The 72,089-nt window shown below is 37.1% G+C and overlaps 4 protein-coding genes across 5 annotated transcripts in view; 1 reads left to right on the forward strand and 3 right to left on the reverse strand.

Moving 5' to 3' along the window:
* Positions 1 to 20,533: 20,533 nt before the first annotated feature.
* LOC132190510 (Calmodulin-binding protein) lies at positions 20,534 to 37,725 on the reverse strand. Of its 2 annotated transcripts, none has more exons than XM_059605521.2 (9): positions 37,649 to 37,725; positions 37,133 to 37,269; positions 35,928 to 36,003; positions 25,495 to 25,553; positions 23,877 to 24,370; positions 23,633 to 23,793; positions 23,354 to 23,557; positions 21,861 to 22,092; positions 20,534 to 21,536 (listed from the first exon to the last, which is right to left on the reverse strand). In XM_059605521.2, exons 2-9 carry the CDS (start codon positions 37,246 to 37,248, stop codon positions 20,959 to 20,961), a joined length of 1,920 nt encoding a protein of 639 aa, XP_059461504.2. In that variant the 5' UTR covers positions 37,249 to 37,269; positions 37,649 to 37,725; the 3' UTR covers positions 20,534 to 20,958. The 2 variants fall into 2 exon arrangements, with proteins under 2 accessions (XP_059461504.2, XP_059461503.2); XM_059605520.2 differs by having other exon boundaries at positions 37,594 to 37,697.
* On the reverse strand, positions 29,526 to 31,509 carry LOC148583863 (uncharacterized). Its single transcript, XM_088510686.1, has 2 exons — positions 30,253 to 31,509; positions 29,526 to 30,016 (listed from the first exon to the last, which is right to left on the reverse strand). Exons 1-2 carry the CDS (start codon positions 31,340 to 31,342, stop codon positions 29,988 to 29,990), a joined length of 1,119 nt encoding a protein of 372 aa, XP_088366812.1. The 5' UTR covers positions 31,343 to 31,509; the 3' UTR covers positions 29,526 to 29,987.
* A 3,823-nt stretch (positions 37,726 to 41,548) lies between the features above and the next one.
* BIO1 (adenosylmethionine-8-amino-7-oxononanoate transaminase) lies at positions 41,549 to 57,982 on the reverse strand. Its single transcript, XM_059605994.2, has 14 exons — positions 57,253 to 57,982; positions 50,965 to 51,135; positions 50,495 to 50,756; positions 50,214 to 50,294; positions 49,865 to 49,985; positions 49,351 to 49,490; positions 49,064 to 49,158; positions 47,592 to 47,707; positions 47,341 to 47,487; positions 46,257 to 46,390; positions 46,047 to 46,178; positions 44,387 to 44,521; positions 42,640 to 42,752; positions 41,549 to 42,055 (listed from the first exon to the last, which is right to left on the reverse strand). The coding sequence occupies exons 1-14, from the start codon at positions 57,975 to 57,977 to the stop codon at positions 41,863 to 41,865; spliced, it is 2,565 nt and encodes an 854-aa protein (XP_059461977.2). The 5' UTR covers positions 57,978 to 57,982; the 3' UTR covers positions 41,549 to 41,862.
* Positions 57,983 to 71,810: 13,828 nt separating this feature from the next.
* Positions 71,811 to 72,089, forward strand: part of LOC132189317 (FGGY family of carbohydrate kinase) — an 11,024-nt gene continuing 10,745 nt past the window's right edge. The window contains exon 1 of the mRNA XM_059603998.2: positions 71,811 to 72,026. Coding sequence (XP_059459981.1) covers positions 71,843 to 72,026 — 184 coding nt within the window. The 5' untranslated portion in view covers positions 71,811 to 71,842. The remainder of the gene's footprint in view (positions 72,027 to 72,089) is intronic.

A 72,089-nucleotide genomic window follows, 5' to 3' on the forward strand; every position in this document is an offset into this window, starting at 1 on the left:
AATTTTATTAGTTCTAACGTTTCACGCTATAAGAATTTATTAAGTCAGTGAACGGAATTTGACTGTAGGCCATAAATTGTTCTTTTGGCATATATCAGGGACCTTTGAGTTCATTTTGATACTGTATGAAGTTAATTGCAAATCAGGTAAACCAAATAGACTGACTTTGCATTTTTCCCAAAATAAAATCTTAAAATATTGAAGAGATAATAGAGGATAAAAAGATTCAAGTACCAGGCATAAAAGTTTGAAGAGGCCAAGCAAATGAAGCATTGTGGGAACTTGCACCCATCTGAGTTGAAGTATCTCCAAGCATTTGAGAGGGGTAGCAAACGGCGCCGGAGGGATACGAACTAACTTTTGTACTACAGCTTGAACTAGCCTGATTCCCCAAAAATCCAATGTAGCCATCATGCAGCTTGATTCCCGGAAAAACATTTGGATACCTAAAGTCCGGTGCCGGCCGGAGGTATGTTTTGGCCGGCAATAATGGAGATGATGATGGGGGATACCCATACATATGACTATGCATGATCCCCTGCTGCATTTGGCCCACAGTTTGGGGAGATTGCATGAGGTGTTGAAACATACCCATCTCCATCGATGTAGGAGTTTCTTGTCTCAAATACTTGGGAAAACTACTCAATTGTTCAGATATTGGAACAATAGTACCAGGATGTTGGACGTAATTACTAGTTACTTGCATGTTCGTGGTTCCATAGGCATTGCCATAGCCTTTCTTAATGTCTGAATTTACACTAGCTATATTCTTATCATGTTCATTTTTTTGTTCCCCCATTGCAGCGCTCTGCTGCTTCTTCAAGATATTTCTGTACTTCTAGAGTATATATACAAGAAGCATAATAAGAAACAGGATAGAATTAGTTTGACTGCCCTTGTAACTGTGATAACGTAACAATAAAAATCTATAATTAATTTTTTTATTATTATTAGTACAGATTCAAAGGCTGATTTTTATTATCACATTATCAAGTTGTATCATAGTCATGTAACAATCTAGTAAATAGCATTACTCTAAATTATATAATTAAAATATGAGTAATGCTATTTAATTAGTAGACTACGACTTGCATAAACTTGATGACGTAGCAGTAAAAATTAGCATTTCGATCAGCACTATAAAAAAAAATGTTACATACTCATCTCTTATCTCACTCTCATATCAATGGGTCGATGTGGTAGTATCTATCACTCTTTGGATCAACATTTATTAAAAAATTAAAATATATATAAAAAAAATTAAAAATTAAAAATTAAAAAAAAAAAAAAGAGTTGATAGGCACAGTCACATGAGTCTAGTGGTATGAGAGTAAGATATGAGATGACTATTTAGAATTACTCAAGGAAAAAATAAGGATTAATTTTTACTATCATGTCATTCCCATTGAGTGACAATCATTTAACAGTCTATAAAATAACATTACTCTTAAAACACGACTCAAACTCACCTGAAGATGGCTAGCAACATTTTCCCGAGTTAGTCCAGGAATATTCATAATTTTGAGTATCTTATTTGGAACTGCCTCTGTAAATATTAGGAAATCATAAATAATAATTTCACACACACACACACACATATATATATATATATATATATATATATATAGAGAGAGAGAGAGAGAGAGAGAGAGAGAACACTAGACTTACCACGCTCTCCTAGTTCCCGAATAGCATTAATAAATTTAAAATGAAGATCGGGGGTCCAGGTAAACCTAGTCTTCTTCCCGGTAGGCTGTTGAGGCTTGGTCTCATCTTCTTGCTTTTTCAGTTTCTCGTCATCATGATCTATTTTCTGAGGCAATGATATTTGCTCTGTTATTTCTTTCGTAATGCTAGATTTTTCAAAATTATCAATATTTTTTCTGAAAACATGTTGCCATATGTTCCTTATTTGCTGTAATCGAACCGGTTTCAACAGGTAGTCCCTGGCCCCATTGGTTATAGCTCTCCATATGTTTGCTTGGTCATCATTAGCAGAGACCACTGTGATTTCAAATTTAGAATCAAACTAATAAGGTTAACCATACATGATATTTTGGGAAAACTTCACTTCCCGAGGCCTCGATGTATCAAGGATTTTGCAATGTTTACTTCGAATTATAAAAAATTGTAATGTGGTTATATTCCATTTTCAACTCCTTTTAATTTGTTTTGTGTTAATTCAAACCGCTAACAAGTAAAGTGTCTCTTATACCCCCTCTAAAATTTATAAAAATACAAATATACTTCTAATATATATATATATATATATTAAAAAACTGGTATTTTGGTCATTTTAGCATCTTCCGTTAGGATTTAACAAAAAATTTCAATAAATAGCTGAAATTAAAAGGAGTTGAAAAATAGAATACCTACATTGTAACTTTCGATAAATTTGACAACGATATTGCAAAATCCGTGATACATTGAGATCAGGGCAAGCAAAGTTCCTCTAATATTTTTGTGTCTGTGCATGAATATGTGGCTAGCAAACTTTTAAAAAATAAATAATAAATAAAAAGTGGAAGATGGGGGGATGAGTTTTAGAGCTTACTAACTATTGGAATACCCATCTCAATGCCAATAATCTGCAAAAGCTTAAAACCATCCATGTCCTGCCTAATGACATCGGTAATCACAATATCAAATTCGTTTTTATCCTTCCTCAATATTTGAAGAGCTTCTTCTGCTTTAGTTGTCGCCGTAACTACATATCAAAAGAAACAAAATTTAGAAACCCTAATCGACACGTTACATGTTTATAGGTTCCAAAACTCTCTCTCTCTCTCTCTCTCTCTCTCTCTCTCTATATATATATATATATATATAATTTTCCTGCTACTAAAAACAATACTGCTTTCGTGACTATGAAGCCAAATTTCATTGGCCTCTCAACAAATCATAAGAGGAATAATGGGCTAAAGAATAACATCAAATATTTTGATTTTTTTTTTTTTCCATCAGGTTTAAAGCTTCAAAGCATCGAACCAATACAATAATAACAATTTTACATTAATTCAGATGAATATCGAAACCCATTACGCTAAATTCACTAATGATTCTTTTAAATAAACAATAAATTGCAAGCAAAAAAAAAAAAAAAAAAAAAAAGACCACCAACCTTTGTATCGACATATTCTAAGTAAAGCAACGAGGTAGTTGAGACAGACAGAATTAGCATCGATTGCAAGGACCTGCATGCCTATTGGAAACTCGTCTCCAACATTGTTTTCCGTCGCTGGAATCTTGCCCTTGCGTTTATCCTCCTGATCTTCAAACATGTTCAAACCTAGAAGATACAGCACTTAAAAACATAATATTTTGGTGTATATATATATATATATGAGAATCCTGAAGATCCTAGTAATGGAGGGTTTTAAACCTGTTGCAGTGCCTCAGCGGTGGGTTTGGAAATCTAGCAGATTATTGCTGTAAAGAAAAATCACAAAGTGTACGTGAAAGGTAAGCATGAAAGAATCCCTAGAATTGAGGAATATATAATGATGAATGAAGTTAGTATTAAGGAAAGAATGGACAACCTTAATGAGTTTACCAATTAAGAACGTAATTAAGCCTTCTACAAGCTAGACACGGTCGGGTTCACCGACTACAGCGCATTAGGGTCCCAATTACATAAATATATGATTAATTTGAATTAATAATTTGTTTCAAGTTATTAGTCTTTAAGTGATTTTGATTTTATTTTCTAGAGAAATCAAATTAGTCTTTGTGTTTTCATGCGATTTTAATTCAGTATTTAGGTTATCGATTTCAACAATTAGCTTTCTTTAAATTATTCTCTGGCTTCAAATATGTCCTTATGTCAACCTATTGCCTAATTAATTAATGGCATATCACATTAAACCAATCAATTAATGTTATATAACTCTTGTTTAATACGTCATATACAAACTGTTAGCATATAATAATTATCATGATATAATACACATTTCGCAAAAGTCAAATATGAATAACCACACCAAATGGTAAGTGTATCTTTAGGCTAAGTTATAGTTTTGGTTCCTTGCATATACCACAATACTTTATTTGCAGCTCTCCATTGACCCATTAGTCCAATTGCGATTTCAATGTCAAATCTAATGCAGACCTGTGCATACGTTAGGCTGCTTGCCGCAAATGCATATGGAATAGTGGAATACATTTCATCTGCTCTTATTCCAATACATTTTGAAACATTGATATCTACTGAATGTATCTCGATCATTTAATAATACGTGTTACTGAAGATTTATAGTTCTTCATTTTAAATCTCTCTAAAACTTTTTCAATGCTAGGCCTTCAAAGACAATCTTAATATTCTTTAATTTCTGTCTCAGTGAATCTCTATATCAATGACATAAAATGTTTTACCCAAATCCTTCATTTTCAAAGTTTAGTGAAATGAGCTTTATGTAGCAAACATCAATTACTGTTTGCAAGTAAAATATTATCTATATACAGGACTAAAAGGAAAGACTACCAAAAAATTGTCAATGTCCCCCAAATGACGAAACTACCCTTAGTAAAATAAAACAAAAAAATACAAAGACTTCTAAAAATTAAAAAAAAAAAAACCTAAAACTAAAAAAGAAAAAAAAAATCCAAGTGGTGGCCAAATTTTTTTTTTTTTAAAAAAAAAAAAAGAAAAAAAAAAGAACTTTTTATAAGAAAAAAAATTAAAAATTTTCATTTTTTTTTAAATTAAAAATTGTCAATGTCCCCCCAATGACGAAACTACCCTTACTAAAATAAAACAAAAAAATACTAAAACTTCTAAAAAAAAAAAAAAACCTAAAACTAAAAAATAAAATCCGAGTGGTAGCCAAATTAAAAAAAAAAAAAAAAAAAATCCTTTTTGTAAGAAAAAAAATTTTTGTTTTAAAAAAATAAAATTTTTCGTTTTTTAAAACATAATTGAAAAAGAAAATATTTTTTAAATAAAATTTTCCTTTCAAAAAAACAATTAAAAATTTTAGTTTAAAAAAATAAAAATTAAAAAATTCATTTTTTTTTTTTAAAAAAAAATCATTTAAAAAAATTATAAATTATTTTTTTAAAAAAAAAAAAAATTATAGGGGTATTTTTGTCTTATTCAAAAAATTTATATGAACATTTTTATGTTTTTGCTAGCCTTGGAGGATGTTGACACTGCTTAAATAGTTTGGGAGGACATGATCAATTGGGGATAATTTGAAGGGAGCACATAGATTTTTCACAAGAAAATATTTTAGTGAATGGGCCAGTTATGGCTTGGCCTCTGGGTCACTAGATTGGGCTGGACCATTCCGATCAGCCTACAAAATTGACCCTTTTTAAGCTTGCTGAGTAGGCCTTGGGTTCAAAAAACTCTACCCGGTGGCCCAAATCATTTGACTCGATGTCTGTATTGGTTTGAAAACCCTACCCCTATGCCCAACCCTCTTCACCTTCTTCGTGCGCCGGACGCGCAGAGCTGCCTCCCAACGGCCAAACGACCACTGTCGTATGGGGCCTCCGCTCACTGCATGCGGCAAACTGCCACGGGCAGCAGGCAAACAGGGCACCCACCGTGGCGCCCAGTCACCGGTGGGCTCTGTGCCGGTGGCCAGAGACTCGGCCACCCACGTTACAACTCTCAAGCACCACCCAATAATGGGTCTCACGGTGGTTCGGTCCAACATATTTTTCTCAGTGAGACAAAAATGTGTTGGCTCAATGCAAAACAAAACAGTATATGCAAACCAACAATTCAGAAATAAACTCACCAAAAAAAAATTCAGAAATAAAACAATGAACAATAAATATATAAAACTGAACAACGTTCACAATAACCACCGAGGGTCGGCTCTATGTTTTCTGGAAACTATTAAATGGGGCTTTATTATTTTTTAATATTTATATATTAATTAAATAATATTTATTTTAATATTATTATTATATTGAAATAAATATAAAAACAGTCTTTGTGATTGCCTTAATTTTCAAATTAGTCTTTGAGGTATGAAAAATAATTAAGAGATCCTCGTGGTATGTTAAAATAACAACTTAGTCCCAATAGTTAAACTCCGTTAAAACATTTGATGGAGTACGTTAATATGATACGTTAGCACCAATAAAATTATAGCACGTGTTACTTTTAATAAAAAATATATAAAATTTTAAATTTTAAATTAAAAAAAAAAAAAAAAAGGATGGCTGCCGGCACCCAACCAGATCTGGGCTTTGTGATAACCTTAACAATCTGAGCTTTTAATTTTTTTTTTTTTTTTTTTTTTTGGTGTATTCACCTCTTGAGCTTAATTATGATGTGCTTCATGAGTGCATATGCATACTGTGATGAGCTGCTAAGTTTAGGAGCCCCTGCAAAGATTACCTCATCCTTTGTGCATTGCACCTTGGTTTTCTCTCAAGCGCTGCCAACATATCCCCACGAATACATAGAAAAAAACAGGTCAGACACCAAGCCCAGATCTGGTTGGGTGGTGGCTGCCGGCAGCCACCCGTTTCTTTTTATTTATTTTTAATTAGTCTTTTAAATTTTAAATTTTATATATTTAAATTTTTTATTTTATTTAAAATAGCGCGTGTCATCATTTTATTGGTGCTGACATGTCACACTAACAGAATCTGTCAAATGTTTTAACGGAATTTGACTATAGGAACTAAATTGTTATTTTAATCTACTCCGAGGACCTCTTAATTATTTTTCATACCTCATGGAGTGATTTGTAAATTAGATCAACCACAAGAACTCATTTTGTATTTATCCCTATTATATTTAGAGTTCTCATTTTTATTAATCCTTACAAAAATAAACACAGCAAAAAAAAAAAAAAAAAAAATCAATTTTTTTTTTTGTGAATCAATCCAAGAACCGCACCAAATCTCTGCTAAGCACATGTTCCAAAATTGAAGCATACAAAAGCAAACTAACCAAAAAAAAAAAAAAAAAAAAAAAAACAACTAGAAATATTATCAAGAACCCATACAAAATTATCAAATTAAAAAAAAATATATATATATATATACCGTAGTAGTAACTTCCTCACTTTATTCTTTGATACACCTCTGTTTCAAACAAAACCAACCAAAAAAATTGTCAAAAACCAATACAAAACCCAGAAAAAACAAGCACAGAAATAAACATTAAAAAAAAAATCAATTATTTATTTATTTTTTATTATTATTTTTTTTATGAATCCTTACCTCTTTGATACACCTGTTTCAAACAAAATGTACCAAAAAAATTGACAAAAACTCATACAAAACCCACAAGAAAAATCAAGCACAGAAATAAACATTATATATATATATATATCAATTTTTTTTATGAATCATTACCCCATTGATACACCTGTTTCTCTCTGTCTCTCTTCATCTCTCTACATCACATTCTGTTTTGAGTGAAACTAAGGAAAAAGAAATAAGAAGATAAGAGGGGAGGCTGTTGGCTGTGGAGAAGAAAAGAGAGAAAGAAAAAGAAAGGAAAGAAAGTGGGTTGTTAGGTAGGGATAAAATGATCTTTCAATATCAAATAATTTCGGATGAATTAAGATAGGTTCTTTTTATGTATAAGGATATTTGTTTTTCTAGTTTAATTGGTCTTATTTTATCATGGGCTTATTATATTGGGGCCTTATTAAATTGAGGCCTTTTTTAAAATTATTTACTTATAATGATTAGAGGCTTTAAGTTTTTATAAAAAAAAAAAATTTATTAAAAAATTTTTTTGGGCAAATTTTTTTTTTTTTTTTTTTCGCCTTATCCATCCAGAAGCCCTAGGCGAGCGCTTCACTCGCCTAGTGGTCTAGCTAGCCATGATTATAAATAAACCACCTAATACGAACCGAGAATAATAAACAACATAACTTAATGCTGAGCAAAATAGCATAGAGTTGGCTCTCATACCACATGTTAGCATATAATAATTATCATGCTATAATATAATTTGCAGCGAAAATTAGGATTTAAAATTACCTCCGATCATATTTGTAATTGAGAACAAAACCTTGCAACAAAGAAAGAGAGATCTTCTTATCGGATCCAGCTTATATGCTATAGTTTAAGCAACGATCAAGATTGAATCTCAATAGATAAAATACATTTGCGCCTTATCCATCCAGAAGCCCTAGGCGAGCGCTTCACTCGCCTAGTGGTCTAGCTAGCCATGATTATAAATAAACCACCTAATACGAACCGAGAATAATAAACAACATAACTTAATGCTGAGCAAAATAGCATAGAGTTGGCTCTCATACCACATGTTAGCATATAATAATTATCATGCTATAATATAATTTGCAGTGAAAATTAGGATTTAAAATTACCTCCGATCATATTTGTAATTGAGAACAAAACCTTGCAACAAAGAAAGAGAGATCTTCTTATCGGATCCAGCTTATATGCTATAGTTTAAGCAACGATCAAGATTGAATCTCAATAGATAAAATACATATGCTTCATTTATAGTTTTGTTAGTGACCTTCAATACATAAATCATTGAACACCGTAATTAAATATATTTTATAATTACGATGTGACATATGGGTCATACCATAAATAGAATTTCTTACACAAATTATACGTGGCATACTGGCATGTGTACTTTAAATTACAAATGTAGGGCATGGAAATAAATAAATAATTAAGAGTTTCCAACCAATGAAGGGAGTTGTCCTTCACAGGGACAGTGGGGCAAGGGACAGTGGGGCATTTGCCCCTTCTCAACCCCTAAAAAATTTCATTACTTTAGATAAAAAATTTCCTAATATTTTGGTTGTCCAACCTCAATCATTTACCAAGGGCATCAAAATCACACCGAGAAAGCTTTTTGGAGAGGAAGAAGACACTACAAAACGCACCGGTTTAATAACGAAAGTATGAGCTATGTTGTGTATTCCGTATGAAACAGGATTCTCACTAGTCCAAAATGAACTCGAGAATATCCAATTCATGGCTAGGATTTCTTCTCAGAAATCTTAGAGCCACAAATGGGACACATGTCCCACTAATAAAAAATAACAATAAAATATTATTTAACAATAAAAAATAAAATCAAATTAATAAAAAAAATAAGGGGTGGCTGACCACCCCATCTTAGCCATATGGGGTGGCCAGACCACCCCCATTTTAGCTAGGATTGAGCCACCCCCAATGGCCTGCCAAGGGTGGCCGAACCTCCCCCATGGTCGTTGGGGGTGGTCCTGCCACCCCCAAGGGCCAACTCATTATTATTAAAAAAAAATTTCGTCGGACCACCCCCCAAGGGCCATGGGGGTGGTTCGGCCACCCCTGGCCGGGCATTAGGAGTGGCTTGAGCCACCCTAGCTAAAATGGGGGTGGACCACCCCCTATGGCCAAGATGGGATGGTCAACTACCCCTTATTTTTTTATTAATTTGTTTTTTTATTTTTTTTAATGTTAAATAATATTTTATTATTATTTTTTATTAGTGGGACACGTGTTTCATTTGTGACTCTAAGATTTCTAAAAAGAAATTCTAGCCATGAACTGAATACTCTCCGGTCCATCTTGGACTGAAGAGGATTCGGTTCCATTCAATATTGTGTTTTAGAACAAAACTTTGACTATATTATAAAACACTTCGTTTAAAACTTTAGATCGTGTTGGCTATTATGTGTTCCGTGGTTATTATGGCAAGTAGACAAACACAGTGAGCTCACCAAAATGGCAAAACTAGTGATTTTTAATTTTTGACACAAATAAAAGCATTTATTACTTTTTTTTAAAAAAAAAAGATAATTTAGTGTATATACTGTTGCGATTTTTTTTTTTTTTCTTTCTAATTAGTACTATTGCAAATTTGAGTTCTGTGTGTGTTGTGTTGACAGGTTTTTTGTTTTTTACAATGTTGTATCGTGAATTTCAATAATGTGTTGAATGATTATTGACAATGTTGTTGAATTTCAACAATCTCATTGAGAATTTCAATAATGTGTTGAATGATTATTGACAATGCTATTAAATTTCAACAAGCCCATTGTTGAAATTCACTACACAACATTGTTGAATTTCGATAATGTGTTAAGAATGTATTGAACTTGAATACCTCTAATGTATCCACATAAAGGAAACACAAAAAAGAAGCATATTGACTCGGGCCTAACCCAAATTTGGAATATATAGTTAAATGTGTAATGCTATTGGCTGGTACCCTCTCTACTAGTGGTTGCTACTAAAATTCTTTCGAGGGTGTGATGGGTGGCTAAAGCTCTGGGAGAGAAGGAAACAACTGAAAAAAGAAATACCTAATTAAAAAGATAAAATTAATCAAAAAAAAAAATTTTTTAAAGAAAAGAAAAAATACAAATTACAATCTAAAATTACAATCTAACTTACCGATGCCATCAGGGCCAACAAGGTCATGATGATAGCCCAAACATTTGATAACTACCGTTTCCTCTCTTTGGTCAAACGAAGTCTAGGATTAAGGGGGAAAAAACCAGTTGTGTCTTCACGTAAGCACAATTTAATCATACAAATGACAAGGCTACATACAGCACACAAACATTAAAAGACAAGCATTCTTGACAAGGAAACCGTTTGTGCGATTAATGTTTGTGTGCTGTATGCAGCCTCGTCATTTGTGTGATTAAATTGTGCTTATGTGAAGACCCAACTGGTATTTTTTCCCCCTAATCGTAGACTTCCTTTGACCAAAAAGAGGAAGAAGCAGTCATCAAATATTTGGGGGTGTCATCATGACCTTCTTGGCCCTGATGGCATCGGTAAGTTAGAGTGTAATTTTATATCATGATTTGTGTTTTTTCTTTATTTAATTTTGATTAATTTTATCTTTTTAGTTAGACGTTTCTTTTTTCAGTTGCTTCCTTCTCTCCTAGAGCTTCAGCCATCCAATTCTAGTAGCAGCCACTAGTAGAGAGGTTACCAGCCAATAGCATTACTCATTTAACTATATATTCCAAATTTGGGTTAGGCCTGAGTCAATATATTTCTTTAGTGTTTGCTTTATGCGGATACACTAGAGGTACTCAAGTTCAATAAATTCTTAACACATTATTGAAATTCAACAATGTTGTGTAGTGAATTTCAACAATGGGGGTGGGCGAACCACCCCCATGAGATCTCGCTCTAACCTATAAATATGAGAAAATGAGTTCTCAATCTATATATAATTTCATCGTATTTATTGGTTGGTTTAGCTTCTATAAATGGGGAAATTGGGAACTTGCCTTGGATAAACTTCGAGAGAGTAATCTTGCTGCATTTCCTATATCATATATGAAAATGAATGCTCTTCATGTTGCAATTGTAGCAAAACATACTAGTTTTGCATATCAATTGGTGAAGTATATGGATCCGCCACAGTTGGAATTTCAAGACATGAATGGAGATATAGCTAGCAGTTGTCTTTGTTGTACTATTAGGAAATTTAGAAATTGTTAAGGTGATGGTGAACAAGAATCGTGGGTTGGTAATGGTCAAAAAAATGTTGGGATATCTACCACTTCATTTTGCAGCTTTGTATGAATGTAGAGACATTTTGTTGTTTTTATATTATGCGACTATCCTTGTTGATCTTACGGACGATGATTGCATTGAGCTCATTGTGTATACTATTTGTTCATATAATTTTGGTATGTCCTACATCTCACCAATTGTGATTTGAAAATTAATTTCAGTATTGTTACTGAATCATTGTACTTTGTGATTGCCTAACTTTGATCCAATCTTTGACACTAATCAGACTAATGTGTTGTTTTGTTGAAAAGATATGGCAGAAAAAAAAAATTTAGGAATAAAAAAGTGGTATTTACATAGGATAGGCAAAGGACTGTAACATTGGAACACTTGGCAAGGAAACCGTTTTCAATTGGTAGTAATAGTTAGATGTCATCCTGGTAAAGTTGCATTGGCTTTTGTTAGTTTTTCCTCCAACTCAAACTTTCTTTCATTGCATAATCAAATGTATATATATCCTCACTCTTTCTAACTCTATATTGTTTATGGATTCTTTTCCTAATCACAGGGTTTACGATGTCTATGACAAAGCTTTGATGTGGATGTTTGCTCATCAATTTGTTGAACCCTTTGGAAAATGGCTCAAAATTTGCTAAGGGAGGAAACTAAAAAACATCACTCTACAACTCTTTTGGCTGCGAAAGTAGGAATTTTGAAATTTCTCTCCATCCTTGTACACAATGATCCTGAGATCATTTGGACTGTTGATGACAACTATAGAAATATGTTTCATATTTCAATTCTACACCGACATGAGAGTGCATTCAATTTAATACACGAGATTGGTGTGTTCAGGGATATTATTTCATGTAACTGTTACAATATGGGGAACAACATGCTATATATGGCTGGTGAAATGCATTGACCAAATCAAAGGAGAGAAGGATTTGAAGAGATAAAGCAATGCATTGACCAACCGATTTCTCTAGGTATGCCTTTTGATCTTTTGGGTGATCACCTATGTATGCTACGGCTTCTCGTAAACTGTTTTGAAGAGTATATAAGATGGAAGCATCATGACAACCTAATTGAGTCATTAAGAATGTTTTTTCATATTCTGGAAATCATAGCTGTAAGTAGTCTTGATGCTCGTTTCTTTTGTTATGATACCATTCTTAAGGTTTTAGTTGGAATTATATCCCTTTATGGAGTATCGATTTATGTGTCACTGAATTCAGACCTATTAGTTTGTTCAATGTCATTTACAAGTTAATTGTCAAAGCATTAGCTAATAGGCTGAAGAAGGTGTTGCCACTTATTATTTCTCCTAATCAAAGTGACTTTATCCCGGGGAGGCTTATTACGAATAATGTGCTAGTGGCTTTTGAGGCCCTATACACCATGAATGAGATGATGAATGGCAAAGATGGCTATATGGGACTCAAACTGGGTACGAGTAAGGCGTATGATCGGGTGAAGTGGAATTTTTTGGAGGAAATAATGATAAGAATGGGCTTGCACCAAGATGGATTCACTTAGCCATGACTTGTGTGAAAACCGTTTCATATTCCATCCTTATAAATGGGCAGCCACATGGAAGAATTACCCCAACCCGAGGAATTAGACAAGGTGACCCACTATCACCCTATTTCTTCATCCTTTGTGCCGAGGGTCTCAACACTATGCTTAGAAGGGGTTGAACAGGCTCATGGGATCTCAAGTCTTCCTATCACTTGAGAAGGTACAAAACTCAATCATCTCTTTTGTACAAATGATACTTTATTGTTTTGCTGGGCTTCATTGGTGGAGTGGATGAAAATCCAAGAAATCCTTGAGAAGTATGAGCAAGCTTCGGGTCAAAAGATCAACTAGGCTAAGACTTCTATCTTCTTTAGCAAGAACACAAAGAATAGAATTTGTGAACACATCCTTTTTGTGGCTAGGGTAAACTCAACTCAATGCTATGAAAAGTACTTGGGCCTATCTGCGCTCATTGGTCGTTCCAAAATGCGATCATTTAGTAGCATCCCTGGGCAATTCTGGGATAGGTTGAATGGTTGGAAGGAGAGATTTCTATCACAGGCAGGCAAAGAAGTACTATAAAAGGCGGTTGTTCAAGCCATTCCTACTTACACCATGAGTGTATTCTTGCTACCTAAGACTTTGTGTGAAAGGATAAACTCTATGATGGAAAAATTTTGGTGGGCGCATAAAGAAAATTTATCAAAGGTAGCTTGGATGGGTTGGAAGAAACATGGTATGGCAAAATCAAGAGGAGGTTTAGGCTACCGAGACATAAAGAATTTCAACATAGCACTTTTGGCTAAGCAAGGTTGGCGGATCCTACAACAACTAGATTCCTTAGTGGCTAGAATTATGCAGGAAAAATTCTTCCCTGGGGGTTCATTTATGGAATCAAAATTGGGCTCCAAACCCTCCTATGTGTTGAAATCATCATTTATAAGTGTTGAAATAATGATGATGTGGAATAAGAGCAGAAGCAATATAGAGAAAGAACACAAAGAACTTACAAGTGGTTCGCTATTAGATACCTACATCCACCACTCGGAATAACCTTAAGGGTTACATTGTGTTCATTAAGTTTTTTTTTTTTTTTTTTTGTCTACAATACAAAGGTCCCTATTTATAGGGCAATGTCTAAATACAAGTATAGTAATCAAATCCCCTTGATTTGATTACAATCTCAATATTTGATTACAACCAACCTATAAATAAAAAATATTTGATATCAGCATAATTATGGAATATACGAAAAATATTATATATTTTTCATATATTCTAACATCCCCCCTCAAACTCAAGGTGGAATATTCTGGAACCTTGAGTTTGAAATCAGAAACAATGATGACGACAGTGGTAGAGGTCGGAAACGAGCCGTAAATGGTGGTGACTGCCGAAAGAGATAGAGGCTGGCGGGGCAGCCAATGACGGCGGTAGGTGACTGGTGAATGCATATGCAAAAAAGCCGACATCGGGCCAAAACTCCAAAAGGGGCCGACAACAGGCTAGGGTTGACAATGAGTCAAACTTCAAAAGGGGCCAACGACGAGCCAAAATCCAAAAGGGGCCAACAACGGGCCAGGGCTGACAATGAGCCAAAAATAAAAGGGGCCGACGACGGGCCAAAATCCAAAATGGGGCCGACAACTGGCCAGGGCTGTCAATGAGCCAAAAATAAAAAGTGCCGACTTGGGCAAAAAATAAAAAGAAAAATTAGCCCACTTGGGCGGTTATCAGATCGGCGCACCGAGCCTGACCGACGCGCGTGATGTGGCCGACTTTGACCTTTTTTTTTTTTTTTTTTTTCAAAATCCAGATCTAGTGCAGGTGCATGTAGCAAAAAGGGTGTAGGATCTCAGGGGCGCAATCCACTATGGCACATACAATTGAAACTCTCAGGCTACGATCCAGTGTAGGTGGGTGTAGGAGGCACTTGTGAGCTTGGTCTTGAGAGGATGCAGGGGACAACAAGTATCGGCGCCTCTAAGGATAACTAGTATCGGCGACTGTAGGTAGTGATCCGCGGCTGGGTGCGGTACAGAACGACGTGGCTGAGCGGCGCAGTCTGATTGGCGTTTCTGGGTCGCGGCCTGGTGGAGAAGAAGAGCACAGTGATGGCGCGAAGGTTCTGGATTGCCGGAGATGAGGTGGACTGATGGCGGTGGATTTGTGTGGAGCCGGCGATGGTGGGTTGATGAACGACGGCCAGCAGGAACGATGCGATGGTTCTGTGGTTGTCACGAGGCTCAGCTGGCAGTGGGCTAGTGCAATGGCTTGTGGGCATCGTGGGCCAGGATCGGTGGTGGAGGCGCCGACAAATCTAGCAGTTTGGTCATGAGCGAGAGACCACCACTCCGGAGAGATGAGTTGGGCCGTGGATGGCTAGGAAGGTGCAGCGCTATTGACCGGTATGGCTGGTGCAAGGTTACCGGTGGAGACATAAGGCAGCAGAACAATGATGAATCCATGCTCTCTAACTAAACGGTTTTTTTTTTTTTTTTTATCGTGAAAAGGAGAAATAAAATAAAAATAAAATACTCCACAGGACCATTTAGATCAAACACTGGCATAAGTCAGTAGCTCTGACACCATGTTGAAATCATCATTTTATAAGTGTTGAAATAATGATGATGTGGAATAAGAGCGGAAGCAATACAGAGAGAGAACACAAAGAACTTACATGTGGTTCGGTATTAGACACTTACATCCACCACTCGGAATAACCTTAAGGGTTACATTGTGCTCATTAACTTTTTTTTTTTGTCTACAATACAAAGGTCTCTATTTATATGGCAATGTCTAAATTCAAGTATAGTAATCAAATCCCCTTGATTTGATTACAATTCCAATATTTGATTACAGCCAACTTATAAATAAAGAATATTTGATATCAGCATAATTATGTAATATACGGAAAATATTATATATTTTCCATATATTCTAACACTATGCATGGAGAAGTATCTGGACGGACAAGAAGTTGTTAAAGAAATGGATGATATGGAGAGTGGGGAATGGCCAGTCTATCAAAATATGGGGAGATCGGTGGACCCCATAGCTAATCACCCTATCCAATCCGTAGCCTAACCAGCACTTGAATAGAGAAGACAAGGTATGCTCTCGTTAATAGACACAACAATGAAATGGTGAAATATTTCATTAATCCAAGAGGTGTTCAGTGCAGAGGAAGCAACTACACCATTGATGGACGTCTAGAATATATAGCTTGGGCAGGAACAAAAAATGGAAGCTTCATGGTTCGTAGTGCATACCATCTAGCCAACACCATTGATGAGAGAGGGATGGGGAGTGCTCATACACAAATACGACGGCTACTTTGTGGGGGAAGGTGTGGAATGTTAGAGGACAGAAAGATTGCAGATGTTTCTCTGGAAGGTATGCAAAAAATCTTGCCGACCATGGAGTGCTTATACAGCCGGAAAATAGTTGATGACACCCTATGCCCAATCTGTGGTAGAGAACCTGAAACCGTTGAACACATCATTTGGAACTGTGAGTCAGCTAAGGATGTCTGGTTAGAAGGGCCACGGAAACTCCAAAAGGGCACGAGTGATAATGACTCCTTCCTCAATATTTTTGCTAAGATGGAGAGTAAGCCGAAAGAAGAAGAGTTGCAGCTATTTGTAACGATAGCACATAATATCTGGCTTCGAAGGAATACAACTGTGTATCGGTGGTCCTTTAACGCACCCAACGATGCTGGTCCAACAAGCGAAGGAGCAAATGATGGCCTATACCCTTGTAGAACCGGGATTAGGTGAGGTAGCTTCACCGAAATGCACAAAAGTTGTGCTTCTTGTCCAATGGCAAAAGCCCCGGAAGGTGTTTTTAAACTAAATTGGGATGCCTCCACTAATCCAGTAAAGAAAAGGATGGGGATGGGCGTGGCTGTCAAAGATAATAAAGGAAACCTTAGAGCTGCTCTTTGCGCAACAAAAGACTACATTACGGATCCTGCTACCACAGAGGCTATTGCAACAGGGAAGGCGGCGAACCTGAGTCGGCGGATGGGGCTGGTGAAAGTTGTCCTAGAGGAGGGGATGCACTGGATGTTGTTCAGGTGTTCGGGCATGAAGGGAGATGGCTGGGGCAATATGGGCAAGTGGTGTATGAGGCAAAACAACAACTGACAGGGTTCATGGAATGGAAGGTTATGCATGTGTCACGTACTGCAAATGGCGTGGCACATAGATTAGCAAAATTGGCACTTTCTAGTTAGGAGGAGCGTCTTTGGACTCATGATTTCTTGTATTGTATCCAAACACTTGTACTTGCTGAGCAAGGTTCTACTTAATCAATGAAATCACTAACACTCAACTCAACTCAAAATTTTCAAAATTTTTCAACCAAACTAATAAAAAACATTAAATAAAAAATTTAAAAATCATGAAAATATATATATATATATAGGGGTGGCTGGATCACCCTTAAGAGTCACGGGGTGAGGGTGGATCAGCCACCCCCGACTGGTTTTCGGGGGTGGCTGAGCCACCCTCGAAACCAATTGGGGGGTTTAAGAGGTATACGGTGAAAAGACAGCTATGACATGGCAAAAAGTCAATCATTTTTTTGACATTTTTTTTTTTTTTCAAAAGTTTCAGGTATGTAAATAAATTTTTACACATTTAGTTTTAAATAATAAAAATGTATATGTAAATTTTTATAGGGTTAAATATCTAATACCCCCTGGGGTTTCACAACTTTATTTTTTCTCCCCTATGATTTGATTTTTATCACAGGATATTCTTCCCATTTGGCCGGATGGGAATGGCCAAGCCACCTTCTTGGCTCCAAGGTGGTGGTCGAGCCACCCCCTTGGTGCCCAAGGGGAAGGCCGAAACCACCCTCAGTGGGTACTAAGGGTGGCTCGGCCACCCCCATGGAGCCAAGGGGGTGGCCGAAACCGCCCTCAAACCACCATTGGGGGTGGTTTTGGCCACCCCCTTGGCTCAGCCACCCCCATGGTGCCCAAGGGGTGGCCGAAACCCCCCCAAACCGAAACCACCCCCTCGACCACCCTCATCCGGTCAGATAGGGGTGGCCTGGCCACCCCCATGGCCAAAGGGGGTGGCTCGGCCACCCCCAAATGGCCAAGGTTTTTTGTTTTTTTTTTGTTTTTGAAAAATATATTTATTTTTTATTTATTTTTTAAATAAAAATAAAAAATTTAATTAGGTGGCCATGTCATCACTGATGACATGGCCACTTATGCCAATTGTCAACTTTTAATTGGTCCACGTGTTCATCCGTTAAGTCAACGAATGGTCGAAAAGACTAATTTGGTCATTTATTAAAATCACAGAGACCTCTTATGATAAAAATCAAACCCTAGGGGGGAGGGGGAAATAAAGTTGTGAAACCCCAAAAAGTATTAGGTATTTAACCCATTTTTATATTTATATTACTCTTTTTAAATTATATATATATATATAATTTAAAAAGAGTAATATAAATATAAAAATGGGTTAAATACCTAATACTTCTTTTATATATATATATATATATATATATATATATATATATATATAGTTTTTGTTACATATTTTAATTATATGAAACATATAATTGTAGTTAGCTGATATTATTGACAACAACAATGGTTCCAAACAAATTGTATACGAGCTTATGTCAAGATAGATTTAGTAATTTTGAAAGTATATCATTGCTTAAGAAAAAAAAAATCTTATTATCATCCTAATGATAGAGACCAACCTAAAAACATGCGTTCAACTTTATGTTTTAATCTTGACCCTCACTGAACTAAAATTCTGGCTCTGCCACTGATCATTCATGACGTAAGACGATGTTGCCTCTCATAGAGAGGGGTCACCACCCTTCTTCTGGTGATGATGGGTGGCCCCCTCACTAGGTAGGGGTGGCCAACCAATTGTTTTTTATTAAAAAATTTGTTTTTCTTTTAATTAGGGTAAATTTATAATTTAAAGTATATTAGTCATGTGGCACATTGAGATGGTACATGATGTGTCAAACAAGAGCAATATGGCCTCAATTAGTTGGTTTGAGTGGTATACCGTATATTATTAATTAATTGGACGGTAAGTTAATGACCAATTTAAAATGAGAGGAAAACCTAAGGACTTAATTATGGTTGTAATTCGAGCCAAGTATTGAATGTTCAAGTTCGGTTTGTTTAATTTTCTTCGAGCACAAGCCGAGCTCAATCTTATCATCGAATTAGATAATCTGTTCAACTTATGTCTATTTATTTTTCGAACGAATCCAAACGTATTCATAAGCTACTCAATTAACTTATTCATTGCATATATAAAGTAAATATTGTGATTGTTTTATTTTTTTCTATAAATACATACTAATTATTAATTGTATATTATTATTAAAATTTATCATTTGAGTTAATTAAATAAATTAACTTAAATCTTAAACAATTTAATCCTGAGTCTATATGTTTATCTAATAGTACGTGTATACATTAATTACATATTATTACGATCCTAATGTCTCATATGAGTTAAGTTTAATCCTAACTATAAGTATACAAGCTCTTGGGCATCCTCTCCTCACAAGCTGATTTTCAAAGATGAATTATACCCAAAGAATGAGTGATCTATAGGCACTACTGCCAAAAGAGAAAGAGCTACGATTTCTAATTCACCTTAATGATTGTTTAAATCTATAATAGGAATTTTTCTTCCTACGAGGTCAAATTTTTATAATTCAGTGACAAAGGAAGATTCTGGAAGTTGCATCTATGAGATTTTTTTTATGGTTTAAAAATTTAATATTTCTTTTTATTGTTTTAAATCTATAAGCAGACAAAATCTGTTTTTAAATAAAATTACATTCTAGCATTTACACATAAATGAGAGAGAATTGTCTCTACTTATTATTATTATTATTTTTCAAAAAAATTCACCTCACTAGTTCTAAACTACAAGTTACGACGTAGATAGTTATTTTTATATAGCTATGTTTTCTATATTAAATGATTGTGCTTTCATGAAGTTCTTTTATAAGAACGTTTCAAAATTCTGAAGTTTATTTTTTTGCCACAATTCCCATGTTTTAGGTCTAAATCAAACAAAAAATATATCATTGGAAACCTTATGAAGAGTAGATAGAGCCCTGTAAAAATTTATGACAAAAAACAAATATGAGGCATTGAAAAAATTGTTCAAATTTTCAGCCCTAATCTCCTGATCTACTTTATTACAATGATCAAGCAATGTTAGGGGCATGTTACTGGTCCGTAAGCTATAACACTCGTAAAATTGTGTGGCCCCAATCAGCCGTTTGATGTGTGACACGTAAGACCCAAAATGGCCTCATAAAAATTTAATTTCATCAAGCAACCTGGAAATGGGTGCAAGATTGAAGGTGCCAAGGCCCGAGGCATAGGATAAAAGACTGGGTTGAAGAAATTCCTACACCAAAGGAAATTAAAGTCTCATCTCCTAATGCATTATTTAGTTTAATACAACAGTCAGGTCACGTGACCTCAATGAAAATGTTGATCTTCTATGTAAAGTGGGGGGTAAAAAAACAAGAGTTAAAAGGAACTAATCAAAACATTTAAGCAAAACTACCAGAATATTAAAAGCCATAATTCTCGTACATTAAATGGAACAACAAATTGAAGTCATAACTAAAATAGTTGAAATGTTCCCCTAATCAGTGGACAACATGAAATGGGGCCATCAATTGAAAAGCACATTTACCTATATCATTCCCAAGACCGACGGTATGGTGATGCGACAAGTATCTCAATAGAAAGAAGGGCGACTAACAGACACAAACTATACAGGCACACTGTACAAGAAGAGAAACCCTGCTTAAAAATACCAAGAAACATCAGAGGTCCCCCGGGGCTTCAAAAACCAACGATTTCAAGCAGTCCCAACCGAAGACCTCAAGGTGTTAATGGCAATCATGAAGAGTTCAGTTCCATCATTTGCAGAATAGGAAAGCAGTGTGAAGGTTAGAGGAGAAAACCTAATTGCATCCCCATGGCAACTTCTAATCATCATCTAACTCAACAAGCTGTGCCCGCTTCTCAGCTGCTTTCTTCCTGATAAAGAAGCCCCACCTCATTGCTGCCTTAATCTTCAGCCATCCCACAACAGCTTTTCCAGATCGGCCACGATCCTCATCGAAGCTTGGCATTGGTGACGGCGCGAATGATGGGAACACATACCCATCCTCTGGCACATTAACAGCGCCATGACCTCCCATACTCAAAATTCGGAGCAACTGCTGCATTTCTTCATTCTCAAGCATCTCATGACTTCTAATGCGAATCTCTTCCTCTGAAAAGTACTCATCAACTCCCCTGTCACGGTTTTGCGACCAATCATCAAAAGGATTATGAGTAGATGGTTGAATTGCAGAGTTAATAGTCTGAAACCCGGATGTAGATGATTGTGGACGACCAAGGGCCAGTCCAACAGCATCATCTCTTGAGCTTTGGGCATGGTGAGAATTGTTGATCCCATGTCCATGTGATGCAAAAGAAGTGCTGTCATAGGGGACACGAGAATTTGAATTTACAATCTGCGACTCAGTTGAGTACCTCGTTGGCAGATTCTCATTATACCCTGAAGCTCAAAAAGAAAAAGGAAAATGATAAGTAGCAGTACAATACTTCTAGATCAAGCATCAATAGCCAAACATCGTCTCTATTGTGTACAATAATGCACACATTCATGTGTGTGTAGTGGGGTATTCGTGTGTATGTGTGCGCACAGGCATGAGTGTGAAAGAAAGATTAACAGGGCTGATTTTACTTTTTCTCAACCCCTTACCCACATCCTCCTACCACCCCCCACAAAAAACTAAAAAATTAATAATAAAAGACAAAGGAAGAATCCACACATTTATTCCTGAAAACCCCATGATTTAATGAAGCCAGCAATGCTTACCTCCAACTGGTAAGCTTAAAGCCACTGGCGACTGCTCTGAAGGAATTGGCAGGTGTGGTAGTTGCAGCTGATGATCCAAAACAGAAGAGTAATCAATTGGTTCTATATTAAGTTCATTCTGGGAAGCACCTGACCTCCTATTCGGCTTAAAGCTCAAAAGTGACTTGCCATCATACTCTATAACTTGATCCCAATGGTCGTACGCTTTCTTCACTAGTGCATCTACATAGACCTGCAATCACAATAGTTGGCTCTCTGATGATTAGCTTTACCAGTAAAACCAAATCAGACTGCAGTATCTGAAACTCAATGACCTTCAACTGCCCTAATTCTAGGAATTACATGTACCTGCTCCTTTATCAGCATGGCAAGTGGCAAGCAATACTAGTGTGTATTTGTCTCATAAGACTAAATAACATGTACTTAAAACCAATAACCCTACTTAGCTTCTCATCTCTTAATGTCAATTTTGCTTCTTTTTTGTTACTTTTTGTACTTTTTACCCCATCCATTTGTGCACGTCTCAAAAGTACAATAAGAGTAGTACAGCATACTTAACAAAGAGAGGTGACTTAGAATCACTACAACAGTAGAAAAGGGCAACATACAACAGAACTGATCGAGTTGGTGTGCTTCACATCTGAAAACAGGTATCATTATTGATCACTCACATGCCTTCTCCCAGATTTCTGTCGGTAGGTGTGCATTGGGATAAAGAACAATTGGAGAAAATTACAAAAGCCAGGTTTCCTAGTTGCCAAACCAAGCTGGCTGGTGATCAATTATTTTCTTCAATTTCTTATACAAAGAAGACCTATAGGAACATGGAGAGGGGAGGAAGGGGGGAGGGGGGGTGAAGAGATTATGACAAATAGAGAGAATTATTTGCTACAGGGGCAGTTTGATCAGTTAAGTAATAAGTAATACATTTAACTGTTGACTGCCATCCTGATGCAGTCGGAAATAAAGAACTTTGACGCAACAAAAACCACCTTGGCAGCAAATGAGGCAGGTGATCATGACAATCCCCAAAATAGGGAAAAACCAATCAGTAATCAATAATCTGCTTATTTTGATTTTATTCATTAGGAAACCAGAAATGATCAAATCTGGCTGATAACACCAAGGACTTACAGTAGAGAACAAATTGATTTCTTAGAGTAGATACCTTATAAATAGGTTTAAGGATGCAAATGCAACAATATTCTCAGACCCAATTTATGGAAGGCAAGCAAAATACTGCAATGAGCTCTAGATCAAATGGCATCCCCTCCCTTCTAAGAATAGGGCGGAGTGTAAGATTTTGGATTCAGGATTCACTGGGTGCATGAATAACAAACCAATGATTAAAAAAAAGGTAAAACTACAATAGCTTTAGTAGAAATGCAAACCCTATTTCAAACTTAAGACAAGTAATGTAAGGATGTAATTGCGAAAGAAAGCATATGGCATATGGCATATGGCATATAGCATATGGCATATGTCATACTCACCTTCTGGTCGTCAGAAAGAGAATCAGCATTATAGAAATGCTCCCCACTAATAAGGCCCCTCAGCTCATAGATGTTGTTAAAAACAACACCAGCATTTCTTGTATCTTCGGGGTAGTAAACATATAGCTTCCCGCTCAAGACACAAGTCTTTGCATGGTCTAAGAGAGCCTCCCACATCTTATTTGACATACCACTTCCAAGGATCTACAGAAACACAATATATCTCAAAACATGTAGATAGCATGTAATCTTCACTCGAGAAAAAAATCCTATACATACATTCCGAAGTTTTTGCTGATCTCGGACCACAAGCCGAAGAAAGTCTTCAACCGTGAAGATTCCTGCTTGGTTCAGTCTCTTGTGGAATGACCCATCCTTGCCAATTTTCTCCAATCTCCATACATCATCATCTAATGCAGGCGGATAATGCTTCTTGTACACTGCCAAGAGAAAAAGGAATCAACAACAATATTCCAAGACAAACAGGCAAAAGAAAAAATTAAATGACAGAGGGTAAGCATACATTCCCCTCTGTGATCTTTAACAGTAAAAGCTTCTGTCTTTGCTTCACGGATGTGTACACCCTCGCAAAATCCAGAAGCAACCCTCAAGCCAAGCCTGAACTTCCTGCTCCTTATCCAACTCGAGTTGTCCGTAAATGTGAGCTCCCCTAGTGTCCCTACCCCGTCCTTGAGTGTCACGTATAGGTCCCCTGTCAACAAAGGTCTCTTACCATCACGCTCTTTCACAATATGGCTTTCAAATTCTTCTTGCGTCCAGTCTTCATCATTCTCATTGTTAAAATCGCCTTCAAGCACAACAATTTCTAGTTTGGCAGAGGCTTCAGGTCCAGATGTCACAAGATTGCCAGTGTTTGCATCAAATAAAACAACATGAATTGAAGCACCCTGCTCGCCTTCAACTTTCCCTCCCGTGAATAGTGGAAGAGACAATCTGGACCTAAAGAGCAGCTGCAAGTTTCGTCCATCTGGACCTTCAATCCGTTTTGGGGAAGATCTGAAACCCCAAGTGTTAGAAGAATATACCACTACCATAGATGTAAGACAAAAAGTTGAAGGAAGGTGAACGACAACAAAATCAGGAAGCACTGGAGTGAGTTGTCAAAAACAATGACTAAACCAAAAGTGGTTATCCAAAAGAAAATATATCCAATAGTTTACAGGCAGATAGGATGCCAACAAATCAGAGAAAGACCTTGGCAATAAAATTAATATAACCAGTAGATACTCCGAATGTCTGAATGTCTCAAGTTAGACATAGAAGCTAGTAACAAAACTAAACCAAGAAAATAGGATAGAGCTTTAGCAAATAAAGCAGATAAAGAAAGCACCATTTTAAAGGTGCAACCTTTTACATTTACCAAAGGAAAACCATCCTACAACTCTCACCGCATTTCATTTCAATTCTTCAAGTCCTCATAGGAAATATTATCCCTAATCCTCAAGTTCATCTGTTCAATGAGTAGAGATTAACACAACATGGCTTGAGTGATGAAGTGAGTGCCAACATCAGCTCATGTTTGAATATGCAAGGACCATTCTATCATTCTTTACTGAATAGTATATTTACTCTTAATGGCACATCACACAGGCTTCATGCACCTAGAACCACATGAATGTGCACAGAAACATCTTCCAGACTTGCTAACATTGTGGAAGTCTTACATACATGAGATCGTTCACGAACATTGCAACCTGTTTTATGCTTTTTTTATATTAAATTTTGACGTCCATATATCAGTGAACAATCAAAAGCCGATAAGTTCTATCTAAAACCATATTATATATCAATAAATCATTTTTCTTCTGCATATCTTTTCTTTTCTTTTCTTTTCTTTTTTTTTTTTTTTTTTTTTTTTTTTTTGTGTAGCCCAACATTCAAGAAAATTAACTATTCTCCTTCCCTCCCCCCCCCCCCCCCCCCCCCCAAAAAAAAAATCTATTTCATGACCCAGTGGCCCTGTACTATTCAATTTCTTCTAATCTAAATCAAAATTATTTTTCAAGGAAAATGTAAAATAACATAAACAAATATAGAACCACAAAATATATATACAAGATTCCCTTGCAGGATTGACAAAGAAAATTAACTGCCAAAAAGAAGATCAAGAATCTTTAGACCTTCCATTAAGTCTTGCAGGGCCTAACTTTGCCAAAGCACGTTCCACTTCTTCACTGACCTGTTGACCATTGAAGCACTGAACCAATGAGAGGCAAAAAGAGAGAACACGCGCCAAGTGCAGTAATATATAAATAACAGACTCTAATTATTGATCTTTTATGCATAGCAAAATTGTTTGCTTACAAGAAATGCATGCTTCATGCACATTATACAAACAATCAGACTAGAGAACGATACATAATAAAGAGGAAGGAAACAATAAACAAAGATGCATAGTTAGAGCAGCTCCAGGATCTGTACAAGAAAAAGTTCAGCTGATTCACTGGATAATATGATTTATTTGGTCAAAACATGTAATCCAACCATAGGTAATGACCTTTTTATCTTTTGCCAAGTTAGAACCTCTTTTCTTGTCTTTTTTTTTTTTTTTTTTTTTTCTATTTAATTTATCCATTAGAAGACTCCACAAAGGGACATAGCCAAACTATACCAAGAATCTAAAGGCTCAAGTTAGAAACTGTAACACCCTAGATCCATCCAAGGATAATTTTGTGATGTTTGCTGTTGTACTGCTTTTTTTTTTTTTTTTTTTTTTTTTGGGTAGTTGTTTGCTTAATTTGTTTCTTTTTAAATTCTTGGGTTTGCTCGAGGAGTATATTAAGAGGACTGAAAAAGACTTGCAAAGGATTTAAAAGTCAATAAATGCCTTTTTATAAGTAATTTAATCTCATTAAAAAGCACATAAGGGCGCAACCCGAGTAAATTGGAAGTATACAAGAGAATCCTACTTAATAGAAAAAGAAGAACAAAGGCTCAAATTCAAAAAGTTAAAAATAAAAAGGGGGCAAATCTTTATATGATGCTATCCACATATAAAGGGAGTTGAATTTAATTCTTTTCAGCTCTACCACCGAAGTTCCTTTATCTTTTTTTTTTTGGAAAATTACAGTTTACTCCCCCAAAGTTGACATCATTTTTCAATTCGCACATCAAAGTTTCAATTTTTGCAATTCACCCCCACAAAGTTCCAATTTTTTTAAACTCGACCAATATCATCCCAAAATTCCCAAATTGCCCCTGATTTTTTTTTTTTTTTTTTTTTAATTTTCCATGAAAACAATAACAAATTTGGGAGTGCAAAAATGACCAGATGACCAAAGGGGTGGCCGTGAATTTTTTTAAAAAATTTGTTATAAAAAATAAAAAAATAAAAATTAGGGATAATATGGGAAGTTTTGGATAAAATTGGTCAAATTGCAAAAATTGAAACTTTGGTGTTCGAATTGAAAAACGCTATCAACTTGAGGGGGTAAACTGTAATTTTTTGATGGTAATATCAATGTACTAAAGCGCAAGAGGCGCAACCCATGTACACAGGAAGTATACAAAAGTTCCTCTATCTTCAAAGCTTTGTGCATTATGTTCTCTCCAGATACACCACATTAAACAAAAGGACTAAATTTTCAAATGTCACAATGCCCCATCTACCCTCCCCAACGCATCAACATCTCTCTCACCCTTTTTGTAACTGTGGACAGAATAGAATATGGGGCTGTCAAACATCACTCCCCCACACTCCCCTCATACTGCATATATATATAAACCAACATAGAGTACAAAGACAAAAATACCCATACACAAAAATACCCATACAATATATTTTTCTAACACTCCCCCTCAAGCTGGAGCATATATATCATATAAGTCCAGCTTGGAACAAATAAACTCTAACTGCTTCCGACACAAGGGTTTTGTAAACATATCAGCTAACTGATCTCCAGACTTCACGAACGGTGTAGATATATCGCCATTGAGTATCTTATCTCGAACAAAGTGACAATCAACCTCAATATGCTTGGTTCTTTCATGAAAGACAGAGTTAGATGCAATATGTATTGCAGCTTGATTATCACAAAATAATGGGATAGGAGTAGGAGCGGCAAATCCGATCTCTTGGAGAAAGAGTTGTAACCATGTCAATTCACTAGTAGTGTTAGACATTGCCCTGTATTCTGCCTCGGCACTGGACCGTGCCACCACCGTCTGTTTCTTGCTTTTCCAAGTTACTAGATTACCACCCAAGAAAGTACAATATCCTGTAGTAGATCGCCTATCTGAGGGAGAACCAGCCCAATCTGCATCAGTAAACCCTTCTACCCGAAGGTGTCCATTCGGTCTATACAATATCCCAAGGCCAGGAGCTCTTTTCAAATATCGAATAATACGAGTAACAGCTTCCCAATGTGAAACCCTAGGAGCCTCCAAAAACTGACTGACAACACCAACTGCATATGAGATGTCTGGTCTAGTAATGGTCAGGTAATTCAACTTTCCAACTAAGCGACGATACCTACCAGGATCTTCAAACAATTCCCCTTCATCTTTTACTAATTTCTGATTAGGATCCATTGGAGTGTCAACAGGACGAGCACCCAGAAGACCCGTCTCTTCTAACAAATCAAGTACATATTTTCTTTGAGATAAATTGATACCTGTTTGGGATCTAGCAACTTCAATCCCCAAAAAATATCTTAGTTTTCCCAAATCTTTTGTCTGAAACTTCTGTTGTAAAAACAATTTCAACCGAGCAATGCCTCCTGAATCATTACCTGTAATCACGATGTCATCCACATATACCACAAGGAGAATATGACCAGCACTTGTATGCAAGTGAAATACTGAATGATCTGTCTGACATTGCTGAAGACCAAACTCCATAACTGCTGCTGAGAACTTCCCAAACCATGCCCGTGGAGATTGCTTGAGACCGTACAAAGCCTTTTTCAATTTACAGACACAACCCTGATACTCCCCCTGAGCAACAAACCCAGGTGGTTGCTCCATATAAACTTCCTCGTGCAGATCCCCATGTAAAAAGGCATTTTTGACATCCAATTGAAATAAGGGCCAAGCCAAATTAGAAGCCAAAGAAATAAGAATACGGACGGAGGAGATTTTGGCAACTGGAGAAAATGTCTCATCATAATCAATACCATATGTCTGGGTATAACCCTTAGCAACCAAACGAGCTTTCAACCGTTCAACTGAACCATCAGGATTAAACTTAACCGTGTAGACCCATTTGCAACCAACAGGCTTCTTAGCAGGTGGTAATCGAACAAGCTCCCACGTACCATTTTGATGCAAGGCCTTCATTTCCAATTCCATAGCTTGCCTCCAACCAGAGTCAGATAAAGCATCATGCACTGTCTTTGGGGTGGAAACAGTAGAAAGATGGGAAATAAAGCAAGAATAGGAAGGAGACAAAGAACTAGTAGATACAAATTGACTGATAGGATGTGCAGTAGTGCAAGAACGTGTACCTTTCCTTAGGGCAATGGGCAAGGAATCAGATGCAGGTGGCAGCGGATCCGAAGACGGGATGGATGATGGTGGAGGTGCAGGAGCGGATGGACGTGGCCTACGTGTATAAACCTGGAGAGGAGCAGAAGAGCATGGAGGCAACACGACAGACTCAGAGAGATATGGAACAGGCAGCGGAACAGACGTGACATTGGGCTCAAGGGTAGACGCTTCGAAAGACGCATCAACAGGAAAATAGGCAAGAGACTCAACAAATGTGACATCAGCGCTAGTAAAGTAGCGACGAAGAACAGAACTATAACAACGATATCCCTTCTGAGTTGTGGAATAACCAAGGAAGACACATTTAGTAGAGCGAGGATCAAGTTTATCATAGCCAGGACCCAAGTTATGAACATAGCAAACACACCCAAAAATCTTTAGTGGTAAGGCAAACGGAGGTGAAGAAGAGTACAAGAGTGAATGAGGAGAAACACCATCTAAGACTGAGGATGGCATCCGATTAATGAGATAACAAGCAGTGAGGACTGCCTCACTCCAAAAATGTTTGGGGACATGCATATGAAACAAGAGACAACGTGCAACATCTAATAAATGACGATTCTTACGTTCAGCCACACCATTTTGTTGTGGAGTGTGAGCACATGAAGTTTGATGGATAATGCCTTTATCAGACAAATAAGTGGCAAAAGAACTAGATGTGTATTCTTTGGCATTATCAGAACGCAAGATACGAATTTTTTGAGAAAATTGAGTCTTAATCATATTACGAAACATTTGGAAGACAGAAAATAACTCGGAACGATTTTTCATTAAAAATAACCAAGTCATACGGGAAAAATCATCCACGAATGTTACAAAATAATGAAATTTATTGGACTCGATCTTCATAGGACCCCATACATCAGAATGAACTAACTCAAAAGGACGAGAAACTCGACTAACAACTCTTGACGGAAAAGAAACACGATGGTGTTTGCCAAGCTGACACGCTTCGCACGACACAGACAACTCATGACGGAGACTTGGGACTTGATGCTTCAATGCAGGAAGGGAAGGATGACCAAGGCGACAATGCCACTGAAGAGCTGAACTTGACGACTGCAAAGCACGAGAGGGAAATGAAGGTGAGAGATCCAGATAATATAGGCCACCAACTTCATGCCCACTACCAATCATCCTCCGTGTCTTGAGATCCTGAAAAATGCACACAGAAGGATAAAAACTAACAGAACAGTTAAGAGCTTTGGTAATTTTACTAATGGATAATAAATTAAATGGAAAACCGGGAACATGTAAAACGGACAACAGCTCAATATCTGGACTCAGATGTGTATGGCCAGAGCCGGCTACAGTAGAAAGGGAACCATTAGCTAGAGTGACACTGTGGGGTGCAGTAACAGGATGATAATCAGAGAGAGAAGTAGACGAACCAGTCATATGTTCATTGGCACCGGAATCAATAATCCATGGGTTGCAAGTGGAGGATAAGAGACAGTGAGATGCAGTACCTGACTGAGCAAGAGTAGCAGTGGAAGTGGAGGTGGCCCGCTTATGAGCCAAAAACTGAGCATACTCATCTTTCGGAATGGAGATGAGATCATAATCCGGAGTTGAACTTGAACTAGCAGGTGGTCCAGAAATAGCTGGAGAATCCTCGAAAGAAACAGCCTGATTGGCAAAACCGGGTGGTTTGCCATGTAAATCCCAACAAGAATTCACCGAATGATTAGGACGGCCACAGTGAGTACATTTGCGATGCTCACGACTACCAAGTCGACCACCGCCTCGAGAGTCATGGCCACCACGAACACCACGACCACCACGACCACCTCGACCACCACGATACCCACCAAAACTGCCACGGGTAGCAACAAAAGCAACGCGCTCACCAGTACGCTCAGAACTCATCTGAGAGCCATGGTCAGTGAGAGTAGCACGCTGAATCCGAGAAAAGACTTCTGGAAGTGAGGGAAGTTCAGAACCACCCAAAATCTGCGCACGAACCGACTCAAACTCGGGTTTCAAACCAAGAAGGAACCGAACCACATCCACATCTTGACGTTGCTTTTCCATTTTCTTCAGGTCCGTAGAGAGTGGTTGGTACAAGTTTCTCTCCTCACAAATGGCCACAACATGGTTGTAATACTCATCCACAGTTTGAGTACCTTGTTCAAGCCCAAAATATTGTTTACACACTTCATAAATCCGAGTAATATTCCCAGTTCCAGAGTACATGTGACTGAGATGATCCCAAATGTCCTTGGCAGTGGGTAAGTAGATGCATGAGGATCCAAGGTGAGGCTCAATACTGTTCAACATAAGAGAGATAATTTGATTATCTTCTTGCTCCCAAAGGCTAGGAGTATAGTCCTTGGGTATACCCGAGGTTAAGTGAGTAAACAAGCCCTTGCCTTTGAGAAAAACTTCAACAGACCTTGCCCAATAACTATAATTCTTCCCATTGAGCTTCACATAAGTCATAGGGGTATTAACTAAGGTAGTCTCAGGTTTAGCAGCCATAATATCAATCAACAAAGGAGCAAAGACTCCACCACAGTAACACAACAAATAAGTAGGAGAACAACCACTCAAAACTAATTGAAAGACCTCAATGCAACACTGCAACAATGCTGGAAAATGGCAAAAACCAGCTCAACCAATGCCAATCAGTAAAATAGGGAGAAAGAGAGGGGAACCAGTGTAAATACGGCAAAAAAAAACTTCACCGGAGCCTCGCCGGAGCTTCGCCGGAGCCTCGCCGGAGCTTCGCCGGAGACGGTCCACACTCACCGGAAGCAGCAGACAACTCCGAAAATACTAAAACTGAACTCACAGAATGAATTGATGACAAAAAGTAACCTTTTTTTTGTTTTTCAACTCCAAGAAATTTTTTTCCGATGACCACCATGTACGCCGGCCACCTTGCGCATCACCAACCAGCACAGACCACGCCGAGACTCACACTCATACTTCCTGGCAGAACGAACACCCCAACACAGACGACGAAAAGCTTGACGGCGGCGATGACGACGACATCACACCCTTAAGGACGATGATATCGACGTCATCTACCCCCGTTCATGGGCATGAAGCCCAACCAGAATCCTGTATTCCTGGATTCAACTGTGTTTTTTTTTTTTTTGGTTGAGAAAAGAGAAGAAAAAAAATGGCAAATATGGAGCAGCTACGAGAGAATTGTTACTACTGCTCTGATACCATGTGGACAGAATAGAATATGGGGCTGTCAAACATCACTCCCCCACACTCCCCTCATACTGCATATATATATAAACCAACATAGAGTACAAAGACAAAAATACCCATACACAAAAATACCCATACAATATATTTTTCTAACAGTAACGACCCAGGAAAAAGCACTAGCCACATATGCGTTATTACCCCAAAAAGACTAGTTAATTTATTACTTTCCTAGAATTCATTATAAAGCCAAGTTTCACCTAACAATAGGCAATGTGAGATTTAGCACTCATGATTATATTTTATAAACTACCCACTATATGTGGGTTACTCATCTCTTCCCAATATGGGACTGGGGTGTTATAATATCTCCCTCTTAAATTCCCAACGTCTTCATTATGATCATGTCATGTAGTACTCCAGTACCACATGGCATGGTGTTACTAGGTAGCTCTAATGCCATTTCTAACGACACAAGAAAAGCGTTAGCCACATCTGTGCTATTATCCCAAAAGGACTAGTCAGTTTAGAGTTTCACTATAATTTATTATAAAGCCTAATTGTACCTAGTAACTAGGCAATGTGGGACTTAGCACTTATGACTATCTTTTATAAATTACTCATTTTATGTGGGTCAAACATCTCTTTCTAATATGGGATTAGGGTGTTAACACTTCTAGGTATAACCCAATTAACACCAAACAAATTACATAGTAAACTCCATAGATCTCTTGCTACTTCACAATGAAGGTGATCGATAGCCTCTCAGGTTATCCAACGGCAATGTTTTCCTTATACCGTCGTCCACACGAAAAACTACTCTCAAAGAAGCCTCAACTCTGTATATACTTTTCCAAGGAAACAAGAAAACCGCAAATATGGTTAACATGTGATAAAACGACTTCATTTCACACTTGTCTCTCTTGAAAGGGATCCAACATATTCTATCCACATCTCCTTGCCTTACTCTAAGAGAATACATCTCGAAGAAAAAGGAGAGCAAATCCACCTCCCAATCCTGTAGAGGTCTAGTAAAAATTATCTTCCAACGGATACTTTCATTTCAGAATTGCAAAAGATCCACCACCCACATGTCCTCACAACGTGCAATACTAAACAAATCTAGATAAGATATCTTCAATGATTGATCCCAACACCACACATCATACCAAAAACTAACCTTTGACCCACCACTCACCTCAAATTTTACAAATTTTTTTATTTTTATATAAGTAATAATCCAATCTCATTAAAAGCATAGAGCGCCCCTTAGTACTTTGGAGGTATACAAAAAAAAAAAAACACCTAACTAGAAAGGGAAAAGTGAACAAGAAAATCATCAAAACTAATCGACAAAGGAGACACATTAGTCGTAGTCCAAAGATACAATGTATGGTAAAAGGAGGGTACAAGGAGGCTAAAATCTCCTCCAAGGTCTTCTCCAAGTCCTTAGAGCTCCTATTATTTCTTTCCCTCCATAAGCACCAAAGAAGGCAAATAGGCGCCATTTTCCACATTGCACCAACAAGCAAGTCAAATTTTACAAATTTTAAAAACATTTTCCACCCCCTCCTTATATATTGCCGCACACCCACTCCAAATGGCCCTATTACCTCCTAGGAACACCAACTTCCCCTTAAACTGTCATATTTAGTCTCTATCACCAATCACCACAAAGCCTCACTCTTCGTAGCATAAACGCCATGGCCATTTGCTCATTAGGGCTCAATAAATTGAATTAAGTACCAAACCCCCAACCCAACTGATTTCATCGGGCTACAAACTCTCGACCAATTCACTAAATGGAATTTAAACCTTGTCGCCAATTCCACCCCATAAAACGTCTGAAGTTTTTCAATCCTATTAGCCACACCCACTGGAATAAGTAAAAGAGAATACTAAGTAGGCAAATTAAAAAGGGTGTTTTTTTATCAAAGTATACATCCCTTAGATAAATAAAGCATTTTCCATCCAGCCAGCCGGCTTCCACATTTTCAATTATGCCATTCCAAAGATGTAGCCTTGTAAGACGCACCCAAAGGCAAACCCAAGTACTTCATCAGCAAAGATACTACTCTACAGACCAAAATGCAAGTCAAACCTTCTACATCTCCCACTTCGCCAACAGTAACTATCTCTGATTTTGCCAAATTAATCTTCAACCCCAATACAACTTCAAAACATAAGAAAAGGCATCACAAATGTCGGAGTTCAGAATTTGCCTGTATCATCTACAAACAAGAAGCGGGACAATAACTATTCTTCATTATTCCTTGACCCCATTGAAAAACCAAACAAAAGTCCCTTATCCAATGTAGCCGTCATCATCCTACTCAATGCTTCCATAACAACCACAAACAATAATGTGATAACAAGTCCCCTTGTCTAGATCCACCGGAACTATTAAAGAAACCAAATGGCGAACCATTAATAAGAATGGAAAACCGCACCGTAGAAATACAATGCCCTATCCAATCCCTCCATTTCTCCCCAAATCCACATCTCTTTGGCAAATATAATAAGAACTGCCAATTAACATGATCATAAGTCTTTTCCAAGTCCAATTTACCCAACACTCATGGTTCCCCCGATCTAATCCGACTATCCAAACATTCATTAGCAAGCAAAACTGAATCCAAAATTTGTCTACCTTTGATGAATGCATTCTGGGAGTTATAATTTTTCCCAAAACCGATTTTAACCTATTCGCCAAGCCCTTGTAGATAATTTTTTAAACACCACCCACTAAACTAATAGGCCAAAAATCCTTAATGCCCACAACACCTGTTTTTTTTGGGATAAGGAGACAAATGTTGCATTAAAACTCTTCTCAAACTTTCATCGACTATGAAACTCCTTCAAAACTACCAAGATGTCTTATTTCACAACCTCCCAAGACTTCTGGAAAAAAGCCATAAAGAAACCATTAGGACCTAGAACCTTCTCACCATTCAAATCTCTTACCACCTCCCACACTTCATTCACCTCAAAATCCCTTTCCAACTAATTTCTCTCATCCGCATTAATGGAAAGAAACGAGAGGCCATCCAAGTTTGCTTGCAAAATAAATTGTTCAGCATACAACCTCTTATAGAATTGCACTACACACTCCCTTATTTCTATAGAATCAGAATTCATAGACCCATTAATAACTAAAGAGACCATTTTAAGTGATAGAACCATTTTCTGAAGAGAAAATCTCTGTATATCAAAAGACATAGACCCATTGATAACCTACGAGTCCAATGAAAAAAAAAATTGAAAATTAGCATATGAAATGAAAAGAAGTAACGGATTGAAGCATTCAAAATTTACAAGGGAAAAAATGAATAAAAAGGCAAACAGTATGAATAAAACAAAGCACAGGTGCAAAAGCAACAAAATATTTATATTTTGGAAAGATATGAAACTTCATTAGCAAGAAGACAAGTAATCTAGAATGTCATGAATACTTGGGTTATTCATAGAGATCAAAGTACCTATAGCAAAATGGTGACCACACAGATTAATACTATTAAGGAAACATTAGAAGGATGATTTAAGCACTCTGGTGATGATTGGTGCGTAATGACCCAAGAAAAAGCACTAATCACATATGCACTATAACTTTAAAAGGACTAGTCAATTTGGAGCTTCCCTACGATTTCTTATAAAGCCTAGTTTTACCTAATAACTAGGCAATGTGGGACACAGCACTCATGACTATCTTTAAAAACCACTCACTCTATGTGTGCTACTTCTCACCTTCCAACATGGTACCGGGGTGTTAGATGGATTGTAAAGCAGGTTAGTGCTAGGTAAATTAAAGAGATGAAGCATAATAAGTAGCCAATTCAAACCCATTAGAAGAAGAAAAAAAAAATTAGTTGGTATGAAGATCGAGTGTAGAAGCCATAAGTCTTACAACTCTACGAAGAATAGGTTCCAAAGACGAGCATAGCTTTTGCAGACTGTCCACTTTCAGAGCTTCAACAATTACGCTGCATGATACAATTGACTTTAAATTAAGTGAAAATGAAAATACGAATGCTAAATAAGTTGGACAAAAAGAAAAGAATGGAAAGAGGCATATTAGCATTAGCCCACACAATAAATTATAGTACATACAAAAATAAGATTTTCGCTACACAAATCTAGAATCTTACCCAATGAGTCATGAGCCATGAACTTCATTTTTATAATAAACCATTATATAGTAATGAGATGCAAAATTTATCATTTATGCAAGATATGTTAGTTGTGATATTTATAAATCTAGTTATTTTGTACACGGATTGTTAAACCTAGGTTTGCATCTATTGTGATATTTATAAATCTAGTTATTTTGTACAATGATTGTTAAACCTAGGTTTGCATCTATTTTCCAGTATCTTTATGCACATAATCATACAAACATGTATTTTCCATTAGCTTTTTGTGTTCCTACCAAATAACACATAAAAATTACACAAACATGATCAAAACGATCTTCCAAAACCAAAGAAAAGCCCCACATATCATTATGTTTAAGTTTCTCCCCTTTCAAAATTCCCATAAATCTCACAGTTCCCTCAACGACCTAAACACTTGAAGGTAGGCATATGGAATGACTACAGAAGGGTAAAAACCCCATTTGGAAGATCAAATTAGCAACTTGTTCGGATGAGAAACCTATCATAGAGAGTTTTTCTCTTGAAACGGTACCAAATTTGGGTTTTATCTGCAGCTCCTTTCGTCTATAAAGTTGGAGTGATGCATGGAATAACATGGCCATATCTGCACCTCTGGAGCGCAGATATCAGCCTTCCTTCTGATAAGGCAGCCTATTTTTCATTGTTAAGTTTCTTAAAATGCAACCCACAAGTAGTTTTTAGGGCAATTATCACCCTTCCTTTTAAAATGGCAAGCCCATACCAAGTTCTGGTGCACCCAAGTAACAACTAGAGACTATTTCATAACCAACTACCTAAAAACTTAGACACGCTAATTTTAACAATTGAACACTTCAACTGAAGTAACATTCTAGTCTTTATACAATCCACAATTAGCATTGCAATTGAAAAATTAACTAAGAAATCCCAATCAAACAAAGCAATTCAAGTCACAAATCAAATTGACATAAGAATTTACCTAGCAAGAGCGGGCCGCTTCCTCTCTGGCTGCTCATCTTCTCCTCCTCCTCCTCCCTCCAAACTCCTCTTTCCTCTACTCATAGATTTGGTCCTCTCCATAAACCTAGTCTGCATTTACACCCACACCTCCCGGATCTGCAACACACCAAAACCACAACATACTCACTAAAAACGCATAAAAATCCCAAAATTGCAACCAAACTCAGAAACCCTAACTACCACTACACACACACACAAACACAACTTTCCACCACAGATCTACAAAGCACTTAAAATTCAACTCAGATTTCGCAAATTCCTCATAATTGAACTCCAGATTTTCCATCTATTGATGAAAAACAAAATACAAAAATTACTGAAAGACAGATTGATTCCCCAAAAAGAAAAACAAAGCAGAAAAACTTGCTGGGGGATTCCTTCTTTTTAGACTTTTCTTAGAGCAAGAAAGCGAGGGAAAACCTGTGAGAAAAATAGGAGTGTTTGGGGAGCGAGAAAATCGAAAGCAAGGTGATACCGTTTGAAGTCTTAAAGACTTCTTTTGTATTCGAGTCTATACTGGCGACTCTCGGATCAACTGTGGTACAATCAGCTGCGTCTCAGACCACTGTAGTCCACATTCTTCAGTCAACGGGATCCGCTCACAAAGACGACCTCTTTGTTTCACTCTATGATTTCTTGCGCTCTTTGAAAAAGGAAAGTGAGACCAGCTGTTCTGTGTAGCACTGGATGGACTCTCGTAGATCTATTACCCGTATTGGTCGTTGCTTTAGGATCGTCCGAAGGACAAGCGAGCGTGAAATCCTGGACGTTGCACTTGCCACGTCACTCGGAAATATATAATGGTTTCACTGACGTCACTTCCTTTTTTAGGCTGACGCCAGTTTCTGTTTTTTGTTCCGAATTTTATTGCCCTTTTGGCCACAGACACTTTCTCTTATCATGATTAATTGATATTAATCCTAATTATTGTTACTATCATTATTACGTTGATACTCATCTATAATCATAAAAGGATCATATTCCAATCTCATAGAAACTATTCCTTCTAAGACAGAAATTTCTTTTAAACTGGTTTGGAGGAAATTTCATTCAACTCAGTTTAATAAGTGTCAAATGTCATCTCTCATATATTTTCTTTAATATTTTAACAGTCATTTATTGTCATTTCACTAATCTAAGAACCCAAACATGTTGAATGACACTTATCACTTATTAGAGTAGGTTGAAAAAAATTTACTCCAAACCTATTTGAAGGAAATTTGTGTCCTTCATTTTATAGTATAAATTTAAATTTGGTGTATTTAATAATGTACACGTGAGATTATGTACACTGTTAACTACCCTCAAAGGGTCGTAACTCAATAACTGGGAATCACGTATCATGAAATGAAACTCAATAGTTCGAATCATCTTCTCTATTGTCCTCTCCTTACTTGGAAACGTCCAAAAAAAAAAAAAAAAGTACATGGGTAAATACATCTGCTTTAAATTTTGAACGTAAAATAAATAATTTAGATAATATAGAGAATCCTTATGGATTCCAATCATTGTTTGTTAACTATAAAGGAGTGAATAATGTCATAAATTGAATGTACGATCATACCAAAGATCATTAATACACAAATATAGATAAAAAAAAATAAAAAGTAGATAAAAACATAAATCAATTCTATGCCTCTCAATTGCAATAAGTTTAGTTTTAGAAGGATTATTTTACTGGGTTTAAATGAAACAAGTTTATTTTTTCAAAACTAAATAAAAAAAAGTGGGAAAAATAATGATCAGATAATTATGATCAAGCGGCCAGGAATCTCCAAGCATACTAATAAATTTGGTGTATTTGACTCAGACGGAGAGATGATAAACACTCCCTACCCACCAAACATAGTTTACATTTAAGGATAAGATAAGAACGAACTCTTGTCCACTTTTTTCCACCCTTTTTGTGTTGCCGCAAAAGAGGTGGAGCAGCAAACAATGAAAACGACACATAATTGTTAAGAATAAATAAAAGAAGAGAAGCAGACAAAAAGCAACAAATATTAAAAGCACATGGGAAAACTACTTGGCCTGCAAAATATCTTGGCTTTAGAGTTACTAAAACAAGAGAAAAATATAAGTAGTTTTTACATGTACTCATTTATTTTGGAAGATAGAGAAATATTAGTTTTTTTTAAAAAAAGATTTTTAGGTTTTTTAAGATCATATTATATCGGACAATCTGTTATACGCCCCAGACAAGATTGGGCAATTGGGATTTGATTGCTCTTTGAACCAATTAAGTGATTAACTACCCATCTCTTTCTAAAAAATCTTAGCCGCCAGAGAATCATTATAGGATGAGGGAAGAAACAAACCCAACTTTTCAAACTCTTTCATTTTGGGTGATGTTAAACATCACGCCTGGCCTGATGAAAGCTGGGGTGATTTGATATTTTAAAATAATAAAACATAATATTTTATTATTATAATTATTAAAAAAAAAAATTAAGAAGAAACCTAGCGTGCATGAGCAGTTATGCTCGCCGGCGTTCTTCGTATCACGGCCCTTTCATTTTTGATTAATAATATAGTGGTGAGTCTACTTTTGCTAAGTCTCTAGCAGTTTTTATTTGTTTTCTCTTTATATTTTCTGTGAATAGCGATTTATGGGGTGAAGTTTTTTTTTTTTTTTTTTTTAGGTTTCAATTTTCTTTATTCATTTTCTAAGGGTTTGTTTATATAAAACCTTAAGAGTAACGGTCTTAGATTTCTGGTCTGTCTTTTTTGTTTTCTCTTTGGTTCTTTATGGGAGTAAATCATTGACCGATGGCGGAGAAATTATCAAGCATATGGAAGAATTGTCACTGGTAGAAGCAACAAAGGAGATCGCATTTGGGAATGCACTTGTAGTGAAAATAGAAAAGCCAGAAAATCACTATCTATTTGAGAAAGTTGTGTTAGACCAAGCAGCAGCGAGAGACTTGATTCACCTGAATATGCTGCAAATTTGGAAACTGATTGGAACGATGACATTCAAAGAGTTAAATAACGAATAAATCAAATTTGAATAGAATAAATTTCTCATTGTATTTATAATATTATTTTGTTATAGAAACATGCACTATTTTTATGAAATGAATAAAGAAAAAGCATTATTATTAAAAAGATTGGACAATGGTCAACATTCGTCCATGCACCCTAACTAACAATGAATAACGAACAACCAGAACAGGGCCATGAGCCTCAAGACAAACCCTTGGGTGAATAGTCGCCCCACGAATGATGAAGAATGCCTATGATCTCTCCGAGAAGTTGATGAGTTGGGTGACCCAATCTGGTAGCCCAAAATCGGTTATGCTATCACATGACAGCCATGGGAGAGATAAGACACTAGTTTGGTGCCTCTCTTAATTGACAAAGAATAAGTCAACTTGAAAAGGAGGTTCAAGCTTGGTCAAGGACCTCCTTTGACTTCATTTAACTTAATCAACACTCTTAAGCCTTACCTTAAAACTGATCTCCATGTCATTTGTAGTAATAAATTCTCATATATTGTCTAAAATTATTTGTACTAATTAATTCTCATGTGAAGCCTTTATTGTTGGGGTTTTTTCTTGGTGCTTGGCTTGAATTTGGTGCCTTGTCCTCCCATTTTTGTATGGTAATTTGTGATAGCGTAACTGACTTCAAATGCCAAGATTGGATCGTCAAACTTGTTGGTTCCTTTGGGGATCAAAGTTCTTTCTCATTGCTTGCTTAGCAGCTGCGCACCCTATGGCTCATTACGGGGGCTTATGGCATTGTTCTGGTTGTTTGTCCTTCATCGTAGAATAGGAGTACATGGTCATTCATTAGCTAATTAATACAATTTAGTATAGGTTCATGATCGTATGTTGACCAATTGCCTAATATAACTTGATCTAGGGTACATGGCCAATTACCCAATTCTAATCTTGGATACATGATCAATTCATCAATGCAATCTAATATAGGGTACATGACCGCATGCTAGTCAATTGCCCAAATTAATATAGGGGTACATGGTCATGTGTTTGGCCAATTGCCTAGTGTATTCTAGGGTTCATGATTAATTGCCCAATTTATTTTGATTTGGTGTACATGGCTTCATATTGGCTGATTGCCTAAAATAATGTTCGCGATATATTGTTGGTAATAATATTTTTTGAGTCTAATTCGTAGGTTGCTTTAATCATAATAGATTACTTGCATCACGGGTTTTCCATTAATATCACTTTAATTGGATTGCCTGGCAAGATCATGGTTATTCAACGGCTCCTCAATGGTGTGGCATCGATCGAGTGGTGTAGCTCCTTAATGTTCTTTTATACACAAGCTTTGGAAGAGCAGTGACTTTTTTTTTTCTTTTTTTTTCTTTTCTTTTCTAATTGAATGAAGGAGAAGGCTACATGTAGGGTCTTTTCCATCTCTGATCCTAATGAAAGAGAGAAAGGAGGACCCTAAGGGAATTTGTCAAGTAGATACGATCGACTGATAATTTGTCACATTTATTCACTAAAACACTCCTAAACAACTAGTTTCATATATTGCAATCTCTCTTTCTTATCTTACCATTTTCTTTGATTTCCCAACAAAACTATCAATTATTATAGATCCTTATAAATAAAAATTATTGATGGTTATAAATCCTTAACAAAAAGAAGCCCCGCCACTCTACACGGGGCCCATAAAAGAGAAGAACATAGAATAGCTTTCAATTACTATAACTCAGAATTTTGTAAACTCCTTAATTTGGCAAAACTCTTCAAGTCTTGTGTGAAGTTTGACAAGTAGTTGGCTGCAGAGCTCAGGAGATGTGCAGGGGCCGCACATGAGATATATGACATTGCCCAAGGGCCTCGTGTAGACACCATCTTCACGGAGTTTCTGAAGAAGAGAGCTCGCATATAGCGATCCATACCTGTAAAAAGACACCTGCTTAGAGCAAAACTTCTTGAACGAGGGAAAAAACATTAAACTATAGAGATGCAGGGACTCTGAACCAGAAAACAAGGCAGTAGTGCAATCCATATGGTGGAAGATCAAGTCACAAAGAAAAGAAAACCAGATCAAAGGCAGGTGTTTGTTACAATAGGAATAGGGCAATGCCTCTCTTGGCCAGTTGGCCTTAGCTAAAATCAACTGTAGCATGTCTTGGAAATTCTTTCTTTCTTTCCTAATTTTGTTTTTTAGAGGGATATGGCATAATCTGTTCAAGACACACAAGCTCAAATTTTTGTACTTGCCTGATCTGGATAACCCTACTAATGAGTTCAGGGTTACCATGAATCATGAAGAACCACTGTGTACTGCCTATATGATTGCAAAATAAGAAGTTGCACAAGTACAGGATGCTTCAAGAAAGAGTTTCTAAGGACATAACTTTCATATTGAAACATTCTAGCTTACAAGTTGGGAAGTGTTAAAGAATGCATGCGGAGCTACAATGACAGTTAATAGAAGATGACACTTAAAAATAGTTCAGAGAAGCTGATCAGACAATACCCAGCATTACGGCCCTCTGCTCGGAGTTCCAAGGCACAAAGAGTTCCCAACGCAACCACTCTTTGAACTACAGGAATTGATGAAATCTGTCGCACCAAGTCTTCATCCCATAACTGCAAGTATTTGAAAAAATAAATTCGATTTGTGGTTCCCATAAGTAAAAATTATTTTAGCATGATCACTACTAGGCGAAATTGTTGTAATGAAGCTGAACAGAAACAGCAGCCTCCATAAGTTTGTCTATTTTAGGGGCTAACAAGGGCTACAAGAATTAATTCATAGCTTCTCTACATGTAATTGAAGCTGGGGATATTTATATGTATATACCAAAAAGCGCAGGGGTGCAACTCAAGTACACAGAACGTATACAAGAAAACGCCTAAGAAGAAGAAGTTAAAAGAACAAGAAAATCGGGAAAGTTGATCACTAACAGAGCTAAATAAGCAGCTGTCCAAGTGAACAGGGAGAGAAAAAAAAAAAAAAAAGACTTAAGCTCCTCCAAAGACCTCTCAAAATCCTCAAAACATCTCGCATTTCTCTCTCTCCACAAACACCACAAAAGGCAAAGAGGGAACATCTTCCACACCGTAGCATTCTGTGAACGACTTCCCGTCCACCAACAGGCAAAAAGATCTGCCACCCTATTAGGCATAACCCAATTCAATCCAAAACGGCTGAAAATAGCATACCATAGTGCCCTGGCGACCTCATAGTGGAAAAAGAGATGATCAACTGTCTCCACATGTCTCTTTCAAGTTCAAATAGTTAAAACATCTATCAGAACGTAATTGCAAGTAAAATTAAGGTAGATTTATATACTAAAAATGAGGTTGTACCATTTCTTTTACTCTCATAGGAACTAGCAAGGGAAAAGAAACTATCTGGGGAAAAACAATTAACCCCTCCAAGTATACACGCTTTTTCGATCTTGCCTCCAATGTTTAAAAAGTGGAAATGAGACCATCCGTTAGCCATTTCCGTCTTCTCTAACGGAAAATGACTCAAATATGTCGCACATGGGTTTTTAGTGGATGAAAAGTCCAAAATGCCCCCATTTCTCCTTTTAAAAAACAACCAAAAAACAAAACAAAATAAAAAATGGGGTTGGCTGTAGTCACCCACATTGGGCATCTGGGGGTAGCCATTCACCCCTATTTTGGATGTTTTATCCACTAAAAAACCCACATGCAACACACATGAGTCATTTTCCGTCATAGAAGATGAAATTGGCTAACGAATGGACAACATTGCAAAATTCAGAACCTTCAGGAAGGGGGGGTTTAAAAAGAATAAAGATCGAAAAAGAGCGTATACTTGGAAGGGGTTAATGCATTTTTTTCCAAACTATATTAAGGAAGCTTTTTTTTTTTTTTTTTTAATTTGCAAACTGAATATTTAATCATGGAAACTGAAAGCTTTGAACCTTTGAACACAACCAGAACAGAATTGAACTATAATCTTTCCCTGCTCCCCTTATTTGGGGGGGGAAGGATATATCATTTGGTCCAAAGACCATTGGCGCCTTTTTTTTTTTTTCATTTAATTTTATGAATCATTGGCTTGAATGTTTATCGTAAAGCATATAAGGTTGAGCCCCTTACTACTACTCAGAACAGTGATCATTTATTATATATATTAAAAAATGAGGGCCTGAAGCACCCCATTAGTAAATTTGTAATGTTGATGCTAATGGAAGATTTGTAATATCTAAGAACCCAAAAAATAATGATAATGATAATCAACATACCTCCCTAAGCGACCTTCCTTCAGAAGCGATGTTAAGATTTGTCTGAGGATCTTTAAACCATTCTATGGATTTAACAGCTGCTGTGCACCCTATAGCATGTCCAGAGTATGAGTGTCCATGCAAAAGGGCCTTGAGCTGTAACAGAATGAAGAGAACTTCAGCTCATTATTTATCATTTAAATAGTTTCAGAGATCTGTTTAGAACAAAAGTATACACAACTAGGGAGAACACAGATTCTAAGACAGATGGTGTCAGGAATTTTCAGAGTACAAAGACAACAAATACGTCAACTGAAAGCTATAAAGAGCAGAAATGGGAAAAGCAAAAGACAGAAACCTAAAAAAAAAACAGACATTCATTAATTAAAAATTTTGATCTTTTTATGATTATAGCGTTATTATGCACTTATTAAATTAATATATGTTTTCAGGGAAAGAGAGAGAAAAAGAAAAACTCAGTGGAGATATGTTACAAAACAGAAAAAGTAAAGCTCTGGAGTTTTTTTTTTTTTTTTTAGCAATTTAAATATTATTAAAAAGTGCAAAATGCGCAACTTAGGTACACAAGAAATATATAAGAAATACACCTAGCTAGAAAAAGAAAAAAGATCCAGAAAATCATAAAAACTAAGCAAATTAAGACAATCTAAAACAACTATCTAGTGGTAAAGAGAATTGAAAACGAAAGGCTTTAGTTCCACTACTGTCCTCTTGCAGTATTCAAAACTTTTATTATTTATTTCCCTCTAAAGAAATCACAAAAGGAAAAACTAAACCATCATCCACTCTACTACACTCCGAGGATTGCCACACAACCCTTTCCAACAAGCGAAAAGGACTACCACTTGTTCAGGCATAACCCAAGCTAACCCAACACCACTAAAAATAGCACTCTTTAAGGCACTAGCAATCTCACTTTGGAGTAGAAGATGATCCACAGATTCCTTGCTCCCTTTACACATACAACACCAATCATCCATAATGACTTTGCTTACTTAGGTTAGTCATGGTGGGGATCTTCTCTAGGGAGGCCAACCAAGCAAAAATCATGGGGACTTATGCTGCTAAATACTCTTCCAAAGGGTGCTAAGTTAACATTTAATAATCCTATAAACGTATTTTAAACCTCTATTTAACTACCAATATTCATCTAAAATATACGCAGACTACCTCAAAGTTTGGTTTACTTGAATGCAGTAAGTTAAAATGAACAGATTTATACCATGTCACCAAATTATTGAAAGCATAATTTTGCTTTGACAGCCAAAATAGGACCTCTCTATGTTAGGTAATAATGTATCAAAAAATACTCGGACAAAAAAAAAATGGGCAGATTCACCAAGAAAAGGGACTTTATAAAGTAAGAATACACCAACAAAATATCTCTATCTGACTAGGACTTTACAGCATACAAACCGATCCTAAACCCTAAAGTTTCCTAGCATTGCTATTACCAGTCCCTGTCAGTCCTATTACAATATTTTGACTCTAGGGTGAAATGCATACAAAAACATCAAAGGCAACAAATGTGGCAGCCAAAACCATACCACCAGAAGCCATTATCTCAAATTCCTACATAATATTGTCTTCCATAAGAAACCCCCTAACTGACACATGAAATTAAAAAAGAAACAAAAGAAAAGCCAGCACAATAAATTACCTTTGAGTCTCCAATAAAGGAGGTAAATACAGCATTGGTTGCCAATGTGGCAGACAAGGGTATAGTCCCACCAGTCATCAGCTTCCCAAAGCAGGCTATATCTGGTACACAACAAAGTAGGTCTGCTGCAGTCTGCCAGAAGAAAAACAATTTTTCGGATCAAGTGATCCAAGGAAAAAAAGAATTAAATGTCACTAAAGGGCAACCAACCTCGGTTCCCAGACGCCAGAAACCTGTAAAAACCTCATCAAAGATAACTGGAATTCTTTTACTTCGGCACTCATTAACAAGTACCCGCTGGAAAAGTGGATCAACCATATGCATTCCCCCAGCAGCTAGAATAACTATATAACAATCAGAACCATTGAATGAGAAAATTGCAGAGTTTCCAGGAAAGAGCACGCACGTCAGCAGAAAATAGGCATATGATAGTACATGATCTCATCCAGATCAGAAATACCAATACTGAACACATTGTATGAGTGCACGGTCCAGAGTACAGGTCTAACATTCATTGATACCAATATAGCAAAAAGTGTGCTACTAAAGATTCATTAATGCCAAGAAAGTCCCTAAATATGGTTATACCAAAAAATCGCATTTGCAATCAGGAGATGAAAAATCAGAGAAGCCAATGCAATGGAAAAGTCTTGGAAATTTGGAAAATTCATATAAAATTGAGTGTGGGAAAAGGTTATTCTCAATGAATTAGTCAAAGTTTTGAAGAAAAAAAGTTGCCAACAAATCAGAAATTATTGCAACATGTGCAATATTCAACATTAATTAGCGAACTATTGAATTTATAAGAATAAGTATCTAAATCGATAAGCTTAATGAAATTCTTATTTGGATTGTTTTAAAAATATCATATATTTTCTCCTAGAATTCAAATCCGGGATCCAACACAGAATTCAACCAGGCAAGAAGTGCTTATAGTTTCCTTCAATTCACTTGCATTTTCTTCCAATAACCAAAGAAATGTAATAAGTTAGAAGCTCAGTAAGCCCATCATCTAGAGTAAGACTTTTCCGAGGTGAAACCAACAAAGGAGGCCCAGAAGGGCCAAAAGCCTCCAAAGCTGCATTTGATAGAATGAAATGCAGAAGATGACATCAACTCAGAAATGGGGCTCATTAGATCCTTTTTCACGTTATGAAGCATCAAGTTTCCAAATATAGAATGAACTTCATTCAAAAGTTACTTTCAGTTTCCAAATGTATAAGACACTAAAATGAAAATGTGCCATAGACAAATGGAAGAAATTGAAAAAGAATAACAATATAACTTATCTTACCTGGTTCCAAAATCAGTGCTCCTATATGTTTAAACCCTCCTGATCCTGAATATTGCGATAATTGTTGTGATATATAAGATGAATAAATTTCAGCTAGATCTGAATTGTCCCTTATCCTATGAAAAATTTCATTGCGCGAACTGAAGGCTGTAAAAAATGTCAAATAAAGTTAAGAAGGTACCTAAATGACAATGAACAATAACAGTAGACATAAATAAAAATAAATAAATAAATAAAATTTTAAAGTTTACCTATATTTTCAAGCTTTGGGTTCCCAAAACACAACCCTTCAGGCAAGGAAAGATTCCATACACCGTTGCACATGTAGACTGTAGGAGGATCCAGAAAAAGACCTCTTCCAGTGTACCTGTGAAAATCCATAAATCATTTTTTTTATTTTTTTATTTTTTTTATGAATAATAATTTATTGAAAAGAAAAGGCAAATTCCTCATACACGAAAAGTATAAAAAGAGAAACAACAATCTTAAAGGTGTCTAGAATCTAAAAGGTTAACAAGATCTAAAAATATTCGAAGAGGAGAAATTTTGAACACAGGTTACAGACCAATCCAAGAAATATCTCAAAAAAGATGATTTTAAACACACATTAGACTCGTAGTCCTCAAATAGATGTAAGTTCCTTTCTCTCAAAATGCTCCACGTTAAGAACACTAGAAAAACTTTCTAGATAGCCTCCTTGGGATGTCCCAGCCTTTGAGTCCTCCAACAATGTAATAGTGATGAGAAATGGCAATCAGGGGATCCCTTTTTGTAGGTATAAGCGGAGACAACAGGAACTGTAACACCTCCACAAACCTGTACCAACCCCATTTTTTCTTGCCCTCCCCCACTGCCATTGAACTCTTCAATGGCCATATACCTCCCGTGGGTATTACAACAGCGTTGACCCAAGACTACATTCTGACCATTCCAGAGTTTTTGCATGAAGCCTGCATTTTCTAGTCTAGCCACTGCACCGACAGTCAAGAGCAACCAAAAAACTCCATCTCTTCCCAAAAAAAATCAATCGAAGATACCCTTTCCCTCTTTTCAATATGTGTAGCCTAAAAGAATTACCCCCGGCTCAAGAATGAATTCAAAGGATTTCGATTCTACAAAGAAAAACTTCCCCATAGGCCTTTAAACCACTAACGAAGACCACAAGATGCAAAACTTGCAGCAAGCTCCTCAGACAACGTCGAGAACATCTTCCCAGATAACCATGAAACCACCCAAATCCTAGCAAAGCTAAAGAACAAAGAGAACCAGTACACCAATGACAAGAAATGGTGGGAAGCACCTGCACGCACCGCCACTAGAGAGAGAGAGAGAGAGAGAGAGAGAGAGAGCAATGAGCTAACTGAATTTTAAGCATTATCATAAATCAATTGTTATAAAGGTTCGATGATTAATAGCTTGTTTTTCACAGACACGTGCGTATTCTTGGAGAAGAAGAGGAAACTATTTTCTTATGAAAAATACACACAAGCTATATGAAACCTAATTGCTTCAATGTTTTAATTTTCTTTTGTACAACAAATGCATGAGCTATTCCAGTGTCAGCCCACATCATCTAAAGCCTTACATACACATTATAAGGAACCATGAAAAACTAGAGGCATAATACCATTTATTAACCAAGACAAACTCCAAAATTCAAAGTATATAAAAGAAATAAATTTGGAGTGTTTCCACACATGCTTTTGTCACAAACTGTTCATACCATGGCTGCTGGAGGAAGCCTGTATAAGCCGATGGTGCTTGTGCTTCCATAGCACCTAAAGTATCACCATGATAAGATCCTCTAAGAGCTAAAACCTGAAATAAACCTGCCTGAGTTACCAGCATTCTATTTGAATATTAAGAGAAAATTCACCCTTTAACAGTCAGAAAATAACAAAAAAACAAAAGCCCTATTTATCAAAAAATATATATACAAAAAAATAATAATTTTATCATAAAATATGTACACTATCAGTAGGCAAGGAGAAAAGGATTAGTGAGGCCCACCATGAGCTCAACACTTCTTCCAGCTGTGTTATCCTCAGAAAGGATTCCATGATCAAAGGAAAATTTACGAAATGCCATCTTGAGAGCAATTTCAATGGCCGTAGATCCATTATCTGAAAAATATGCTCGGGTAGCCCAACCTGCATACAGAGCAACCTTAGCATTATCCATATGCAGCAATCACATAAGTAATAAAATATAATAGAAGAAAAGATGAGAAAATAAATGAGAAAAACAATCTCTTCTTAATATATGACCACTCCTTGGATCCCTTCGTACCATCAGTATTATCCTTGGCTGACCCTAAAACTAAATACGAAGACTATCATTTACTCAATTATGGATTCAACTTATCACATGAGACAGACTTATCAAAAAAAAAAAACAAAAAAAAACTTATCGCATGAGACAGCCCAAACTTCCGGAAATTTCTATCAAAAACACCTGAAGCAATAATTTCAACAAAAAAAATTCTAATACATAGATGGGAAAAAAGAAAGAAAAAAATACAAACCTTTCCCCACACCTTCAAGCAAAAGCTCTGCACATTTTAAGACTGGCTCATAAACATTCTCAGGAAACATCACATGCCCAAATCTTGCGGCAGCATAACCCAAGTCTCTAGCAAGCTCAGTCTGAAGCCCCCTAAAAAACACCACATTAAATACTTCAGAAATGCTATCAATGAAGAAGATGAATTACAATAACTCTATGCTTAGACCACACTTTGAGTAAATAATTATGGGGAAATTATGTGAGCACACAGACCGCATGGTTTAGATCCCCTTTAAGGAGAAATATTCCGACATATGGGGTACACAATGAAGAAAAGAAAAGGCTTAGAAACTACTCATGAGAACGACCTGTAAAGTAGCATCAGGTCCTTGAGTCCACCAACTGGCACATGCATCAAACTGTTGAGTTATGAATCCATTATTCTGATCCTACAATGGAAATTGAACATAGTTTGGCATATTACTTTTGCGGCATGAAATGATAAAGAGAGACAAAGATACAAGGTTAGAAACAAGCACACTGAAAAAAATAAAGGAAGCAAAAAAAGGCAAAACAAAAAAGAAGAAATATAATTAAAAAAGAGGGGAGGGGGGAAAATCAAACTATTGACCATTGCTATGACACGAACCTTGAAGATCGCAAAATTCTCACCATATCGTGAATCAATCACCGTAACAGCTCCTTCGGGTACAAGTTTGTGCTGAGTGAATGGCCACCAGAAAATCTCTCCCGCCTTCTTTGGCATGTCATGCAATCTCTTAATTCTCTCTGAATAAGCTGATAACATTTTTTCCTTCAGAGAATCAAATACACCACAGGAGTCATCAAACCATTCCATTAGGTCATTTGATAAATCTTCTGGAATTGGTGGCAGCACATGGACAGGCACCCTAAAAAGAACAAATGATCATAGATGAATATACATATAAACCACTGCTACTACATGAGAAAAATTAAAAATTATTAGATGGCAAAGCACATGATTACGTTAAAGAGAGAAAATCAAAATACACAATTTGTGATGAGCGTATTATAGTTTGCTTATAATTTCTTAGAATCATACAGTGTACAAAAATAAATTAATAAGAGAAAAGTTACCTATTTCGCAGATAAGACAATAATGGCACCTCATTTACAAGACCATGATCCTCAAAAACAACAGCAACAACATCGTAACCTCGAAGTTTCAAACTCTCATAAGCTGAAATGGTTCCAGAAATACCACCAAGCCGCCCATCTCCAACAAGAATAGCAGGTAAACGCAAAGGCCTGCCCATACATGTAACAAAGACCTGAATTAACAGTTTACATAATAAAGAAAATGTTCTACCTGCATAGAGCCTTTGTGCAACACCTGAGTAAATTAAAGGCTAAAAGAAAGATAAGATATTAAGAAAGCTGAAGGTTTTGTTGACAAGGTTAGGTCTTGGTGGGGGTCTTATTCGGTTGAGGGTTTACCTAGTTTTGTGCTAGCTAAGAAATTGAAATCCCTTAAATTGGATTTGAAAAAGTGGAATGAGGAGGTGTTTGGGGACATTGGGAGGAAGAAAAAAGAGTTGTTGGGAGGTATTCAGGAGTTGGATGAGTTGGCAGAGGTAAGAGGCTTAGCCCAGGAGGAGAAGGCCCGAAAGGCGGATATGGTGAAAGATCTGGCGAACACCTTGTTGTGTGAATAAATTCATTGGCGCCAAAAATCGAAAGCTTTGTGGCTCAAGGAGGGGGACCGCAATACTCGTTTCTTTCATAAAATGGCTAACTCTCATCGCAAGTATAATCGTGTGAAAGTGCTTCGTATTAATGACGTTTTATCCGATGATCCGGCTGAGGTAAAAGATCACACTGTGAGGTATTATCAAAGCTTATACTCGGAACAAAGCACGTGGCGACCTAGAATGGACAACCAGCCTTTTTTGTCCATTGATGAGGAGGATAAAAGGTGGTTAGAAAGAGATTTTGAGGAAAAGGAAGTTTGGGAGGTGGTTAAAGGTATGGATGGTGATAAGGCTCCGGGTCCGGATGGCTTCTCCATGGCTTTCTTTCAAGCTTGTTGGGGTGTTGTTAAGAATGATGTTATGGCTGTTTTTGCCGAGTTCCATCGTAGACGACAGCTGGTGAAAAGCTTGAATGCAACTTTTATTTCCTTGATCCCAAAAAAGGCGGAAACGGTGGAGATGAAGGACTTTCGGCCCATTAGCTTGGTGGGAGGGGTGTACAAAATTGTATCTAAGGTTCTTGCCAACAGGATGAGAACTGTGTTGGGTAAGATCATATCCTACTCTCAAAATGCTTTTATTGGGGGTCGTCAAATCCTAGATTCGGTTCTTATTGCAAATGAATATGTGGGTAGTTGCATGAAGTTAGGGGTGCCAGGTGTTCTTTGCAAATTAGATTTGGAGAAGGCCTACGACCATGTTAATTGGGACTTTGTGTTGTATTTGCTGCATAGGTGTGGTTTGGGCGAGAGGTGGAGGGCTTGGATAGAGTGGTGTATTACGTCGGTAAGATTTTTCATTCTTGTGAATGGTTCTCCAAAAGGCTTCTTTAATAGCTCGAGGGGAATTCGGCAAGTGGACCCGCTTTCTCCGTTACTTTTTGCGCTTGTTATGGAGGCATTGAGTAAGATGGTGAATGCGACGGTTGACCTAGGCTTTTTGACTGGCTTCTCAGTGGGAAATAGGGTATTATTGGAGTTGGTGGTCTCTCACTCTTTATTTGCTGATGACACCTTGATTTTTTGTGAAGCTTCGATTGAGTAAATCCGGTATGTGCGGCTCATTCTTTTATGTTTTGAAGCTGTTTCGGGTTTGAGAGTGAATCTTGGAAAGTCTAAAATTGTGGCTATTGGGGAGGTGGAGAACATTGGGGGTTTAGCTGATATCTTTGGGTGTAGTGTTGCCGATTTGCCTATGAAGTATTTGGGTCTCCCTCTTGGGGCGGCGCATAAGGATACAGCTATGTGGAATGATGTGATCGAAAAGATGGAGCGTCAAATGGTAGGTTGGAAGAGAATGTAACTCTCTAAAGGAGGTCGTTTAACTCTTATTAAGAGTACGCTCTCTAATCTACCGACTTACTTTTTGTCTCTATTTCCGATCCCTATGAGTGTAGCTAAAAGATTTGAGAAAGTTCAAAGAGATTTCTTATGGGGAGGGATGGGAGACGAGCCTAAGATGCATCTTATAAATTGGAATCAAGTTTGTCGTCCCCTTCGGTACGGCGGGCTTGGCATTCGAAAGTTGCATCAGTTTAATCAAGCTCTCCTAGGTAAATGGCTTTGGAGATGCGAATGAGAGTGAGGCTTTGTGGTATAAGGTTATCAAATCTAAGTATGAAGATCAGGATGGTGGGTGGTGCACAAAGAAGGTCTCGGGTTCCCATGGTGTGGGCTTATGGAAGCACATTCGTCAAGGTTGGGATTTTTTTGCCAAAGGCATCCGTTTTGAGGTGGAGGTGGGTTCGAAAGTTCGTTTTTGGCATGATATTTGGTGTGGGGATTCCTCTTTGAAGCATGCTTTCCCGTCCTTGTTCAACATCGCCAGACATAAAGAAGCTTGGGTGAAGGATAACTTCATGTGGAGGAGTGGGGTGGTCGAGTGGAATGTCATTTTTGTGCGGCCCGTACAGGACTGGGAGATGGATTTGATTTCTTCTTTCCTGGACCGGTTGTACTCTTGCAAGATATCCACAGGTTCTATGGATCGTATTCGTTGGTCATCGTCTAAGAAAGGCAAGTTCGAGGTTAAGTCACTTTTCAAGGCCTTGTCTAATTTAGATCATGAGGTGTTTCCTTGGAAGAGCATTTGGCGTACTAAGGTGCCTTTGCGAGTGGCTTTTTTCGGGTGGACCGCGGCCTTAGGCAAGATTTTGACTCACGACACCCTGCGGAAGAGGAACCTAGTGATAGTGGAGTGGTGTTGTATGTGCAAGAAGAAGGGAGAGTCAATCGATCATCTTCTTCTCCATTGTGAGACCGCGAGCATTCTTTGGCATACTATTTTTGATCGGTTTGGGTTGCATTGGGTCATGCCTTGCAAGGTGAGGGGCTTGTTTGATTGTTGGCGGTCGGAAGGACGTTCCCGAACCGCGGTAGTGTGGAAGATGATCCCTCTGTGTCTCATGTGGTGTATTTGGAATGAAAGAAATGCTAGATGCTTTGAGAACTCCATTAGGACCATAGAAGAATTGACTCATTTCTTCTTCTTTACTTTGTATTCCTGGACGGCCGCTTGGCTTGCTCCTATAGGGATTAGTTTCTCTGATTTCTTTTTTCATTTTTCTCCCTCTTAGGCGCTCTCTTTTATACTTCTCGTGTATGTGGGTTGCGCTTTTTATATCATTATTACTTATCAAAAAAAAAAGAATAATAAAATAAAATTTTAATAAAAGATATGTCTCATCAAGTTGAAATTACACATGGTTAGACCCAAAGATGTCGAATCAATTAGGTTTGGAAGTTAGGCTTGAAAAATTAGAAAATTTCTAGAACCAGAATGTCCCATTCAAACGGAAGGTAGCCCTATTCAAACAAGACACGGTACCACGTGTTAGATAGCGGCAAGCACAAGAAAACGAATGACAAAGATCAAATCTAAGTTATCCGCATTCGTACAGAAGAATGTGTAGTTTGAACGAAACATCTCCTTGTGTTAACCCATGATCGAGTGGCAGGTGAATATTGACGGCCACAATTTCGTCACATGCGGAAAAGATTGATTTGATGCCCAATTTAATGTCGATTGTCAAATGCCATTCAAACGGGTTAAACGTGCCATTTGAACGGAACAACAACTCCACGTGTCAAATTTTGCATGAAACAACGTGACGTTAACTCGACGCAAATTTATTGCATCTGACACAACACCGTTCAAACAGGAAAATATCTCCACGTGTCTAAGTTTCTATGGTGCGACATAGTCGGTGCTGTTCGAAAGGGATATGTTCCATTTGAACGCCAGTGTACAGTAGGCGCAAAAATCTCTACTTAAACACCTGAGCTGAGGAGATAAAATCCATTCTCTCTTTCAGTTCGTCCAAAGCCTTGCTGGAGGTCTAGTTTTTGATTGTTAGAAGAGAGTTTTAGTGAGAGAGAAGAAGGTTTTAGAGAGAGAAAGTTGTGACAGAAGAAAGGAGAAGCTTGGAGAAGATCTTGAAGGTATAATTTTCTTACACTCCGTTTCCTCGCATTTCTCATTTTCATTCATGAATTGTATTTTTTTGATAAGTAAAAGTCAATCTTATTGAAAGTGTAAAGGCACCCCAAAGTACACCGGGAGTATACAATGGGATCACCTAACTAGAAAGGGAAAAGCGAACAAGAAAGTCATCGTAACTAATCGACACCGGGAAGACATACGCCACAGTCCAAAGGCATAAAGTATGGAAGCAATTGCTGGTTAATGAAGTTGAGAAAGCTTGATAAACTTGCATTAAGATTTTTTTGAACCTAAAGTTATATGCTTTGGGAATATTTGATGTTTAGGGTTTGTTTGATGTTGTATTGGAAGTTGTGTTGAATTCTTGTGGTTGTTGTGTTGATCAAATGAAAATATTGGGTTGTGGTTAGGGTATTTGAGTTATGATTTGGAGAAGGTGAGAAAAGTACGGAAAACTAAGGTTTTCATAAAAAGGCAAGGATTTTAACATAAAAGTTGTTGTTTTGAGATGCAAGTTTGGTTGTATAGGCGTAGGTGGAGTAAATGAAGGATTTGGAAGTGTTAGAAATCGGTTTGAGTAGGTTTTTCAAGTTGAGGTGCAGAGAACCCCGGTCAAACGAGGTAGAAGCAGAGATCCCCATTTGAACGAGCTAATTCTAGAAGTAGAGATCCCCGTTTGAATGAGCTAATTCTAGAAGTAGAGATCCCCGTTTGAATGAGCTAATTCTAGAGAGCCCTGTTCACAACTGCGTTTACAGTCCACTCAAATGGGACTGTCCAGATTTGAAAAGTTAGGACTTTTAAATTTGGAAAGGTTGATGAAGCTATGAAATAAGTTTTAAGGTTTCCAAACGAAAGTAAGCCCTAACGAGTAAACGTAATATGATGCAGACAAACAAGTGATAAAGGCAAACAAGTAGGCAAAGGATTTAGCAAAAGTTGTAAGTAAAACTTCTTACCAATAGTATTGAAATATGTTTTACATGTTTGGATAAATAAAGCTTCCCACAACCCCAAGGGGTTGGCCCAAGTGGTGGAGGCCTTGGTCTTGAGGTATCATCCCCTTCAAGGTCCAAGGTTCAACACCTCATGGGTGCAAACAATTCTTTGGGGCCACACCCCATAGTGAAAAGCCAGCGATTTAACCAGTTCTGTGTAGGAAAACTTCCGAAGGTGCGGTGTACAGGATCGGAGTTTACTCTACAGGGGTGGGTCCGAAGGACCCTGCCTTGGAAAGGTTCCCCGACATCAAAAAAAATAAAAAATAAATAAAGCTTCCCACCAACAACATAACTAATTTTATTATGAACTGCTTTTACCATGTACATGCATAGTTTACTTGTGAATATGAGCCCCGCATTGTAAATATTTTACATGTCATTATTGCACTGTGCTTTACATGATCTACAAGAAAATGAATTTAAAGAAAAGTTTCAAAGAAAGTACAAGTATTATAAACGAAATGGAAAGATTAGTTTTAAAAAAATAAATTTTTATGAGAATGAGAATTTTAATGACCTAGTATTGAGTGGGAAATTGTGCGTAACAACCCAGCGTTAGTTGGGAGAATACAGGTAACAACCCACTGTTAAGTTGGAGAGTACGCTTGATATCACAATGTTAAGTGGGGGAGTACGCCTAACGACCTAGTGTCAAGTGGGGGAGTGAGCTTAGCGAACTAGTATCAAATGGGAGAGTACACTTGATGACCCAGTGTTAAATAGGAGAGTACTCTTAACAAAACTATAAATTAAATTATTAAGTAAATAATATGTTTTTCGGATTATGAATATTAGAATATATATTGTACCATGAGCATATTTTGATTTAAATGATATTTCACATTATTATCGGCTAGCAAGTGAATTGAAAGTGCATACAATGATATGATATTGAAAAGGAAAAATGCTAAGGATTTTCAGTTTTAGCATCTACTATGAAAGAAAAGTCTCTCTCTCATTTTACATTAAGAAAAGTGTTTTACAATGACGCTTCTGAAAAGGCGCATTGTCATGATAGTTTCTAAAAACCCGGCATCTGTTGGTAAAGAAAGGTTTGCTTTGATTTTGAGAACTAGCTTGGATTTTAATTGACTTGACAAAGAAATGGGAGAGAGGTTTTAAACTAAATAGTAGCTAGTGTATGGCGTTACAATACGAAGGACACTAACAATTATGAGCCACAAAAGAAAATGAAATAAAAACAATAAATAAATAAATAAGTGATGACGTACCTATACAAGTCACATTGAAGCGACCCAGAAGGCCCTGGACTCGCAATCCCACCAGCGGTCTCAACGACGCAGAAAGCATCCATTTCCTTCTTCTCATCTCCGCCGCCTTCCAACTCCACTCTCAAGCACCTGAGCAACTCTCGCAGCACCGCAGCGTCCTCCACCACCGCGTTCTCCCTCTGCGCCGCCAAGTGCGGCGACACGGCGTCTTTCCACGCGTACAGCGTCTTACAAACCAACTCGGAGGCGGCAGCGCTTGCCCGCTCCCCTTCTAACACCCTCTCCTCGTACCACCCCAGATGTCGGATCTCGCACTCGCCATTCTCAGCAATCCCCTGGCCCAAGACCGCATTGGCGGCAGGGACGGAGGCCCTGAGTACGTGGTTGGAGGAGAAGAGAGGGAAAAGGGAGTGGCGTCGGAGAGAGAGGCGGGAGAGCTTGCGGTAGACGAAGGAGGAGTCTGAATCGGAGGGGAAGCCGGTCTGGACGGGCTTGAGGTAGAGGAATTTTCGGGGTCTGGAATGGGACTTGGAGAGCAGAGAGGAGGCCGCGAGGCCGGCGGAGACTAGCGTCTTGCCGAGAGAGGTGTTGGAGGCCCAGACGAGGAATGTGGGGTGAGAAAGTGGGAGGTCCGCAGGCAAGCGCGTCGTGGTTGTGGTGGTGGAGAGGTGTTTGAGGTGGCGGGGGCCGTCGCGGCGGAGGAGGAGTGAGCAGGTGCTGAACATGGTGTGGGGGGGGGGGGGGGGGGGGGGGGGGGTTTTGGGGGTGGGGTTTTGGAGTGCAAATGAACAAAATTCTCCACCACTCTCCTCCTACTGTAGAGGATGAGAGTTTTCAGGAAAAAAACAAACCGAATTTATAGGCGGCATTTAATAGACTTTGGGAAAGGATCTTCCTAATCCTAGTAGGTACACTTACCAATCACTTGGTTGTAATTAATTTATACGAATTTATTTAAAAAAGAGAATTATATATATATATATATATATATATATATATATTTGTTAAATATTTTTTTTTGTCTAATGTGATTTAACAATTTTATTTGTTTGTCTTTTATAGTTTAGTTTTTATCACAGAAAGTACATCGACTTTACATAAAGACGAAGATAGTCCATCCGTCTAACATTTAACAGAAAGTCACTTTAATACCATTAAAAAATTAACACATGTTCATATACTTAATTAAAACTTAAAATTAAAAAATTAAAAATTGAGGGTGACTAGCCACCTCTATGCCTCAAATCTGCCGCTAAATATTGTTGCTTTTAGCTCAGCAATCACTCTCTCAAGCTTACTAATCCGAGTTTCAAGTTCCAGTCCTGGTATTTCAAATGTATCGCCGTTACATTCTCTTTCATTACCATTGATGCTCACCATGTTATAAACAAGATTTCCTGCTTGGCTCTCACTTGTACTTGTGATGGCTCTCTCTAACCCTCCTACTTAAGATGCACCTCTATTTTTTGTCATCGACTCCATTTTTCTGACAGCTCCATCTTTCGCAACTGAAGCTGAAAAGCTTCACCTATAACCCTCCTACTTCAACTTCACCTCTATTTTTGGGGTGGTTTCAGTCACCTCCATTTAGCCCCTTGAGGGTAGCCGAACCACCCTCATGGACTGTGGGGTGGCAATCTAGCCAGATAGGGCCACCCCCCAAATGGCCGAAGAGGTGGCTACAGTCACCGCAAAACTTGTTTTTGTTTTTGTTTTTTTTTAATTGTTTTCAATTTTTTTTAAAAAAAAAAAATTATTATTATTATTTTTTAATTAGGTATATGAAGTGTCAATTTCTTAATTGTGCTGACGTAGCTATCTATCAAATTTTGGACGAAATTTAGACAGAAGTACCATCTCCGTCTTTATGTAAACCCGAATACCTCCTATGATAAAAACTAAACCCTAGAGGACAAAAAATAATGTTGTTAAACCACAGGGGGCAAAAAGATATTTAACCATTTTTTTTAATAATATGTACTTCTCACATTTTTTTTATAATTATAAAACACAAGTAATTTTTTTTATACGAGTGCTTGAGGGACTAGTCTCTTACCAGCGAACGGCAGTGGAGGAAGGAGTCAAGAGGAGCAGTACGATGGAACAGAAAAGGATGGCAGAAGAGCTGGAAGAGTTAAGTGGAAAGATTTCTTTGATTGAGGGGTAGAAGATAGGAATCCAAGTGGAGGAGGGGGGTGTGTGGTTGAAGAAGTGAAGGCAATAGGTGGAAAGTGTCTCATGGGGAAGGTGTGGTAAAAAAAGAAAGTTAATAGGGAGGCTTTCAAATCGGTCCTCTCAAGGATTTGGCTCATTGTAGGGGGGATGAAGTTCAAAGAGCTAACGGACAACATGTGGCTTTTTGAGTTCATTGATGAAGCTAATAAGAGAAGAATTATGGAAGGGAGGCCGTGGTCTTTTGATAGGCAAATATTGGTGCTGAAGGAATTCGATGGTAGCACTCCACCATCCCAAATGGAGTTTATTCAGTCTCTGTTCTGGATCTAAGCTCATGATATGCCATTACTGTAGCGCCACAGATTTAAAATCCTCATTTAAAGATATTAATTTGAAGATAATATTATTTTAATATTTATATTAAGTAATGAGATTTGTTCTTGAAGAATTTATGGATTATATGAGTATTATAGGAATGAATTTTTATTTGAGATCATTACATCTTAAGGTTTAGGATAGATTATAGCTTGATAATTTAGTTGGTGACTTTAAGAGATATGATGGTATAATGATACATATTATACATTTGAAGGAAAGTTAGCTTTGAGGGATAGTTGATTTGGTGTTAGCAAACGAAGAAGGGTGTGAGAATGATTAGATGAGATTAGATATAATTTTAATAAGGAGTGGGCCCAAGGTGTTGTTAATAATGCTCATCTCTTATTATATAGGACCGGACCCCTTCATGCATAATTCACACTATTTTCTTTCTTTTCCTTTATTTATTCCTCTATTTCCACACTTCCCTCTCTTTTTCCATGAGGCCCCACCCACTTTCTTTTCTTCCTTTCATATTTTCTACTAGCACATCAACCCTTATCTTCCCCCACTTTCCCCAATGCTACTTACTACCACTCATTACTCCTTTCATTTTTCTTCCTTCCTTCTTTTACCACACGACTTGGACTTTTTCTTTTAATTTTCTTGACTTCACCTACTCTCATTGCTTTATTACTTAACGGAGAGGAAGAAACGAAAGATAGAGAGGGGGAGCTTTACGGATGTAAGAAAGAGAAGACAGGGGGAGAGAGATGTTGCAATAGAGTGAGAAGATGGCCAAGATTTGCAGAATAATAAAAATGGGTTATTCAAAGGTAAAATTCCTCTTTCTTTAACTATGGGTATTTGATTTTAAGTTGAGTAATGGGCCTTAGATGAGAACCTTTTGATTTAATCAGGATGATATTGGGTGGTTTCACTCTTGAGGATTTTGAATTAGTTTTGGGAGTTGATTATGCATTTTTGGGCTGAGTTATAAGATGTTTTGGGTTAAATTTTAATGGGTTAACTTCCCTAAAAGAGTAGACTAGAGTTAATTCATTTTCGTAAATTGTTATTAATTTAGTTGTGAATAAACAGAATGGAACAACAAGATATTTTTCAAGATGATTAATTAGCAGTTTAAGGACTGCTCAAAGCTCTAGTCTAAAGGTAAGTAAATTCACTACCCCTTCTAAAGTTATCATGTCATGTAATTTATGTATTTTGGTAAATATTCATTTTATTTACATATTACGAAATTATGTGGCGTGCATGAAAGATTTGAGAAAAAGGAATTTTGTGAAAATATGTGGATTATAAGAAATGATAATAATGATAAACCCTCATACATGTTGCCCTAAGATGCATAAAAAGAAGTACAAAGAAAAGTACAAAAAAATGAGTTAAATGTTTATAAAATGAGGGCACATGTATAGAGGAGAGTATTTTTTGCCCCAAGATAAATAAGGATGAGAGGAGTTTGGAACCGATACTCGGATGCAGGCGAAACCACTGAAGGAGGCTATGCAAAAAAGGTGACATGACCATTGAGTGCACCAAGAAAGAGTTAATTGATGGCCGAGCATGGCTGAGGCCACAGTTCAGTGCTATGGTCACAAGGACCCGCAATCCTCGTACACAGGGGTAACAGTGTACATAGGCCCTAATATGAGAAAATGATAATATAATTTCATCGATAATATACTATGATGATTTATAATGATGCATTATGATGATGATTTATAATGATGATTTATGACGATAATTTATTACTAGATGTAATAGTATGTATATGCTACGGAAGATGCAATCGTACATACATATATTATTATGGTTGGTTGTATATATATTTGTGAAAACATTTTTTTCAAAATTGAGCACAATGAGTAAAACTATTTATGGTTGTAAACTTTACTTGCTGGGTCCCTTTGGGCTCATTTAGTTTTGTTTCTTGTTTTCAAGTAGAAATGACGCTGGAATGGGAGGCCAGAATGGGGGGCGGGAATAATTATTAACTTTCAAAGTCTTTTCATATTCGTTATTGTAATAATATGATATTCTGCAACTAAAGTTTAATGTTTTCTAATTTCTCTTGTAATAAAATCTCTTGAAGAATGTTTTATACATTTATCGTATCATTTAAAATTAAGTTCAATAATAGACCTTATAGATCTTTGCAAAAACTTTTGTTGTAAAAGAAGAAAAGTGGTAAACTCAGCCTTAACAAGCTAGGGATGCTACAATTTTGGTATCAGAGCAAAGGTTATAAGGTTCTGCAGACTTTTTTTTTTTTTTTAAAAAAAAAAAAAAGGTTAATGGGAACCACATTCCGGCCAAGTAGAGTGTGTATTTTTGTGTGGTCTCTAATAAATGATGCATGGGCATTTTTCTAATGGTTAATTTTGGTTAAGAAAAAAAATCATCTTAGTATGCTTAATTTGGAAGATTTTATTATTGTGATCAAGTTAATGACGAAGATGAATTTTTATTGTCTTATAGATAGGTTGTGATCTATAGTATCTACCCATTTGGATTTGCGGCAATTTTCTTGAGTATTGATCGATAAGAGTATATTTTGAGGTGTCTCGAGGATTTAGAAAAGATTATTGATCATGATTTATAAAAAAAAAAAAAAAAAAAAAATTTAAAAAAAAATCGTATGATGGTTTTACGGATTTAGGTTGCAAGATGATTTGTGTAATTAACTTTGTGACAAAATGGATTTTGGTTGTGAGATGAATTGTGTAAACGACTTGGTAACGAATGGTCTTATGGATGTCGGTTGTGAAATGATTCTTGTAACTGAATTAATGATATAAGAGTTTATATGAGTTTTGGTAATGGCTAAGGTTTGGTTAATGACAATAATGACACTATGATTGATGTTGTAATATATGGATTGATGAATAAGGATTACGTAGTGACATGAAGTGAATGCCTAAGTATTGCAGGGATAAATGCAAATGAGATATACCCTAGAACCTATAAGATATTTTGATATTTACATTTGTGGTTTAAGGATTTTGATATTTTCAGATGATCGTGATGGCTCTAAGGTACAATTCATGAAATCTTTGAGGTGATTCTTAGAATTTGAGGTGTTAGGTTTTCTGTAATTGAGGTAAACTATATTGAAGTGACACTTAAAGTTTTAAGGATGAATTGGTGCTCCTAGGTTGTGTATAATATTTACATTTTGAGGCATTAATAGGTATTGTATTATGAGAATTTTAGTTACATGCCAAAGCTCTTGATATAATTTTCTTTCACGAGGTAAAGATGATGGATTATTATTCTTGAGGTAATTTAAAGCATAAAGGTAAGAGTTGAAAAACAATATAATATAATGATATGATATAACTTTCCTTTATAAGATATATGTTCAATGATATTCAGGTATTTTAGAGGTTGATAACATGTGATTTTGTATACTTAGATGTTTTATTGAGCGATTAACTTGTTAAACAGATTGTTTGTTTAAAAGAAATTATTACAATAACAGAATGATTACATAATGAATATTGAATTAGTACAAAAAGAAATGTTTGGAGAACAAACTCCTTATAATTTACACACCAGTGTCCATTATTAATTAAAAAAAAAAATTGCATAAAGAGACATGTGGTAATGGTGAACTGATGATTCCTCAGAGCTACTCCAGGAAGATTATTTCTGCACAGAGAAAACCTAGTATGAGTAGAATCGTATATATTTATATATTTGAATTATCGAAGAGAATATTTATTTCTAATGAAGTACCTAACTAGAGCTTGTGCGGAGAGACGTGCAACACCCCTGGACATCGACCCGGAGCTTTTCGTGCTGTCACTAGAACGTTCGGTGTTCTTCTTCATTTTTAGCACCTTTGGTCCCAAGTATTCCACGTAAGATAACGCCAGCTTTTTCAGCTGAATATTATCCTGCTTCAAATCCACATGTTTTCATTTGTAGTAATTGAGCAGTCGCTGTAAAACCCCAATTTAGTTTTTTAAGACTTTCAGCTCAACATTTCTGGCACTCAAGCGGCGTGCCATGTCTGAAACTGAAGCAGCACCTTTGATGCTGAACGCCAATGAATTATTAATAGCATTAGTATCCGACCTATCAGCTAACAATATTTGATCCCGTGGAATTACAAAACCTTTGGCCACCGCTACAGCAATAGAATCGTGGAGCACGAGAGAATCGTGAATAGTGATAAGACGATTGTCAAAGACAAAAGTTGGCTGCCATACGTCAGGATGTGCATCAGATTCGTTAGGGTGTGAAACAGGTACAACGAGATGTATAGCAGGCACTTTAGGGGGAACAGTAGACACGCCAGGTTGTACATTAGGCATAACAATGGGTTGTGATGCAAGAGCAACATTCGAGTTGATGTTGTTAACAAATGATGATGATGCTGTTATATTTAGGAGAGTAAGGAAAATAGTTGAGAATACGAAGAATTTGAGAAAGATGAAGTATTGGGAATAAGTGTGCAGAAGAGACTGAGCGTCAGAAACTGAAGAAAATTATGGAAGCAGCAGACGAGTGGCTTTAAAGAAATGTTTCACTTCAGGTGAAATAAACAATAAACAACAAACGTTAGGTGACCTCGGGCTACGAAGGATTTTTGTCAAAAGATCCCGTTGAGGTAGGATTTGGTCTCCTGTCATAAATTCTACTGACACCATTAGACTTTCAGCACTCATTTTTCAAACTTACTGTTCACTCAACGACTTTGAATTCCATACGTGGGCAATCGAATGAATTGTCATGCCAACGCGCACCACACCCGCTCGTTCATTATCCAGAAATCCTTCCTATAAATTCATACCTCTTTCTCTATTGCAACACATGCCTTCTGACCATACCCCTTTACCTGAGATCTTCTGCTAATAGCCTTCCATACAATGAGAGCTCAACTTTTCTCCTAGTTGAGCATATCCTCAAGAGAAAAATGCAGCATCACAACTAGATTCACAAACCCAACACCTTATACTCTCAGTAGTAAACCATTGAAGCAAGATTATCTTTGATCATGTCCTGGTGAAGCAAGATTATCCTTAATCATGCTTCTCAGGCTAAATATCTCTCTTTTCTTCAAGTCTCCATACATGACAGAGGAGATAGAGCATCCGATGTGGGTATTTTGAAAGTCTTGAAAAGGAGTCACATGCATATCATGTCCTGAAATGCTTATCAAATCTTCATTTCTAGAAAATGATTGGACTATCTGTCTCTCTTTTTCTCTTCTTGACTTTGCAAGACCCAAGAGAGAGAAATTATAACATGAGTGTTTTGGGACTTCCAGCTTGCAACATTCTTTCTCCCCCTGTCTTCTATTTCTTACATCCGTAAAGCTCCCCCTCTCTATCTTCTTGTTTCTTCCTCTCCGTTAAGTAATAAGAAATGAGAGTAGGTGAAGTCAAGAAAATGAAAAGGAAAGTCCAAGTCGTGTGGTAAGAGAATGAAGGAAGAAAAATGAAAGGAGCAATGAGTGGTAATAAGTGGCATTGGGGAAAGTGGGGGAAGAGAAGGGTTGGCGTGCTAGTAGAAAATAAGAAAGGAAGAAAGAAGGAAGAAAAGAAAGTGGGTGGGGGCCTCATGGAAAAAGAGATAGGAAGTAAAGAACAAAGCATTAGTCAATAATTCAAAGTAGGAGAATGAGTGGGTGTGGGGCTGCTGTGAAGAAAATGGGGAAATGAGAAGAAAGAAAATAAGAATTAGGTGGGTTGGTCGGCAAAGATGTGGGGAAAAATAATAAAAAGTAATAATAAAATAAAAGAGAAAGATAAGGTGATTATGAGCAAGTATTGCAGGTTAACTCGCATTTTAAAATAATTTGTCTATTGTCCTCATTTAATCAATCACCAACTATTATAATCATACTCCAAATTCTATTAATCAGTCATTAATTATCATATCTCTTAAATCACCTAATAAAATAATCAGATATAATCTCAAATCAATATCATATGATCTAATAAATTCCTCAAGAATAAATGTCATTACCTAATCATCATCAAATAAATATATCTAAAATAAGACTTTTAAAATCTGGGGCGCTATAATCTTCCCTCCTTATTGAAATTTCGTCCTCGAAATTAAAGCCTATAATATTATCGTCCAATCTTCAAATTGAGAGATTCAGATTTAAAATATTCCTTTCAATCATTCATCAGAGCCTACTTTCCAATTTTCACTTTTATCATGTTAAAATTTCATCTCCTTCTTCTAGGAGTAAATCTTATTCACAGTCTAAAGTCTCGATTTCTGCAATCGTTCATTAGTTCACACTAAAATCTTACCTCAAAATCTTTTTCATTTTTCATCTCCTTATATAAGACAGTCTACAGTCAAGGTTTAAACATTAAAAAAAAAATCATGTGATCACTAGTCCAAACCTCCAAACATCATAGTCCTCCTTACAAGCCCACAATAATTTCCTCGATCTAATTTAATCAATCTTACCAAAAAGGTGTAAAATCATCTTTGCTTATATTTTCTTCAGTATTTCAGTATTACAAATCATGTATACGAAATATTAATATGATACTCTAATAATCATTAACTTCTCACCATCATAAATCCGTAAAAGTAAATAGCAACAATATTCTACAGTTTATATGTCCCAAAAACGTCATTACATGAATATACCTTAGAAGTGACATGATAATTCGATTCATTCTACATACACAACCGTTTCTATTTTCTCATCCAAATCTTGTGTCAGTGTTACAATATCAGCGAAAATCCCTTTGTACTACATCTTTACTTGATAACTCATAACTCAGCAAAAGAATCTCCTAATTATGATTCCAACTCAATCGAAATACACGATTACATCAAATGTAAGATTCTCATCCATTCTTGACTAATACATGTTGTGCTTTGCTGGGTTCTAGAGATGAAATTAATAAGCAAGCAAAGTAGGATATGGGTAAGTTTCCAAGCTGGAAGCCCCAAAATACTCATATTATAATTTCTCTCCCTTAGGTCTTGCAAGGTCAAGAAGAGAAAAGAGAGATAGATAGTCATGTTGTTTTCCAGAAATGAAGATTTGATAAGCATTTCAGGACATGATATGCATGCGACTCATTTCCGAGACTTTTAAAATACCCACATCGGATGCTCTCTTTCCTCTGTCATGTATGGAGACTTGAAGAAAAGAGAGATATTTAGCCTGAGAAGCATGATCAAGGATAATCTTGCTTCCTCAGGACATGATCAACGATAATCTTGCTTCAATGGTTTACTACTGAGAGTATAAGGTGTTGGGTTTGTGAATCAAGTCGTGATGCTGCATTTTTCTCTTGAGGATACGCTTAACTAGGAGAAAAGTCGAGCTTTCACTGTATGGAAGGCTATTAGCAGAAGATCTCAGGTGAAGGGGTATGATTAGAAGGCATGTGTTGCAATGGAGAAAGATGTATGAATTTATAGGAAGGATTTCTGAGTAATGAATGAGCACATGTGGTGCGCGTTGGCATGACAATTCATTCAGTTGCTTACGCATGAAATTCAAAGTCATTGAGTGAGCAGTAAGTTTGAAAAATGAGCACTGAAAGTTTAATGGTGTTAGTCGAATTTATGACAGGAGACCAGATCCTACTTCAATGGGATCTTTTGACAAAAATCCTTCATGGCCCGAGGTCGCCTAATGTTTGTTGTTTACTGTTTACTGTTTATTTCACCTGAAGAGAAAAATTTCTTTAAAGTCGCTCATCTGCTGCTTCTAGAAACTTAAAAAAAACCTCTTCAGTTTCTGACGCTCAGTCTCTTATGCACACTCTTTCCCAATGCTTCATCTTTCCCAAATTCTTCGTATTCTCAACTATTTTTCTTACTCTCCCAAATATGGCAGCATCATCATCATCCGTTAACAACATCGATTTGAATGTTGCTCCTGCAGCACAACCCATTGTTATGCCTAACGTGCAACCGGACGTGCCTGCTGTTCCCCCTGAGGTTTCTGCTATACATCTCGTCGTACCTGTTGCACACCCTAATGAACCTACTGCACATCCTGACGTATGGCAGCCAACTTTTGTCTTTGACAATTGTCTTATCACTATTCACGATTCTACTGCTATAGCGGTGGCCAAAGGTTTCGTAATTCCACGAGATCAAACATTGTTAGCTAATAGATCGGATACTGATGCTATTAATGATTCATTGGCGTTCAGTATCCAAGGTGCTGCTTCAGTTTCTGACATGGCACGACATTTGAGTGCCATAAATGTTGAGCAGAAAGTCTTAAGAAACCAAATTGGGGTCTTACAGCGACTGCTCAATTACTAAAAACGAAAACACGTGGATTTGAAGTAAGAGAATATTCAGCTGAAAAAACTGGTGTTATTTTACGCAGAATACTTGAGACCAAAGGTGCTAGAAATGGAGAAGAATACCGAACGTCTCCAGCGACAGCACGAAAAAACTCCGGGTCGATGTCCAGGGGTGTTGCACGTCTCTCCGCACAAGCTCTAATCGGGTACTTCATTAGAAATAAATATTCTCTTTGATAATTCAATTATATAAATATATACGATTCTGCTCATACTAGGTTTTCTCTGTGCAAAAATAATCTTCCTGGAGCAGCTCTGAGGAATCATCTGCTCATCATTACCACATGTCTCTTTATGCAACAAATTTATTTATTTATTATTATTATTTTTTTTTTATAATGGACACTGGTGTGTAATATTATAAAGAGCTTGTTCTCCAAACATTTCTTTTCGTAATCATTCAGTACTCATTCAATATTCATTATGTAATCATTTTGTCATTGTAATAACTTCTTTTAAACCAAAAAAAAAAAATCCGTTAAACAAGTTAATAACTCAATAAAACATCTAAGTATGCACAATCACGTGTTATCAATTTTTAAAATACCTGAATATCATTGAACATATAGGAACACTAGAGAGGAGGCAAAGCAATTTATAGCCTCGATAGCTAGGGTGACAGTTACTACAAATTTTGACAAGTACTTGGGATTGCCGACTATCATAGGCCCTTCCCGGACAAGGGCATTCGCGGGCATCAAAGGGAGGATATGGTAGCGTATGCATGGGTGGAAGGAAATTTTTTTGTCTCAGGCAGGCAAGAAGGTGTTATTGAAGGCAGTGTTTCAAGTCATTCTAACTTATACTATGAGCGTCTTTTAACTACCAAAGACTCTTTGTAGGGAGATCAATTCTCTGATGTCTAAGTTCTGGTGGGGCCATAAATAGAATGACAGCCGAGTTGCATGGATGAGTTGGTCCAAGCTTGGACGGGCAAAGGAGAAGGGAGGACTAGGGCATCGAGATTTGGAATGGTTCAATATGGCCCTTCTTGCAAAACAAGGGTGGAGATTGCTTTAAAACCCTAACGGGCTAGCATCCAAAATCATTCAAGAAAAATACTATCCAATTAATGGTACTTTTTTGGAAGTAAACCTAGGAAGACAACTTTCTTTCGTGTGGAGGAGTATTTGGAATTCACGAAGATTATTCATGGAGGGGCTGACCTAGAGAGTGGGAGATGGGAACAAAATTGGTATATGGACCGATAAATGGGCTCCCATGAAAATTGGTAGTTTTCTCCAATCCCCAGTCCTTATTTTTGCCAGGAATACAAAGGTGTGTGAGCTGCTGGATAGGGACACCAATTGGTGGAATACGGCTCTAGCTAGTCCATGAAGTCTTCTCGGCAGAGGAAGCGAGCCTCATTTGCAGCATAGTAGTCTGTCAATGCAGAGGAGAGGATCACATGGTATGGAAATGCAGCAAGACTGAAGAATACACGGTTCACAACGCATGCCATCTTGCCAAAGAAAAATATGAAGTGGACAATGGAAGCTGTTCTGATAGGGACAAAAACAAGCCTTTGTGGAAGGTTCTATGGAAGATTGGAGGCCCCCCAGCAGTGAAGATGTTTCTTTGGAAGGCCTGCAGTGACATCTTACCCACCAAAGAGAAACTTTTTAAGAAGCATATCACACTAGACCCACTTTGCCCAATTTGCAATTTGGAGGTCGAAATAGCAGGGCACTTCTTATGGAGTTGCCCATATGCCTGTGATGTTTGGTCTGAGTGCACTATAAAGGTGCAGAAGAGTCCCAGTGAAGCAACTGACTTTATGAGCATTCTTGAGCTCTTGATGGACATAACCACAATGGAGGAGCTACAACTGGCAGTGATAGTTGCAAGGCAAATTTGGCACAAGAGGAATGTTGTGGTATTCAGAGGAAAATTCACAAGTCCAAAAGTCATTCTCTGCTAGGCAGTGGAACAAGTGGAAGCTTTCTCTAAGACTGAAGCGCAAGCTGTCATTTCTCAAATCAAACCAAGGGCACCCATCCCTACACCATGGCATAAGCCAGCTATGGGAGTGGTCAAAGTGAACTGGGACGCTTCTGTTGACGAGAATGGGAGGAGGATAGGGATTGTCATTGTTATCAGACACCATGGGTGAAGAGTGATAGCCATGCTTTGCAAAATGAAGGCCTACATCCAAGACCCAGCTATGGCTGCAGCAATAGCAGCACGGCGAGGAGCAGAATTCAGCGCTTTGTTGGGTATACCGCAACTCATCCTGGAAGGTGATACACTCCAGGTTGTCAAAGCTTTCCACACTGAAGGTGGAGGGTGGGGACCGTACGGACATATAATCTAGGATGCTCAACGCCTGCTACAACAATTCCAGGAATGCACAGTGGTTCATACACATCAGGAGGCTAACGGGGAGGCACACAAACTTGCCAAGCTTGCACTCTCTCTAGGGGAGGACAAAGTATGGCGACAAGACTTTCCCATTTGCATGCAAAACAATGTATCCATAGTTTAAGGTTTTTTTTTATCAATGAAGTTTGGAGTACCTTTTCCAAAAAAAAAAAAAAAAACGTATCATCCGTAATAAAAAAATCTAAATTGACAGCGTACGAACTGCTTTTTCAAAGCAAAATAACGAGAATGGCAATATGATGTTGCCGTTTGTTGGAATGCCAAAATCTATAAAACAATCTTAAAGAAGTGATTGAAATAATGGAGCAAGTCGGATGAAATTTCCTACAATTCTTAAGAATCAGAAAATGGCGACTGAGATTGCAAGGTCTATGTTCCATATCCTGCAGGAAAAAAGTCTTCCATACTTTTCATTATTCTACCTAGATTAATGTTATTCTTTATATTTATAATGGCTACTTAAAAAATATATTTTGTTTTTAAGAAGTTGCTTATGAGGCAAAAGAAAGAAGATTTCAATGTCATCAAATTACCACCAAGACAAGAGACACAAAAGAAACCGAAGATATCAATGTCATAGTAAATCAGAAGCTCGAATCAGCCTACAACACAAAAGATAGAATAAAAAACCAAAGATGACTCCAAAATTTTTAATCCTTACTTTTGTGTAGAAGGTATTTTAAGGAAGCCGGCTAAAATTTGACTAAAAAATGTTGTACCTACTTATTATGAATAGCTACCTCAAGTTATTTTAGAAAATGTTATTTTTGTTTTAGGCTTTTAATAAAGAAAAATAATTGGTGTCAATATTTTGTCTATATTTTTCCGATAGCATCTTACAAATAAGAGAAAAGTTAGGGAGCCAAACAAATGAACTTAGAAAAAATTTTTAAACTGACGTGATAAACCATGAGTGGTAGACAATGGAGAAATAATTGCATTTTTTAATTTAAAAACCCTTGCCACGTTAGTTTTAAAAAAATTTTGAGTTCATTTGTTTGACTCTCTACCACTTCTCTATAAATAAACCATTAAATTTATAGATAAGACCCCACCTAAGCTCAGTCAAATCTTTTTCTTTTTTTTGACATGTTCACAAAGGAAAGAGGAGAGAGATTCGAACTAGTGTCCTCCACTTCATGAGACGTAATTCACAACCAATTGAGTTATCCATTTGGGACGGTCAAATCTTCTTCTCGTTGGGAATGAAGTAAAAAAAGCTTTAAAAAAAAAAAAAAAAAAAAAAAAGGTTCAGACCTTTTTGTTTTCTTTTTCGCATCGTTGAAAACTTAAAAAAACCAGATTAGGTTCATATTTCTTTAATAATCCAAATCAAGAGAGAGACAAAAAGACAAAAAGTGGATAAAGAGAGAAAAGGAGAAATGTCTGGCAAAAGAAGAGGGTGGTCCGATACAACCCCACTGCTGCCCCAGCCACACCATCCCTCCCCGGCCTACTCCTTCCTCGAAATGGCCGCCTCCGCCTCCCCCGATGCCGCATCAGACTCCGCCCCTCTCCGCTCCGTTTTCCTCGGTGTCGACGTTGGCACCGGCAGTGCCCGCGCAGGTCCACTCTCCCTTGCTTTCTCTCTCTCTCTCTATATATATATATATATATATACGTTTGTGA

This window comes from Corylus avellana, chromosome 9 (assembly GCF_965113065.1).
Source record: "Corylus avellana chromosome 9, dhCorAvel1.hap1.2, whole genome shotgun sequence".
NCBI lineage: Eukaryota > Viridiplantae > Streptophyta > Magnoliopsida > Fagales > Betulaceae > Corylus > Corylus avellana.

Coding starts and splice junctions, on each gene's coding strand:
- LOC132190510 (XM_059605521.2), bottom strand. CDS start 37,248: ATGCAGACTAGGTTTATGGAGAGGACCAAATCTATGAGTAGAGGAAAG. Junction 22,093..23,353: donor CTCTTTCTGACGACCAGAAG/GTGAGTATGACA, acceptor TTGTGATTGCAG/GTCTATGTAGATGCACTAGT. Junction 21,537..21,860: donor TTTAAGCTTACCAGTTGGAG/GTAAGCATTGCT, acceptor TTTGAGCTTCAG/GGTATAATGAGAATCTGCCA.
- BIO1 (XM_059605994.2), bottom strand. CDS start 57,977: ATGTTCAGCACCTGCTCACTCCTCCTCCGCCGCGACGGCCCCCGCCAC. Junction 51,136..57,252: donor CTTCAATGTGACTTGTATAG/GTACGTCATCAC, acceptor ATGTATGGGCAG/GCCTTTGCGTTTACCTGCTA. Junction 46,391..47,340: donor AGCACTGATTTTGGAACCAG/GTAAGATAAGTT, acceptor ATTGTTATATAG/TTATTCTAGCTGCTGGGGGA.
- LOC148583863 (XM_088510686.1), bottom strand. CDS start 31,342: ATGGCTGCTAAACCTGAGACTACCTTAGTTAATACCCCTATGACTTAT. Junction 30,017..30,252: donor TGCCAATGAACATATGACTG/GTTCGTCTACTT, acceptor TGCATTTTTCAG/GATCTCAAGACACGGAGGAT.